This window comes from Bidens hawaiensis, unplaced genomic scaffold (genome assembly GCF_021521415.1).
Source record: "Bidens hawaiensis isolate Kalapana, Puna unplaced genomic scaffold, B.hawaiensis_p1.1 tig00048969_1, whole genome shotgun sequence".
NCBI classification, from domain to species: domain Eukaryota; kingdom Viridiplantae; phylum Streptophyta; class Magnoliopsida; order Asterales; family Asteraceae; genus Bidens; species Bidens hawaiensis.
The window spans coordinates 1-59,538 of record NW_027506099.1 but is presented as its reverse complement, the minus strand read 5'-3'; the positions used below and the strand labels follow the sequence as shown (position 1 = coordinate 59,538).

The 59,538-nt window shown below is 36.7% G+C and overlaps 5 protein-coding genes and 2 pseudogenes across 7 annotated transcripts; 4 read left to right on the top strand and 3 right to left on the bottom strand.

Annotated features, from left to right (window-relative positions):
- The first annotated feature begins 248 nt into the window (after nucleotides 1-248).
- Nucleotides 249-3,849, top strand: LOC143616697 (oleoyl-acyl carrier protein thioesterase 1, chloroplastic-like). The gene is made up of 7 exons (XM_077089450.1): nucleotides 249-766; nucleotides 1,889-2,022; nucleotides 2,107-2,220; nucleotides 2,312-2,407; nucleotides 2,497-2,584; nucleotides 2,666-2,734; nucleotides 3,493-3,849. Exons 1-7 carry the CDS (start codon nucleotides 416-418, stop codon nucleotides 3,751-3,753), a joined length of 1,113 nt encoding a protein of 370 aa, XP_076945565.1. The 5' UTR covers nucleotides 249-415; the 3' UTR covers nucleotides 3,754-3,849.
- Nucleotides 3,850-16,061: 12,212 nt separating this feature from the next.
- Nucleotides 16,062-19,960, bottom strand: LOC143616698 (uncharacterized). The gene is made up of 7 exons (XM_077089451.1): nucleotides 19,894-19,960; nucleotides 19,690-19,808; nucleotides 18,969-19,033; nucleotides 18,643-18,887; nucleotides 17,349-17,420; nucleotides 17,205-17,267; nucleotides 16,062-16,255 (listed from the first exon to the last, which is right to left on the bottom strand). The coding sequence occupies exons 2-7, from the start codon at nucleotides 19,797-19,799 to the stop codon at nucleotides 16,211-16,213; spliced, it is 600 nt and encodes a 199-aa protein (XP_076945566.1). The 5' UTR covers nucleotides 19,800-19,808; nucleotides 19,894-19,960; the 3' UTR covers nucleotides 16,062-16,210.
- A 1,611-nt stretch (nucleotides 19,961-21,571) lies between these two features.
- LOC143616705 (uncharacterized) lies at nucleotides 21,572-24,590 on the top strand. Of its 2 annotated transcripts, none has more exons than XM_077089462.1 (4): nucleotides 21,572-21,860; nucleotides 23,845-23,958; nucleotides 24,062-24,151; nucleotides 24,337-24,590. In XM_077089462.1, exons 1-4 carry the CDS (start codon nucleotides 21,572-21,574, stop codon nucleotides 24,510-24,512), a joined length of 669 nt encoding a protein of 222 aa, XP_076945577.1. In that variant the 3' UTR covers nucleotides 24,513-24,590. The 2 variants fall into 2 exon arrangements, with proteins under 2 accessions (XP_076945577.1, XP_076945576.1); XM_077089461.1 differs by having other exon boundaries at nucleotides 23,845-23,964.
- An 8,812-nt stretch (nucleotides 24,591-33,402) lies between these two features.
- On the top strand, nucleotides 33,403-35,042 carry LOC143616706 (large ribosomal subunit protein uL1 pseudogene; annotated as a pseudogene).
- A 1,378-nt stretch (nucleotides 35,043-36,420) lies between these two features.
- Nucleotides 36,421-39,795, top strand: LOC143616700 (protein XRI1-like). Its single transcript, XM_077089454.1, has 9 exons — nucleotides 36,421-36,574; nucleotides 36,988-37,034; nucleotides 37,129-37,257; nucleotides 37,333-37,481; nucleotides 37,567-37,630; nucleotides 37,712-37,829; nucleotides 37,909-37,949; nucleotides 38,032-38,115; nucleotides 38,698-39,795. Exons 1-9 carry the CDS (start codon nucleotides 36,552-36,554, stop codon nucleotides 38,970-38,972), a joined length of 930 nt encoding a protein of 309 aa, XP_076945569.1. The 5' UTR covers nucleotides 36,421-36,551; the 3' UTR covers nucleotides 38,973-39,795.
- A 1,710-nt stretch (nucleotides 39,796-41,505) lies between these two features.
- Nucleotides 41,506-42,317, bottom strand: LOC143616703 (uncharacterized; annotated as a pseudogene).
- A 2,501-nt stretch (nucleotides 42,318-44,818) lies between these two features.
- Nucleotides 44,819-54,634, bottom strand: LOC143616699 (chromatin modification-related protein EAF1 A-like). Of its 2 annotated transcripts, XM_077089453.1 has the most exons (21): nucleotides 54,481-54,634; nucleotides 54,327-54,393; nucleotides 54,162-54,259; nucleotides 52,443-53,283; nucleotides 52,235-52,354; nucleotides 51,955-52,110; nucleotides 51,410-51,601; nucleotides 51,079-51,159; nucleotides 50,826-50,883; nucleotides 49,370-49,863; nucleotides 49,219-49,272; nucleotides 48,949-49,006; nucleotides 48,628-48,716; nucleotides 48,479-48,532; nucleotides 48,311-48,391; nucleotides 48,084-48,221; nucleotides 47,256-47,381; nucleotides 47,036-47,142; nucleotides 46,734-46,949; nucleotides 46,317-46,647; nucleotides 44,819-46,248 (listed from the first exon to the last, which is right to left on the bottom strand). In XM_077089453.1, the coding sequence occupies exons 1-21, from the start codon at nucleotides 54,609-54,611 to the stop codon at nucleotides 45,445-45,447; spliced, it is 4,296 nt and encodes a 1,431-aa protein (XP_076945568.1). In that variant the 5' UTR covers nucleotides 54,612-54,634; the 3' UTR covers nucleotides 44,819-45,444. The 2 variants fall into 2 exon arrangements, with proteins under 2 accessions (XP_076945568.1, XP_076945567.1); XM_077089452.1 differs by lacking the exons at nucleotides 54,162-54,259; nucleotides 54,327-54,393; nucleotides 54,481-54,634 and having other exon boundaries at nucleotides 44,821-46,248; nucleotides 48,628-48,713; nucleotides 52,443-53,583.
- Between the last annotated feature and the right edge of the window lie 4,904 nt (nucleotides 54,635-59,538).

Genomic DNA, 59,538 nt, shown 5'->3' with positions numbered 1-59,538 from the left:
TGTGTTTTTTTAAATAATTTATGAGTTTTTTTAATAATACGTTTTTTTTAATACATTTATAAAAAAATAAAAAAAAAATCCGCTGGAGCCCCTGCTGGAGCCCCTCCACACCAGGGCCAGGGGCTCCAGCGGGGGCTCCAACACCCCCCTTATCCAGTTTCTCTCCCTGTCACACGTCACAATATTATTGGCTGGAGCCCCCACTCGCGCCCCCGTTAGAGCCCCCCACACCCCTCAGCCTAAAGCTTCCACACTTTCAGTACGAAACAGTTGACATCATGGCAAAAACGTGAATAACTGCAACTCCAGTGTCATTTCCTTAAACCCACCTTCCACCTCGTTCATATCGAACCTCCACTCTACATAACCGTCGCCACTCCGTCGCAAAACCACACATCTCCGGGGACCTTCCACCATGCTATCACGAGGCCTTCCAACCGCCACCGCGGCGGCGTACACCGACGTAACAACCACTCGGTCCGTACCTAACCTCCGATCCGTGGATATTTCGAGCCGAAGAAGAAGCAGCGGTTTTGCGTGTCAGTCGTTGTATCGGAAATGTGCGCCGGTAATGGCGGTGAAGACGGACGAACAGAGGACGAGTGTGGCTGTGGATTTGAAGAAGGATGGAACCCTAGCGGATCGGTTACGTATGGGGAGTTTGACGGAGGATGGGTTGAGTTATAAGGAGAGGTTTATTATTAGGTGTTATGAGGTTGGGATTAATAAGACTGCTACCGTGGAAACCATTGCTAATTTGTTGCAGGTTAGGTTTTCAGTGTTTTTTAACTAATAAGTAATAGTTAGGTTTAATTGGTGAATTTGAAAATGTGTGTTTTCTGTTAAGGAAATTATGAAGATGTATATATTTAGATGATAATTTTTTATTTTGTTATTATTATTATTATGTTTTGCATATTTAGGTTTAATTGGTGAAATAGAGAATGTATATTTTGTGTTAAGAAATTTAAATGAATTTCTGCATATTTAAGGTTTAATTGGTGAATTAGGAAATGCATGTTTCATGTTAAGGAATTTACAGAGATGTATATATTTAGATGATTTTTTTTTTTTTTTTTTTTTTTTGCATATTTAGGTTTAATTGATGAATTAGAAAATGTATATTTTGTGTTAAGAATTTAGATGAATTTCTGCATATTTAAGGTTTAATTGGTGAATTTGAAAATGCATGTTTTCTGTTAAGGAAATTATAAAGATGTATATATTTAGATGATAATTTTTTATTTTATTTTTTTGCATATTTAGGTTTAATTGATGAATTAGAAAATGTATGTTTCCTGTTGAGAAATTTTGATGAATTTCTGCATATTTTAGGTTTAATTGGTGAATTAGGAAATGTATGTTTCCTGTTAAGGAAATTATAGAGATGTATATATTTAGATTTTAGATGATGAGTTTTTGTATATTTTTGGTGTAATTGGTGAATTAGAAAATGCATATTTCTTGTTTAGAAAATTATTAAGATTTATAATTTTATACATTTAGATGATGAATTTCTGCATATTTTAGGTTTTTTGGTGAATTAGAAAATGCAACATATATCTTCTTAAGAACGTTTAAGATTTATAGGTTTAGATGATGAATTTCTGCATACTTTAGGCGTTGTTCGTGAACTAGAAAATGCATATTTCCTGTAAAGAAATTTATTTAGATTTATACGTTTAGAATTTTAGATGATGATTTCTGCATATTTTTGGTTTCATTGGTGAATAAGAAAATGTTAAGAAAATTATTAAGATTTATGTGTATTTGGATGATGAATTTTTGCATGTTTTAGTAGTAATTCGTGAATTAGAAAACACATATTTCTTGTTAAGAAGTTTATTATGATAAATATATTTAGATGATGAATTTCTGCATATTGTAGGAAGTTGGAGGAAATCATGCTCAGAGTGTTGGATTTTCAACAGATGGATTTGCAACCACAACAACTATGAGGAAATTGCATCTCATATGGGTCACTTCACGAATGCACATTGAAATTTATAGATATCCTGCTTGGTAACATTGTGGACTAATTCAATCTAAACTTATAGTTTGACTTATCTTATTGTTTTTTGAAATATTATTTTATATAATTGATAGGAGTGATGTGGTTGAAATTGAGACTTGGTGTCAAGGTGAAGGAAGAATTGGGACTAGACGTGATTGGATTATCAAAGATCATTCCAACGGTGAGGTTATTGGAAGGGCTACAAGGTGCGTTTTTAAGTTCTTTTCTTAATCTTTATAAAAAAATTATTAATGTAGAATTATAATTGTAAGCTGACCATTTCCAATTAATACGCAGCAAGTGGGTGATGATGAATTCAGATACTAGAAGACTGCAGAAAGTCAATGATGATATAAGAGATGAATATTTAATATATTGTCCCAAGACACTGAGGTTAATTGTTCAATGAAAATTACAAAATACGTTTCTGAATAAAAAGGTTTTTGTTTTAGTGAACTGATGGATTATATTTTGGTTTCTAGATTAGCATTTCCTGAAGAGAACAATAACAGCCTGAAGAAAATTGCAAAACTGGAAGATCCTGCTGAACATTCAACACTAGGACTTGTGGTAAACTGAAATGTGTTCTAGATATAAGCTATATTTTTCTGTTACAAATGTTAAGAAGTTAACACGCTTTGGATTATACAGCCAAGAAGAGCCGATCTGGATATGAACAGGCATGTTAACAATGTTACCTACATTGGATGGGTTCTCGAGGTTGGTAAAAGATTTTAATGTTTCATATCTTGTTCATATTATTGTATTTTACACTTTTACTTTCACATTACTGCATATGATTTACTTGGTCTGAGTATATGCTGGTTGGTTTTGGTCACATAAGAAGTTGTATACAACCCGAACACGACCCGTTTAATAAACGGGATTGTGTTCTGATTGACCTGGTTAATCTGTGTATTTAAACATGTCGATCCGCCAACCTGTTTGGTTAAACAGGTCAGCCCATTTGTTTACAACCACCAACTAGATTAGCATGTAACATCTTGCTCACTAACTGCCAGCAGTTTGACACATTCAGATATATGAGTTAAACAGATCGTGTTCGTGTTACCCGATTTTAAGTCTCTGCGGGTTACGATATATGTCACAAATAAATATATTCTTCATGTTCGGGTTGAACAGTTTTAACCCGTCAAACTGGATTGTTTGAAATGGGTCAGTTCTGTACGGGTTGAAATAGATTGGAACAATCCAAACACACTTTTGCATCCATTTTTACAACTTTTAATGAATACTTAACACCTAAGTTATGTTTTTACAAAATAATATTATTACAATAAAAATAGACCTTGGTTGTTAACCTGTTGGACTCATTTGACCCGTACCCTTTTCAGCCAACTTTTTTTTTATTTGGACTAGGTAGAGATAAAACATCAAACCGGTTGACCCATGATAAGTAAGCGGGTTGAAATTATAACCTCTAGCTAAAAATATTAATAAGTTTGATTCTTTTACAGAGCATCCCACAAGAAGTGATCGACACTCATGAACTACAAACCATCACCTTAGATTACAGGCGTGAATGCCAACATGATGATGTGGTCGATTCCCTCACGAGTTCTGAATCATCACTTTTGGAAGGAACCAACGGTAGTGCTAATTCGAAGCCTGATGGTGAAAATTTAAGCCAGTTTTTGCATCTGCTAAGGTCATCTGGTGATGGTCTTGAACTAAACAGGGGTCGCACTGAATGGAGGAAAAAACCAGCAAAAAAATAAGTATATTAATGCTTCTCTTCTTGTTTTGTTGCATTTTCTTTCTTTCTTCTTTTAATCTGTTTCATATAGTTTCCTGATTAGAGTGGTTTTTGTATCGTGTTTTAATCTTTCTGTGTTATGTTTGTAGAACCATATGAATGTTATCTATAAAATGTTTGAAAAAACAGTTGAAAAAAATATAATTTCAGACTAAACAGTTGTCAGTATATATAATATAGGCTTAATCTTTAGGTTTTGGTATTGCTTTATTATTGAATATTGATTATTGAATCTATCATTGGCTTACTGATTGCAACCCTTAAATGAAGTTTGTGAGTTCGGCTTCGCACAATCTGAGTGATAACTTTATGACAATTATTATATTCGTTTCATCGGCAAAGAACTACTTAACAGTTGCTGATAACTTTCAAAATTTTGACGCGTTTAATCTGTTTTTTTAACCTACCTTTTATTGAATACGTTTGAGATAGCCAGAACACAACATGTAAATGAGTTAACATCATCAATTATTCAAGTTAAATCACAATTATTTATTAAATATGGGTCATATAATTCATAAATATAGAAAAATTTCAAAGAACAAGAAAAATCTTAACACCAAAACTTTGGGTACATTATTAGAAGCATAATTTATTATAAATGTAATTATTAATATCAATAAATAATAAGGAACCCGATTAGGAACAGGAACATAGACATAGATACATGAATCTGTTTAACTTGTACGAGGTAACATTATTTCATATAAGCTGCATAACTTCCATAGTGAAGAAACACTAATCGACCCCGGGCAGATTACGGATAATCTGGGGGTTAAATAGATGTTTCCCACGAGGGGTTAGACCCGGCAAAGATGGGTCTTCTGATAACCTGCAAAACAGACACCGTGAGCTCGTCACTGAGAAGGGGGGGGAGTACCTCCTTGTGACCACCCTCCGGCGTGAGAATCAGACTAGATTGCTCTTGAATATAAGGGTATATTAAGAGATTGCTATAGCAGATATCAGGTATAAGATGTAAGATACAAGATAAGATGAGATAATCATACCATTTGGGGTATTTATAGCCGAATGTAGGTTTCCAAGAGGGTATAGCCGGTTGAATAGTATTTCTGTTCTACCAACTGTGGCCTACGCACGTGCCATGCTGGTAGTTGGTGGGTAGGCAGCGGCTGACAGTGACCAGGCCTGCTGTGTACTATTCCTTTTCCACCAACTGCAGGCTATGCACGTGGTATGACAGGAGTTGGTGAGTAGGTAGCGGCTAATAGTGACATACAGTACAAGAGGATGCTGCTCGCCATACTGTTGTCAATGGGCTGTCGTATCTCTGGTCAGATTTTTTGCCCATACCTCGTCAGGTACAGTACAAAAGATCTTCCAGTATCGTACGGACTGGCTCATTTGGGCGGGAGTATTCCCCCTCCCGCCTTTGTGCGGGATTGTTCCCGGCTTTGCTCATTCATTCAGGTGAATACTGAATTATTGAGAGCTAAGTGCCTTGTGCGTGTAGCCTTGCTGCGCGGGTGGCCTTCCCTGATGGCTTGTATCCGCAGCTGCGGGAACAGGCGGAGTACTTCACCATTGGGAGGCATTTCCTGCGGGAACAGCTTGCGTACTGCGCGTAAGGACGTCACGTCTCTGAGCATGGTGGGTCCTGCGGATCCAGTTGGTTTCTGCGCAGACGTCTCTCTTCAAGGTGAGTTCTGTGGGTCCAACTGGGCTCTGCTGGGACCTACCTCTTCAAGTCCCCCCAGTCCAATGTTCTTCTCATGAGTGTTTAATAAGTGAAGTGAACTTTTGGACTTAAGCAAAGGGTTTTTGAAAAGGGTTTAGTTTTAAGGTTTTCCATGGGGATTCTTCCCGCGGAAGTCCTTATGTCACTTGCAGAAATTCCCGACTTTCCTGCTTGATCTTTGGGTATGATGCGGGTAGGTCTGTAACCTCCTCGCAAGTCAGGAGCGTTGAGTCCCACTTGTGTGGATTCTCCATGAGGTTTTGGTAGTTTTGAACATAGTGATCAATTATGTTAAAACCACCAATTCCATCTTGGAGCTTCAAACAATGTAGTTCTCGACGTTCCCGCTATGCGGGGATGTTATTCCCGTTTCCGCAAGCATTGCCCAGAAGATCCTTCTTGGTTTCAATTCCCTGCGGAGCGCTAGGTATGTGAAGGGTTTTGCCTTGACACTGTACCCGCACTCGTCTTACGGTTACTTTACTTCCAAAGTATTCCTGGCGTCAATTCCCTGCGGGTGCTAAGTATGTGAAGGGTTTTGCCTTTACACTGTACCCGCACCCGTCTTATAGTTACTTGGTCGCCGAGGTATTCTTGGCTTCAATTCCTTGCAGGTGCTAAGTATGTGAAGGGTTTTGCCTTAACACTGTACTCGCACCTGTCTTACAGTTACTTGGTTGCCAAGGTAAGGGGTATTTTCCCACTTACTTTTGAATCTTTTTGAAATTTTGAAATTCGAAGAGTTGGTGAAAGGATAAGAACTGTCCAAACTGTTGAAATGTTGTCCGACGGTTTCTTCTGACTGTGTCAGGACGTGCAGGAAGTTATGGTGACGTGACAGTACATGGTCATTCCAGACGCTTTTTCAGACGCGTGGGCGCGATTTTTCGGGCGCGTGGCCGCGAAATTAATGGCACGCGTCCTTTCAACAGCTGTTGCCAGCTTGCACTTTGCCACGTGTCATAGTTTCATTGCACCTGCGATTTCTCTCTCTTCCGCATTAAATTCATCGCATTAATTGCGATGAGTATATAAAGGGGGAGATGGTCCTTTGCAATCCACACTTTCACTTCTCTTCATCTTCTAAACGATTTCCGGCGAATACTCACTATTCCGTCGAGCATTCTTCTGAAATCGTTTTTCTGTACATCCAAACATGTCTTCTTTTGCCGAGGAGTCTGACGTGTTCGTCGAGAATCCGTCGTCCACTTCTGATAAGGACGACAAGAGCACTGCTGGCGAGTGCCAGTGCGCTCTTCCTGCCGAGCTTTTTCAGTACATCGTCCAGAAGTTCATGCTCGAGCCGTTCGAGCCTGAGTTTCCGGAGCCACACCAGACGGTGTACGATGCCCCCCAGGGCAAGATAGGGGTGTACGCTGCATTCTTCGTTTATGGGAATCTCAGGTTCCCATTGACGAAGTTTGTATACCGTGTCTTGGAGAGGCACGGCGTGCATCTGACGGAGGTACACCCGATGGCGATCGCCAAGATCCGCCACTTTGAGTGGGTGTGCCTCATTCTGGGCGTGGAGCCCCATGCTGACCGGTTGATGACCTTCTATTCTTGGAGGTGCATCCAGGGGTGGTACACCTTGGTCAATCGGATCAAGGGGTTGAAGATCTGCGCTACCGAGCGCAGTCTTCGGTCGTGGAAGCGTGAGTTTTTTTATATCTCCGCTCGCGTCATCCCCCTTGCGATGACCTTTAAGAATGGGAGAGCACTCCCCGCCCTTCACGCCCTCAACTACCAGGAGGCGGAGTGGTTCGCCAAGATCTCCCGTGTCCAGACTCCGGTATACCGCTTTGCGGAGTCTGGGATGGTGATGCTTGGGATGAGCCGGGTGTGGAAGGAGGAGTCACAGGTTCCCATCGTCCTCGAATACGGTTTGAACTCTGTCCCTTACGGTATGCTCTGTCTTCTTTGTTTATATAGGTTTGTCTTCTAATTTCTTTTGTTTCAGAGGGGAATGACTTGCAGTCGCTCCTGCATCCGCGGGAGGCTGATAGTCCCGCTCGGATGGGTACTCGTGCTCTAGATGAGAACGAGTTGCCCATCCTTGAACAGACGGCGGATCGGTTCGTGGAGGTCTACCCGCCAGGCCACGAGATCCTGAGCGCCAGGCGGCCAGGTAAGGAGTTATTCAACCCTCGACCCCTCAATGCTGAAACCTCTGCTGGAATTCCTCTAATCTTGTGTTCTGATGAGGAATCCGCAGATGGTCCTCCGTTGGTGCGGAAGAAGATGGCTGCCGGCGGGAAGGGGAAGGCGAAGGTTGCCTCCACTGCCGATCCGGTGCCTCGGTCTGATTCAGAGACTGACAGCGAGGAGTTGGCAGGGAACCCTGGTGGTGATAAGACCACTGCTCCGGAGGCTGAGACGACCGTCCCCTCCGAGCAGCCCAGGACAACGACGGTGAGCGGCGTGAAGAGGCCGGCTCCATCGGGTTCGTCCCCGCCTGTTCGCACTTTTAGGCTCAAGAAAACCCGTAAGTACAAACTTTTTTTTAACTTCATATCTTTCCGCCATTATACTTATATCTTCTTTGTGCAGGCGTGGATGCTATCGCATTCCAGGGTGGAGCGGGGAGGAGCACCTCCGGACCCATGACGGTAGGTTTGGTCAACCTACCTGAGGCGATGACCCAGGCGGCTGCGCCTGCTTCAGTTGTTGGTTCAGTTGCTCACCCAGTTGAGCCAACTGTTCCAACTGCGATGACATCTCCGCCGGCTGTCAGTGCCATATTTAGTGAATCTGTTACTGAGCCGGCGGTGACTATTCCTGCGGGTACTTCCGCAGCGGCGACCACGGTTGTGAGTTCACCTCCGGTGAGTTCACCTCCGTTGGTTTCTACCGCGGCGGCCTCCATGCCTCCTCCGACTTCGGCAGCTACGGCCGATCCTCCAGGTATGCTTGGGGCTTCTCGCCAACCTCTGCCTCCTTCCCATCTGCCTGACCTCTTGGATGGATTTCCCTTGGGTTCAGGTGATGGGTTTGGCGGCTATCGGCCTGTTGTCGACCCTACAGGTGCGTAGGGTTCTTTTGGCCTTTTTTTTATCATCTTTTCCTAACTGCGTTTTGTTTTTTGCAGTGTCGGATTCCAATGAAGTGTATGTTCCACGATGGAACATCCGCCGAGGAACAACCCTTCGCACGCCTGTGGAGTGCGTGGAGTGGGCTCGTCACGCAGCTCTCAGTGGTGCGTTGGGGGAAGCCATGGCTAGCTACCAGGAGGGTAGGCTACCCAATGAGCTTCGGGTTCTCCTGGCCCGGATGCAGCCGCGCGTCGAGCTGCTTTGTCGTGAAAACGACAAGTTAAAAGCAGCTCGCATCCAAGAAGTAGCTCAGGCGCGGGCTGTCCGGGAGGAGAATAGGAGGCTTACCGCAGAGGCTGCGGAAAAGGAGAAGGCCTTCAAGGCCCTCGAGGTTGAAGTTCAGGCCCGGCTCGAGGCCCGTTCCAAGGCTGCCCAAGCTGTTAACGAACAGCTTCGGCTGGCTAAGGAAACTGCACGGAACGCAACCGAGAGGGCCACCAAAGCTGAAGCTGTTGCTGAGCCTTTACGCCTCGAGAATGAGGAACTTAAAGCCAAACTAGAGGCGCTCCAACAGGCTCATGATGCATTGGCGATGGAAGACGCCAAGAAGCTCCAAGAGATCTTGGACCAGAGGGGGGTGCTTGACCATACTGAGCGGAAGCTAAAGGGCGTTGAAGAGGCTGCGGCTAAAGAAGTGTTGCTTGCCAACCTTAACAAAAGTGAACCCGAACGCGCCCGTAACCAAGCTCAAGCTGCCCTCCAGGAAGCTCTGGTTACCAAGGAATGGCTTCTTCGAGAAGCGTTGTCTCAGGTAAGCTTAGCTTCATAATGTCTTCACGCTTTTCTTTGTAAATAGAAAAGGTTTTGATACTTGTATATTTTTTTTTTAGGTTGTGCATCGAGTCTTCACGGAGACATCATACGACGATGCCATGAGCGCAGCCCTCAACGCTTCTCATGAGGATGGGGAAAAGGCCGGCTTCCTGCTTGGTCTAGGGTTCGTTGAGAAAGGCATCCCGCCTTCCAACTTCCCTTTGTATGATGTGGATACTGAAGCTGTTTATGACCAAGCAGTGAATCAGTATGCCGCCTTCCCGCATCTGGTGGTGGAGAAGGTGAACGAAGTTGCTGCTTCTGATGATGGGCTAGCTATCCTTAAAGCTTTCCTTGAACCGCCACGCTCTACTGATGGTGCTGGTCCAAGTGGAAGTGGTCCTGAAGCTTGATCCTGAAGATCCCTTCCCACTGTTAGGATAGGTTTAGCTTGTATAGATTTATATTCTTGTAGGCGGGTAGTTACCCGGCCCTTCTTGTAATGAATATTATGAAATATAAATCTTTGTGCGGGTAAGACCGCTACTTTCACTGGATGACTTGCTTTATAAACGTTATATGACTTGCTCATGCATACTTTAGTTTAAATTAGCAATTTTCCAAGTGTTTAGAATAAGTTAACCTTTGAACGTGGTAGATAATAGGTTGAAGTTTTTCTTCCTCCTTCGTGATTGTGCGGGTAGGACCGTCACTTGCACTTAGTAGGATGGCTAAACTTTACCTATATCTGACCTGCGTTGAGGTTTTCCTCATCTTTTTAGAAATTTTCTAAGTGTATAGAATAAGTTAACCTTTGAACGTGGTAGATAATAGGTTGAAGTTTTGCTTCCTCTTTCGTGATTGTGCGGGTAGGACCGTCACTTGCACTTAGTAGGATGGCTAAACTTTACCTACATCTAACCTGCGTGGAGGTTTTCCTCATCCTTCTGTTAGAAATTTTCTAAAGTATTTTGAATAAGTTAACCGTTCGACGCGCGGTTGTCAATAGGTTCGGTTTCCTCTCATGATTTGTGCGGTTAGGACGGGCACTTTCATTTAGTTGGATGACCAAAGTTTACCTATGACTGACCTGCGTGAAGGTTTGCCGTTTTTTGGGTTTATGCGGGTTTTGCCGCCTTCCCCACGCAACGACTTTCCACGTAATTATGCGGTGAAAACCGGCATATCAGTGTTGAGTAAATTAACCGTTCGACGCGCGGTTGTTAATAGGTTAGTGTTCAGTTTCCTCTATCATGATTCGTGCGGTTAGGACCGGCACTTTCATTTAGTGGGATGACTGAACTTTACCTATGACTGACCTGCGTGAAGGTTTGCCGTTTTTTGGGTTTATGCGGGTTTTGCCGCCTTCCCCACGCAACGACTTTCCACGTAATTATGCGGTGAAAACCGGCATATCAGTGTTGAGTAAATTAACCGTTCGACGCGCGGTTGTTAATAGGTTAGTGTTCAGTTTCCTCTATCATGATTCGTGCGGTTAGGACCGGCACTTTCATTTAGTGGGATGACTGAACTTTACCTATGACTGACCTGCGTGAAGGTTTGCCGTTTTTTGGGTTTATGCGGGTTTTGCCGCCTTCCCCACGCACGACTTCTTTCACACTTATGTATGTGGTGAAGACCGGCATATCCGTGTGGAAAGTTCATAAGTATAAATGTAAAATCATCAGCGTCGATGTTCTAAGGAGAATCATTTCCATTAGAAGTGGCTCTGGGCCTTTTCTTTACAAATTTGGAATTGATCTACATGCAAACTGTGTAATTGAGCTCCCTTCCATGTTGTTGTGATGGGAGTGCCATCGAGCCGATATGCACCTGGTTCGGGATCTCGTTGTTTACGCAGTATGTAGTCTCCGGCATTGAAGCTGCAATTTTATTCGTGTTTTCCCTAGCTGGGGTTCTACACGCATCAGCCTGCTCAGCGTTCGTTACGCCACGAGGTGTGCGAGCGTCCCATCTCTGACAAATGCTTCGACGATGTCCTTTACGTCTGTGCATTCTTCAGTGTTGTGGCCTTTTGTCCTGTGAAAGTCACAGTATTTGCTCCGATCAGCATTGTGACGATGTCGGATTATTGGAGTCTTTGGCCATGGGAGCTCCTCAGTGGCGAATATCTCGGTGACGCTTTTGGTGAGTGGCGTCCATCTGGAGTTCTGGTTCGACTGTACGTTATCCCTTCCGCCTAACCGATGTTGCAAGCTGGATGAGGTGTCAAAGTTTACCCTTGACTGCCAAATGCCTAGCTTCCGCTTTTTGTTTAGTCGGGCGGTAAGGACGTTGTTTTCTCTTGTTTTCTGGGTGTAGAGGTTTGTGCTCTGGGGGAGATCTCTACCCAGTTGCTTCTACGTTTCCGCAAAGCGTTTAGCTGCTGTCATGATGGCATCTCATGTGGATGGCATGCCATCTTTACCCGTTAAGGTGCGGATGAGCTCTGGGTCGTTCGCGCCCTGGATGAAAGCAGCGCGAACAAGATTTTCGCTAATATTACCCAGACTTAGCTTCTTTGAGTTGAAGCGAGTGATGAAGTCTGGCAAAGATTCATCTTCCTCTCGAATGCATTTGAGGATTGTCCATTGCTCTTCGGTATACTTTCTTTGTTGGCTGAAGTGTTGGCTAAACTTCTGTTGGAAGTCTGCCCAGTCGTAGATGTGGTTGACCGGTAGACGATCGAACCACACTCTAGCTGGCCCAACAAGCGTCATTTGGAACATGTAACACCACGTAGGTTCCGTCCAATTACTGACGGTTGCCCCCGCTATGAATCTGTTTAAATGATCGTCTGGATCAGATATACCATCGTAAGTGCCGATGTTGGACATCTGTTTGGCACTTTTCGGGGTGATTGCTTCCGCAATGTCCCTTGCAAATTTGGACGTTCCCGCATTTGCCGCAGTTGGTCTAAATGTTTTGGAGAAGTCACATGGGTTTCCACCCGCGTTTTTTGGTTTGAAGGTTTCTCCAAAATGCCTTCTCGGTTGGGAGTCCGTTTCCTTACGCTTCCCTTTCGCCCTATGACGAGGGTTTGCGTCACTATCGGATTCCTCCGAATCATCGTCAAAGTAATCTACGAATTCATCAGCATGTTGGAGTAAACGTAAGCGTTCATCCAACTCAGCTTGGAATTCTTTTTGACGTGCTTCCGCCCACGCTTTAACTTCATCGAGTGTTTGGCGGGGGAGCCTCGTTCGTTGTCTCTCTAACTGGGTATCGGTGAATCCCAGTGAGCGATTGTTTACTGCACTTGCCCCGGCTTGGGTAACTGGGGTAGTGTTCGTAAAATTTACCGCACTTGCCCCGGCTTGGGTAACCGGGGTAGTGTTCGTAAAAACTGTGTAGTCGCCGGTATTCCCCTAGTAGCTGGGGTTGTGGTTACCGGAGTTTCTTTAACCATCTTTCCAGAAGTTTGAAAAAACTGAAAAGAAATGAAGTTCTAGCTTTTATGCACGGATGGCGCCAATGAAGAAACACTAATCGACCCCGGGCAGATTACGGATAATCTGGGGGTTAAATAGATGTTTCCCACGAGGGGTTAGACCCGGCAAAGATGGTTCTTCTGATAACCTGCAAAACAGACACCGTGAGCTCGTCACTGAGAAGGGGGGGGGTACCTCCTTGTGACCACCCTCCGGCGTGAGAATCAGACTAGATTGCTCTTGAATATAAGGGTATATTAAGAGATTGCTAGAGCAGATATCAGGTATAAGATGTAAGATAAAAGATAAGATGAGATGATCATACAATTTGGGGTATTTATAGCCGAAGGTAGGTTTCCAAGAGGGTATAGCCGGTTGAATAGTATTCCTGTTCTACCAACTGTGGCCTACGCACGTGCCATGCTGGTAGTTGGTGGGTAGGCAGCGGCTGACAGTGACCAGGCCTGCTGTGTACTATTCCTTTTCCACCAACTGCAGGCTATGCACGTGGTATGACAGGAGTTGGTGAGTAGGTAGCGGCTAATAGTGACATACAGTACAAGAGCATGCTGCTCGCCATACTGTTGTCAATGGGCTGTCGTATCTCTGGTCAGATCTTTTGCCCATACCTCGTCAGGTACAGTACAAAAGATCTTCCAGTATCGTACGGACTGGCTCATTTGGGCGGGAGTATTCCCCCTCCCGCCTTTGTGCGGGATTGTTCCCGGCTTTGCTCATTCCTTCAGGTGACTACTGAATTATTGAGAGCTAAGTGCCTTGTGCGTGTAGCCTTGCTGCGCGGGTGGCCTTCCCTGATGGCTTGTATCCGCAGCTGCGGGAACAGGCGGAGTACTTCACCATTGGGAGGCATTTCCTGCGGGAACAGCTTGCGTACTGCGCGTAAGGACGTCACGTCTCTGAGCATGGTGGGTCCTGCGGATCCAGTTGGTTTCTGCGCAGACGTCTCTCTTCAAAGTGAGTTCTGTGGGTCCAACTGGGCTCTGCTGGGACCTACCTCTTCACATAGTCCATACACAATCATGGTGATAGATTTCTTCCATACTTCTCTTTATTATTCACCTTAGCTTCACCTACATTACCTTGCGCAAGGCCCGGAAACCCACCACGGCCCCCACGACCACAACGACTGCCACGCCCCCCTGGAAAGCCACCACGAACCCACGGAAAACCGCCACGACCACCCCATGGCCAGCCACCAAAACCTCCCGGCCAGCCACCAAAACCCCCGGGCCATCCACCAAAACCCCCAGGCCAGCCACCAAAGCCCCCAGGCCAGCCACCAAAACCTCCAGGCCAGCCACGGCCCCATCCACCAAGGCCCCATGGAAGGCCACCCCATCCGAGCCCACCCCATCCAGGCCCGCCAAATGGGAACCTCAGAACACCGGGTAAATGGAGAATCAAATGAGCGATTTTCTCATCATCCACCCGACTTGATTCATCGGGCTTAATGAACTTTGTTGTACGGGCCGCGATCACGCTTGTAACACTCGAAAGAGCAATAAGAAAGGTGACAAATAGGAGCAATGGTTTATGAACTCTCCCCATTGGTACAATTGTTGTTCTTAAGTTTAAAACATATGGTTTTGTGACTTCATATTTGTAGTGCCAGTCTGAAACTTAAGTGGTTGAATTCATTATCTTTTTACCTATTATTACACTAGTTAAGAAGCATTTCTGCATCACAACTTTACTTAGATTAGAACTCATTAATGGTGACTAGATTAAGCCTTAAACTCTAAACACAAATAATTACTACTAATCACTCTATTTGGAAAACCTAATGATCAGACACAACAAAATATGCTATTTTTGAATCATGTATGAGCTGTTTTCATCGTTCATTTGATGGACAACGCGTCTTGGCTAGAGTAAAGGCGTTACCGTATGGTATACTTATCAATTATTCGTATAGGGACGGATAAAAATTAATTACGATTTTTTTTATGATTTTAGGATACATTTTTAGTCAGTATTTAGTAACTAAAACAATTTGTAGTTACCAACTGTTTCAAGAAAATTGCACCAGATCACGTTGATCACACATACTTTCAGAAATTTTGTTATTCTAGCTGTGTAATGGTTCTTCCCAAATCATTTAAGTATTTGTATTATATATGATGGCTAATAAATTTTGTTTAGGAGACATTATTTTAATTAACTTTGATTTCCAATTGAAGAGAGAGAAAGTCAAACTCATTCGGAATGAGAAGGTGTCAAGAAAATGTGTAATCTAAGAGCAATGTTAGAGGGTGTGTGAGTTATCGTTATATAAAAAGTTGAATTTGACACATGCTACGCCTATCACCAATGAGAATCAAGACGTCAACATCAATACATGAAATATATGCTGTTTGTTACTAAGTGTTGCAAACAGGGTGGTTGGGTAACGAGAGGGTCATGTCGGGTAAAGAAACTAATCGTTTTAAAAGTATATTAATTTGGCTCGGATTGAAACAAAGTTAAATCAAAATGGTTTTTGGTTGAAAGTTGAAATATACCATTTTAGAAAATTAGTCTCAAAATGGATTCGCTTGGCATATTTGTTTTTATGGCTACCACTAGTGGCGGTACCGATGGTTGCAGCAGTAAAGATGACAGCAATGGTGTAGGTACCCATTTTAGTAATGACGATAGTGGCGGCGGTGGCAGCAGCTGTGAAGTATGTAACACCAGCGATAGTGGCAGTGACTGAGATTACGTCAACGATCGATGTAGGGCCAGCGGTGGTGACTCTGTGTCGGCATTGACATGGACTCATTCTAAAAAAAACTCACTTTGACCCATTAAAAAATTTCTTATGACCTAAACAAGCTCAATTGGTTAATAATAATCCAAAACTGGGTGTTTGGATTTGTTTGACTTCTAGGTGCAACTATCACCAATAACCATACACAATGCTAATGCACTCTAAATATGTATTTTGTAATAGAGAAGAAATAAGTCCTTACTAGGTGTACAAGGGTCCTAAGTAAGTATTATAGATTATGACTAATTAAATTTCACTTAACCGCCAAGGTCAATACGCTGACCTAAAAACATTATTTAGTGGAATGTCATGTGATCTTGTGTTCCTTTACAAGTCGTGTACATAGCTACGAGTATCGGGACAAGACAGGCTAAATACTACCACCATTTCAATTCAAGCAAATCATTTTCAATAAAGTTGTCTTAACATTCTTTATAAACAATATATGAAGGTGAACAATAACTTTCTTTTTTTATATTTTCTCATACTCAAATTATCAAAGGCACAAACCTACAGAATGTAGGTTAATCTAGAAAATTAACATTATATCATAGAACACACCAAATACATTGTCATCGTTGCATGGTTCTAATCCTACTAATGTGACTTCATAAATACGCCTAAAAACCTAACTCACGAAAGAGACCCATACCGGTTCAGTAGAAAACATGAGCTCATGCTTTAGATTCCATTGCCAACAGGATCTTCTTTCTCGGTCCCTACACAAATAAGGTCATCAATGAGTAAGAAAAGGAGGAAACCCAATAGCATCATATGTATTCGGTTTGATAAAATAACAGCTTGTTTAATATCATGTTGAATAATTAGCACCTTCTAAATGATATAATTCATATTACACACAACACACTATACACATAATGAGTGGATAATGATTGAAGTATTGAACTGTAACGGGTCACTTTTGAGTTGAAACGGGTAACTTTTTATCACGGGTCAAAATAGGTCGGGTTGGATCAATCAAAGGAAAGACATATGGCCCATCTTGTAAAAGAAAATGAAATAAATAACTTATATATACTCCCTCCGTCTCATTATAAGTGTCCACATTTCCTTTTTTATTTGTCCCATTACAAGTGTCCACTTTCAAATTTTATTAGCCAATTTCCAAGGTTACCCTTAAACACACACAACTAAAATTAATAAACTTTTCAAGGGCATTATTGTCATTTGGCAAAAAAAAATCATTCAATCCACCTAAAACTTTGTGTTTTTCAAACATGGACACTTATAATGGGACGGAGGGAGTACAAAATAGACTTTATAAGATTTTCCTTTTTCGCTATCTTTTATTTAAGCAAAAGTCGGTTTAATGTTTAGGCTACTCTCTATAGATGAAACCGAAAATAAAAATTAGTTAAAATGATATTAAGTTGAATAGTTCAAAAGTTGCTCAAAGCGTTTTAAAATGCATTAAACATCCTTAAAAGTTTTTTTGAAAAATAAAGTGTTTTGCTTTTTGTCTAATCAAGTATAACACTTAATTAAATGTAAAATTCAAAAAATGAAAATTCGTGTACAAATCATCCAACCAGAAATGGTACCCTCTTAGGTATCTTAGATTATCCCATAATAACTAATTATTATGCAAGTAAACACCAATGAAGTTTAATTGTTAATAAAAAGTCTAATAACAAAAAACAAACTTACCATTGGGATTCCTATAGCTTTTAGGTCTTCATCAGTCATGTGTAGAAGTGCAGTCATATCAACCTAAAAAATGTATAAAACTTTATTACATGTTCTAAAAGTCAAGGTATGGAATGAGAATGAAGGAGTGTTCTAGAATCATACTTCCTCTGCTTGAAATGTAATTGAATACTTTTCAAGACCGAGTGACTGCAAGAAGGTATCCACTGTTTCAACCTGCACGAGAGATATATTGCTAAGGAAAATAACATCATTATAGTAAAAACTGGAAAGAGTAAGTAAAAATTTTAATAAGAAAAACCATGATTAAGGCTAAAAGTAGAGATGGCCAGTAAAATGAAAAATTAAGTTAAAACTTAAAAGGAATAGGGGTAAAATCGGGAGTTCAGTTCTTTTTTTATGCTTATGTTGTAACTTAATTAAAGTCGTGAGGTCATGGTGGTATTCTGCTAGGTTGACACTCAGATGTCAAAACCTGTAATTGTGTGCTCAAATATTCTTCTAGCTAGAGGTGACAAATTGGGCAGGCTGAGAACATGTCAAAATGGGTAATTTTTTGGAAGGTTTGATTATATTGACATTTGAAAAGAGTTTGTGTGTTTAATATGATTACAAAACAAGTTCCTTATTTTCAATTTCTATTTTAAGATAAAACTATAATAATGGTTTTTATTCTTAGAAATATCTCTCATGCAGGCTGAAACGGTGGGCAGCTTCTTGCAGAGTTATTGTCACTGGGTCCAATAACTAGGTCTTAAAGAGTGACCGTAAGAAGGTGAGATATATTGCTAATAAAAAATATCCATCGTTAGAGTAAAATCTGGAAATAAAATTTGAAAACTTGATAAAAAAAAAAGAATGATCGACCAGAATCGGGACTTAACCTGCTTGCAAGAAGCCAAAATCCTTGAAGAGATCAAGATTTAGGCTAAATGTAGAAGGGGCAATTTACACATTTACTTACGAATGGGTTGATTTCATGTGATGTAAATATATGTAACAGGTCAAGCTGGTAAAATGAAAAAATAGCTAAAAAGAAAGGGGGTAAAATCGGACAGATTTAACACACAAATTATTTACATAGTCAATCCCACCCGAGCTATTCAAATACCCATTTTGGCATGTTCCCTACCCACCCAATTTGCTACCTCTAGCTAAAACAATGAATATCTTAACCCAACTGAAGGTTTTGGCATGTGAGTATCAACCTTGCAGTACAGTACTACAGCACTGATATTACCTCATGGCTTTAATTAAGTTGCAGTGCTACTACTTACCATATAATATAACTTGTTCGATCAAATGAATCAAAAGTCCCAAAGTGTATAAATAAAACCTTCTAAACCTTTTTGTTAACACACTACAATACTATTGAGATAAAAATAACTTGTATAATCATATCCCGTTTCTGTATAATGGAAAATAACCAGTAACATACCTTTTTTTTCTTGGAAACAGTACTAGCAACTTTTTTAGTCTCTGGACGGGTTTCAGCTATAACACTTCTAATAACAGGTTTACTGCTCTCGGGCACTGCTTTCACCTTTGCTGGAGCAGCTACTGTTGAATGTGAATAAGTTATACCCGAAAGCTTTTCACGAAGATCTCTTACACCTACAGGTACCCGTTGATTGCTCTTTTTTTGAAGCTTTAAACGAAGGTCACGGTCACCAACTCTGCGATCTAAAAAAAACTAATATTACTAATAACAGTAACAGTAATAACAAAGTAAGACGTGAGATAATCAGGTTCATAGTTACATACTTGATACTTGTGGATCAGCTCGTTCATAAAGATCATGCTCCCATTTGTCGTCATCCTGCCTCTGCCTGAAGCAACAAAATAACGCGTTCAAGTAAAGTAAGGTTTTTTGATAATGCATCACTCTGATGTGATTAATTTTTTTTTCCTAAATTGTAAATTTCAAGGTTTTGTTGATACAATTAGTTGAGAAAGACACGAAAACGTCCCTACAAGATGCTTGGTTTTAAAAAACCAGAAGCACACAAAAGCAACAGGTCTAAAACCGAGCATTGATTTCCGTACGCGAGGCGCAAGGTTTTTATATATCTCATAGGTTTTATATAGCATCCCGTACCTGCATGTACAACCTAAAAAGCATGTGGTGCAAGTGCAACCTTCTGAAGCATAGAAATGACCCGTGTACAAAAAGTGTGCGCCTCAGGTTCGCTTTTTGGACGTTGGTCGCCTTGTATCGCTTTGTAAAAGATGAGAAAAGTGTATTGGCAAACTAATAAGTTATGAAATACTAAAAAAATCCCTAATTATTTTCTAAAAAAATCACTAACATGCAGTTAATAAATAAGCCGTAACCATGACCAAAACTCACTCTCTTAATACTACCCTCAATAATATAAATAAAGCTAGTGTAATTGAAATTAGCAAGCAAAAGTAAATAAATTGTATACAGTTGATGATAAAAAGCGAATAATTTAACAAAAAGATGAAGAATTGAAGAACCAACCTCTTGCCGGTAAGTTGCTGTCTATGGCGGCCGGAAGTATCTAGGGTTCCGCCGTTGAGACGGTCTTTGACAGAACTCTTGGGTGCTGAGTCCACACGATCAGCATACATTCTTTCTTTCTTTCTTTCTGAATAATAATTATAATAAGAAGAATAAGAATAAGAAGAAGAAGAGAAGATAATAATATACTAATAAAGCCCTAACCCTAAAGCCCGAAAGAAAGATGATGATAACTGATTGATTGAATTCGAGGGAATTAACAGAGACACTGGAGAAGATGGATCCAATAATAATGAATCGAAATTGAGTGATATTAATAATTACTTTTACTATTGATTAAATACATTTGGGTGCGAATCGGGTATTTTTTCTTTTGAGATATTATTAGAAGAATGAAAATGTGAATTATGAACATTTGATTCGTCTTGAGAAATCTATTTTTTGACTTGGGTTTAAGTGGGTGACACCCGTGAGACCCTTGGAACACCTCATCATCCTCAGTCCATTGTAACGGGGTGTAAGTGACCACCTAGTCATTTATTTCTCATTCAATCATTTTTATCTTTTTTTGGGTTTTAAAAATATAAATAAATTGAATGGTGTATGTGATGGGTTGAGATTTGAGTGTTGGGGTTCAATAATGAAGGAAAAGCTTAGGTGTCACTTATGTGACGAATGATTGAAAAAGAAGATAATAGTGTTTAACACTTGGCCTAAGTTGTAAATGCAAGTTGAATGACAAGTTAGTGATATTTATAAAATAGGTCAATATGTTGGTAGGTGTTGATGTTAATGGCATGATCACTATCCTTTTTAAATATTTAATGTTGTGTTTGAGCGTTCAACATTGATGCTACGGATGTATGTTTATAGACATATATTACAATGAATATCGATAGGTCTAGTCCGTCTAGATGCATATAAATATGGAGAAACATCAAGACATTACTAAATGCCCATATATACAAGTTCAAACATTTGAAGGTATGGTTGTAAGGATGTGTAAAGGTGCCCGCATAAGTAACTTTGAATAAGGGTTGGAGGTTACCCTTCACCTTACAATTTACATAACTACCAAATGTGACGACCTAACAAAGCTGCTTAAACCACCAAGTCGAATGACTAACTAAGCAAGGGTAAAAAAGGATCTGATTATGAATCAAAATCTATGGTTCACTTCATATGAGATATGGATATAAATAGTTTTATGGTATGGGAGGCGACAACAACAGTGATGATTGCAGTGGACCAGCAACAACAATGATGCGAGATGTGTCAATAGTGGTCGTGGAAGAAGAGGTGGGGCAATAGCAATGATAGTGGTAGTCAAGTGACGATCGATAAAATAAACACGAACTAAATGAATAAGTTTCGTTTACATGAATTAGAAAATATAACTCAAAAAACTAATTACAATATCTCATACCCTAACTTGGTTTGACTTTTGATGAACACTAAATCAGTTGCATCTCACATGTGCTAACTATAATGTCCAACCATTAATTAGTTTATATAGACTAACTTAAATTGCTAGTCAAGACATTAGTTATTTAAATTACAATACAATAAGACTTGGCTTATATAGACTAACTTGAAACATCAAAATCTGTATGAACGATTATTATTCCAGCTTAAAAAAACTTACTCAAATATTAACGGTAGTTTCAAACATTATTAAAAAAAAATCAAACGCAATTATTGATTATGACGGTTTAAACTTTGAATCCGGTGTTGGAGCATGGTAATAACGATGAATGGATAATTACTCCATTTGAGACTTGTACGGTACAAACAACCTCTGCTTCTAACCCCGCCTATATAAAAACTTATTTCTCCAATTATTTTTATCGACATCCAGAAGCCCTGAGAATTTGCAAAGCACATGCCTCGAACAGTAAACCTGTTTTGTCCGTCGTCATCAACGGCGGCTCAGCTGGTGGCACACGACGACCAGAGACTCGACCTCGGGTCTATAGCCCGGACATTCGGGTTGGATCCTAAGACGGTCAAGTTAAACGGACACTTCATTAGTAGAGGAGTTGATCTTATTGCTTCCTCTGTCACATGGAAGTCGTTGATATCGTTCTTCTCGTCACGTGGACTTTCCACCGGAACTGGTGGTTCCAACGCCCTTGTTGTCGACGGCAAGTTATCCAAACCCAGTTCTAAAAGTAAGCCCGTCGTTCTCTCGATTAACCCGCTCCAGAACTTATTAGGCTCGAGCTCGTCTTGTTTTAAACTTATTATTATTTTATACATTTTAAATTACCTTTATATATTTTGATATTTTAAAAATACATGAGTTTAAATGAGCCTCTGGTATAAGGCTCAGGCTCGATAACCAAACCCGGTTCTAAAAATAAGCCCCTGCTTCTCTCGTATGAGCCGAGTTGAGCCGGAGGTTGACTAGGCTCGAGCTCGACTAGTGAGTTTTTTTAAGCTGAAGTTTGGCTCGTTTATTATTTATTAGTTAATTATATGTGTTTAAAATAATTTTTTTATACTTTGAATTTTTGAGAACAACCTTTGTCTAAGCTCGGCTTGAGCTCGTGTAGTAGCTTAAATGAGCCTAAACAAGCTTCATATAGGCCCGATCGGGCTCAATAACAAACAACAAGCTTTATTTGAGGCTCGGCTTGAGCTTGAAAAGGCTGGGCTTGTTTCTAGCCTGTTATCGATCCTAGCTCAAGTATCTCCTGATCGGCTTGGCTCATTTGCACCCTTACTTGATTCTTGGTTGTGTTTGCTAGATTATGTCGATTTTTAAGGTTTGAACAGATGCAGAAAGTTGAATAAGAGCTTTTGAGATCTGAAGGGGTATGCCCCCGCCTTAACATCGAGCGGGGCGGGTCAACCCACAAGATATAGACAAGGGGCTTGAAATCAGGATGTCATGAAGACACAAAGCCAAAACCTATGCCCGTGGCGCATATCACACTTGCTCACGCATCACATATGCTCACGCATCACATATGCTCACGCGCATCACATCTGCGCGTGGCGCATATCACATATGCTCACGCATATTACATATGCTTGCGCATATCACATGCTCACGCATATCACATCTGCGCATGAAACATCTGTGCGTGAGAATAAAGAGAAGACCTCGCGCATCCCCAGGATAGGCGCATATCACACATGCACACAATCAACCACGTCCTTATCCAAATCAGGATAAGGACAACCATGATTGTGCTCATCAGACAACCTTCCAGAAGGTATCTTTTAAGGAATAAAGAATATGCTGATGTTGACAGCTGCCAATGAAGGGTGGACAACTCAGCAAAACCCATGTGCTACCACGTGATGGCACATGGGTCAGGTGAAATACCTTGGTCAGAGAATAATCAATAAAAAAGCACCAGGTGTCCTAAGTACACGTGGCGCGAAGCAATAGGAGGAGGCCAAAAAGGCCCTAATTGGGTCTGAGCCCAATCATTGGAAATCCTAATACTATAAATACCACACCACCCCCACAGTGGGAGGTAAGCAAGAAAATATATTCTAAGTCCTTACTCATTTTCACACTCTCATTATCTTCTCCTACAATATCTTATTCTCACACCGGAGGGTTACCCCAAAGAGGACCCCTCTGTCCCTTTCTGAGGGGTAAGTTCACGGTGTTGTTCGTTTTGTAGGTGGAAGAACTCATATTCCGGAAAACCATCGGTGACATAGCATACTCACACCCGAGGAACGTAGATCGAATACAAGTAAGTCGATCCACGCTTCTTCAAGATCAAACTTATAGTGTGTATAGTTTGTAGATGTAGTTATTAGATTTAGTTGAAAGAATAGTAGCCAATTTAAGTAGATTTTGACTTAGAAAAGTCAAAGTTATTTGCATCGTATTAAAAAGGAAACAATGCTGTTTGATTAACATAACGGGTCAAATAAACATATTTTCTTGTTTGGGTTCATTTATGTTTGTTAGTGAATATTCTAATCAAATATAAACAAATGTAAATGTTTATAGAAACAAGATTCATATATAAATTCAACTCTTAGTTTGAAAATGCAAGACTTTGTTCATGTTTGCTCGTTTAATTAATTAAGTGAAAAAAACGTTTGGCCGTGTTCGTTCGTTTATTAAATACATGAAGGCTAACGAGTCATACTGCAGTTTACCGATATTATTTTGTAATTTTGCAGGACCAAATGATTCAGTAAACGGGATTACCAACGCAAGTGATGGGGGGTACAATAACATAAACAGAAAACCATTTTTTGAGGATTCAAACACGAGCAAGAGAACAAAGTTAAAAGGTTCGGGTAACGTATCTGGTTCATATTTATATTTTCCATTGTCGTTTAATCGCGTATAAAAGTTAATATTTTGAAGCTAAATAATAAATTGTTATCTTTGTAGATGTTGATAAAGGAAGTAATGGTTTCAGTTTGAAAAGAAAGCAAGAAGATGCAAGTTCTTCTGTTAAGAAATTGAAAGTGGATGAACCAGGTGTGTTGCTGATTTCCTAGAATAGTTTTTAGTGTATTATTCGGTAATTGTTATTTTAGAACGGATTGGTTGCCCGAATTGGTTCATTCATATGTAAATGGATCGAAATTGCCACCTAAAGTTTTAAATAAATGTCAAAAGTTTTGGTTTATTTACAGAATATTTTTTTTTATTGTAAGTATCAGGTTTGGAAACAAAAGAACATACTTGGCTCGAAAGCGGCTTCAAACCACGATTCACATGCAGTTTTCTTGGTGTAAATATGAAGCGGAGGAGAGAGGATGAAACGGTTCTGTCTGGTTCTTGCAAAAAATGCAGATCATATCAAGACTTAAATTGTACTTTAAATACACACTTGTAAGTTCCAATTCATTTGTCTGGCTTTAACTTGTCAATGATTAATGAGTTTCTAATCTTGGTGTATTTTCTTATATTTAAGATAGATATTAAATATTCTATGTTTGTTGGCCGTTAAAAAAAATGATAGATATTGAATGGCCAGATGGGTTTTGAGTTTAGCTTTTAGAGTTTTGTGTTTGATATGTTTCAAATATATTTAGAATTGGTTTAAAAACATGAGATCAAAACATTGGTCCATGAACTTTGAGATGTTTGAAGCACATATATGTATACAACTAAAAAAGTAGTTATTTAAAGGTTGACAGAATCATATGTTCATATTGATAAGTTGGTAACACCCGAAGTCGGACAAGAGGCTGAACTAGGAGGCGAACAACATGTTAGGGCTGTTTACGAGCCGAGCCAGGGCGAGCTTGGGCTTGGCTTGGTTTAAAAAAAAAATTATAAACACCTTTCAAGTTTAGTGGTTTAAGTTACCATTCAATAGTTCAAATGCAAAGTAGGCTTGTTATAATGTTAATATTTTTTTTTTGAATGTCATTTATATAATTATTAATAAATAACAAGTCCAAAAGTCAAAATCAAGTTTAAACAAGCCAAACCGAGCCTAGCTAACGAGTGAGCTACTCTTAGCTAGGGTTGAGGCTGAATGTAAAACAATTCCAGTATATTTGAGCTAATTTCGGAAAGAGCTTCCAGCCAGGAGCGTATGATGACGCCAAAGTCAGTGAAGCGGCTTTAACCAAGGTCTCCTGGCTAAATTCGGATTCGTTTAAAAGAAGCCACTGAACCATCTTTTCTTCTATGAAAGGCTTTGGCTCACCTATAACCAACACTCAGATTGATAAAAATATAAGAATCATTTGAATTGAAGTAATAAACTGTTATCAACACACTAACATATTACTAGAAAATCTACATAAATCAAAACATAAAAAACTTAAAATTCGGAAAGAGCCAGATCTGGATGAAGTATATTTGTGAAGTATCACCCTCCTTGGCCTGATCTCGATTACTTCTCCATCCCTTCACGTTTTAGTATCGTTTATCCAGCCGATTGATTATCGCTCCTTGCCATCATGGGTGACAAAACCGACCCCAAACCACAAACTCTTCATCCCATATACACTGTCACCAATACCCAACACAAAGTTCGTGTGCTCGACGGTGTTTAAGTTTCCCACTCTTCATGGATAAACTTTTCATGCTCCATGCCACAGGGTATGATGTGGTTCATCACATCGACGGTTCGCCAGACCACCGAATGGCTACAGTCGACGGGCCCCCATTTGTTTCTTTTAGTTCTTTTGCTCTTGCCATTAAGGGGCTCGGTGAACCGTTGATGTGATGAACCACATCATACCCGGTGGCATGGAGCATGAAAAGTTTTACCCATGAAGAGTAGTAAACTTTAACACTGTCGTGCACACGGACTTTGTGTTGGATATTGGTGACTGTGTATACGGGATGAACGGTTTGAGGTTTGGGATCGGTTTTGTCGCCCATGATAGCAAGGAACGATAACCGATCGGGTGGGAAAAAAACAAGAAGGTGAAGGAAGGGATGGAGGCATGATCAAGATCAGGCTAAGGAGAGTGATACCATGTGAGTGATATTCATTTACTGATACAGTGATCTATAAATAGCACAAGTGAATGAGATAATTGAGGAGCTATCTAAGGCAATCCAATCAATCATAACTAATTGATGATTACAATTAATAGTCTAGGGGGTTTAAGTCAAATCTGTAAAAGTAGAAGGGGTTAGTGTAACATTTGTAATATTCTAGAGCATTAAACAGACGAAAAGGAAACAAAAACGATAGCTATTAATCTCTTGATTACCAATTATATCGTAACAACTTACTTACAAAATACAATTATGCCAATTATATCGCTTGATATTATCGGCTAACATCTTCGAGTTCTAAATGCATGTATTAAATAAGAAAACCGTATGGTTTTAAGGGTCTGTTTGACAATTAAGTGATGAATAAATAAGAGATATGACGTAATAAGAAGTACTCTTTGAATCATTTGACATGTTTTAGAAACTTAACCATTAGCAGCCATTAATATGTGTAACCAAACACAATTTTTCTATGATCAATTCAGAGATAGCCTCTTAATAGAATCAACGAGCTTGTTATTCCCTTTGATATACATATGACATATCTGCGGTCTGCCTAATCTAGACTGGAGCCCATAATGGTAAAGCTCGATGGCAGCTCCAAAGCCTAGATCCTGAGCAGCTCAGTTAGGACTTAGGAATATAAATGGGACTGATTTGGGCTACCCAGTTTACAGACACATTTAGTTAGAACAGAATGTCTATATAATATATATTGAGACGACGTAATTTAACAATTGTATATTATATTGTATTAACTAATAAACCTATCATACAAGCCAACTAAGGATGTAACTTGTATTATTTGTAAAATTTTAAACCAACTAGATCACGGTTAACAAAAATGATCGTAAGTTAATCAAAACAACTTTTGACGAGGTGCCAATATTATGTATCTATATATATGTTGTGTTCTAAAAAATCAGTGTTCTGACTTCTTAGGACTGGACTAGACCAATCCGTCGGATTGAAACATCTAGTTCAGTGGGGTGCTTTTGAACCATCTTTTTTTGGGTCAGTCTAGGCGCTTGACCCATCGAGTTGGACTGGTGCTTCCATAGAATTTCAATATCAATATATATTTCTTTTCAAAATCACACTTCCAAATACATTATTACTTTAGCATTCATATTGTATTTATTAAAAAATCACATTTTTTTAATATTTTTAAAATTACACAATTTTAGTTTTATGTTATTTTATCAAAATTACACCATTTTATGTAATTTTTAATATTTTTTAAAATTACACCATTTTAGTTTTATGTTATTTTATCAAAATTACATCATTTTAAGTTTTTCACGAGTGTTAAAATTTACTTATTTTCACACATTAATCAACCAACTCGAATCCTCTACCTACAGTTAGAGGTGCACAAATCGGGTTTTCTAAATACCCGGGTTCGGGTATAGAACCGGGTTCGGGTATGACCGGGTATTGGTAATAGTCGGGTAGGGTTCGGGTCGGGTATTGTCTCTAAAAATCATACCCTATGCATCGGGTTCGGGTAGGGTATAGAACCGGGTATTCTAAAACCGGGTATTTGAATACCCTATTATCGGGTATTGAAAAAACTCTATTTACGGGTTTTTTCGGGTTTTTTTCCGGTATTTTTTTATATAGATTGGATTTTTTAAAAGTTTACACTTTTTAGGGGTATTATTCGGGTATTTTAAAGGTATTTTTCGGGTATACATCGGGTATTTGAAATACCCGGTTTCGGGTATTGGAAAACCTCGGTTCCGGGTTCGGGTATTACCGGGTACAAATCGGGTTTTCGGGTATTACCGGGTACAAATTGGGTCCGGTTCGGGTTCGGGTTTTAGTGCCAAAATGCATACCCTATCCGTACCCTACGGGTAGGGTCGGGTTCGGGTTCAGGTATTAAAAACCCGGGTATTAGAAAAACCGGTTCCGGGTATTTATTTTGGGTCCGGTTCCAGGTTCGGGTTTTTTGTGCACCTCTACCTACAATTAACACGTTAATTGACTGGGCCCATTAGAGATGGTAGTACATACGCCCTGCAATTGTAGAAGTTGATTAAGAATTTAAGACCAAAAAATGGCTGGTCAAAAGTCAAAAATTAAAATCAGACAAATTATCAACAAAGGACTTTCCAAAATTGAATGATAAGAGAGTCTTCACCTCAGTTTAGGATGGTTTAACCAATGTCAAAATGTATCCGAAAATTCAGTTATAACAAAAAAACAAGGAAACAATTTTAAGTGAATCGTATTATTCTCATGTCTCATCTAGTATAATTATATTTCTTATTATATTATTTTTATTGATTTTATTTTATTACTAACACGTTTTTATTTTATAACTAACCCGTGTATTTTAATCATACCAATATATAAAATAGCTCCATATTTTTTTTAGTTTAGTTTGTTATTTTATTGTATATGTAATGATGATATAATTCGATTTTTAAAATCCATTATTATGATATATTTTGTCCAGTACACTGAAAACTCCCAAGTTCTTAACATTTTTACACACTTTTTTTTTAAATTATTGAAATTACATATGTGGAGTGGAGGTCCATTTCTCTGGTAAGTGAAATAATGACATCACCAACCTTGTTACAAGTTGATATTAATGCTGGTTTTAAGGATATTTATTTGTTTATTTAAAGCAAAGAACAGAATTGGTATCATATGTGGGCCAAAAATATTAAATGAATACAGCCCATTGTCTGTATAATTAATACGGCCCAAACTGGGTACCTACAATTATTATTCATATTCATATTGCATGACATGTGTAACACAGTCCTCACCCAACACCCAATCAGCGTACAACACTTGTGACCAATTCCAACCATCAATAACCACGTCACTTATTGCGTACGTGTCATAAAGAAAATTCATATGAGAGTGATTTAACTAAAAATATATATATTTTTTATTTTTTTTTTTCAAAATCTCTCTCATTCAACAAAATTTTACTACTTTTTTGTATTTTTATACACTCGCAACAAAATATAGTGAGTTGAATACGAGCATCTAAACAAAGGGTTTACTGTAGTTTTTCTTTTTAGTCTGTTATAATGAATTTAAGAAGCTCGACTTGGGGTTTCAAGCAAAAATGAATAGAACATTGTTTCTACTTTACGATATAATATTTATCAAAAGTTAATGTTGCATTTTATTTGTGTTTCAATATATTGTGTATCCGATATGTCTCTAACGAGTGATAAAATATATGTTGAAATGTAAAAGTTGAATGGTATTACAACACGTGTTTGAATATGTATAAAGTATCATATAATAAAAGTTATGAAAAACAAAATGGTACATTGGATTCGAAACAAAAATAAAGGCTAGGGAGTGGCTTTAGGATGAAATTGTGACATAGAGGTGGCAATGCGATATCACACAAGACAATCCTCACAGAGTGAAAAAATTTAGTCGTTAAAAAAATTCTAAATATAAAATTATAAATAAGTAGTGTAATATAAAATGGTAAATTTGGAATGGTACGACGGGTAGATGCCAACCCCATGTCTTCCTGAATTACACTTCATCCCCTTTACTCTTATTTGAACATTCCAAAAATTATATATAGAAAGACGTGTGAATTAACGGCATGATTTCACATCTGGGTTCAAAATATAAAGTCAAGATTTTGATTAAAAAAAATAAAGAGAACTCTGTGTCTATGTGACTATGTGAGTTAAACATGTTAAATATATATTAAAAAAATATTTTTCTTAAAAAAGCTGATAAAACATCTCCCCATGCATGTTGACCGCTTAAGGTTTGTCTCAACATGTTTAGTACAACTTGGTTCTAAGATTAAGTGGTTAATGAAAAACATACATAATGAAGATTAAAGATGATGGTTAATTCATAAAGTGTTACATGTTGATTTTATATTAGTATTGAAGATGATGGAACTACAAGACTAATGCATTAATAATTGATAGCAACTTAACCAAATTAAGTTGTGAAGTTTTATAAAATTATATTTAAGCAAAAATTATTTATATATTTATTATTCGAATCTCAAATAATATTTGGAATAATCATTCCACTTCGGAAATGTATTTCAGTCAAAACAAGCATTAGTGACTTAACCGTCATCAAAAAGCTAAGTCAAACTCAAATAATGAATGCTTAGAAGCTTTGGATAAACAAATCAAAGTTTGATAACCGAAGAAATACGAATCCAAACCTAGACAAATTTGGATCCATCCCCTTTGCTTGGACCACTTGATACATAGGGGCCATAGGTGTGGGTATGACACCAGGAGGCCCACATAATGTCAAGATGGGTTACAAACGAATTTAGGGTGGACCCGACAAGCGTCACCCAATCCATCACAATCGCATGAGAGTGGAGACCCTGAAGATACGTCACCTGGCATTAATCCAACCGTTGATCTATCACCGACGGTGGAGCTACTGGTGTCATCTGAGGAATACTCGAAGGAGGACCGACGGTGGAGACCATGAAGATACGTCACATGTATAGTTGCCTGTGTGACCAAAAAGGTTCTCCAAATACATACCAAGTCTAGATAAATGATAATATATATCCATGATACTAATAAAAAAAATATCCATACACATAAAATATCATAGCTTTTAAGAACATCTGTTCATGTTTATAAAAAAACATAATTATCCCAAAAACCATATACTTGAACTTTGATGATATAATCATCTTTAGAATTTAAAATTGGTTGATCATGATAAATTTGTTGTCATTAATATCCTGTGTATGACAAATTTTTAATTGACTTTATATTTTACAATTAAAAATTGTATAATCAAGCAACATAAAAAATGAAAATTTAAATATAACAAAATAATTTGTTTATTTCATATGAATGTAATTGTCAGAAAAATGAAAAATACATACTAACATTAAAGCCATGTTCAAATAATAGTGATTATTTTGAGTTAGAAAAATATTAGAATATTTAAAGTTGCATAAAGTGAAGGTAATGATTCTTATTTATAATCGTTGAAAGTAGGGCTGTCACTTTTACCCGTAACATGAAACCCAACCCAAGAAAACCCGTACCTGAACCCAAACTAACCCGACCCGATAAACTCGAACCCAAGAAAATACTAACCCGAACCTGAACTGAAGTAATTCGGGTTGGTTATTAGGTCTGAATTATAGGTTTCGGGTCAACCCGAAAACTTTTAGTTTTAAAATCATATGTATTTTTAGGTATTAAAGGCTAAGCCTTAGCCGCTGACGTTATCAAGATTTAGTCCAAGTCGATTGTTCTCATTCCACATATTATGAATCGAATGTTTATTGTTTATTATTTTGAATATAAACCATAATAAACACTTTAATTAACACTTCAAAATTCACTAATCGTCCCTTATCAATCCATGTGGAGAATACTTATTATATGTAGTAATGAATTTAGTTGGAATAAACCTATAATTTTAATGATATATTGAAATGACTTAAAAGATAAGAACCATATATGAAAATTGGTTGAAAAAAAAGTAAGAAAGGTTATGATATTGACAAGTGACAAAATTAATAGTCTTTTATTATAATAAATAGATAAATCGTTGTCTTTTATTTGTTTTTGATAAACCTTTTTTAATTTTTATGGTTCACATGTAGAACAACATGCCAACTTATCTGAACGTAACATATTTCCAACGTTTTGTTAATAATTGTGATGAAGACATTGGAATACCAAATTTGTAAATCTTGAAACATAAGGATCAAAATCACAACATATATATATATATATATATATATATATATATATATATATATATATAGGGGAAGGTTAACGTGCAAATGAAATTAACGTGCTAAACGTAAGAGTCAAGTAGAGTAATTATATTTACAAGTAGAGTAATTATCATAGAGCAATTACATAATTACTCTATAATAATTACTCTACTTGTATATATAATTACTCTACTTGATTCTCATGTTTAGCACGTTAATTTCATTTGTATTTGATCTAATATATATAAAATACAAAGCAATATATTCATATAATTTTTTTAAAAGAAAAGTAGATTTAAATAATCATAATTATTGACTACTGACAAATAACAACCCAACTAATGATATATCAGTTGATAGTCTCATCTTTTAACATATATTCTACCAACCATCCGTGACTAACAAAATCATAACACCAATAGTCACTGGAAAAAATGTTAGGCAAAAAAAATCTTTTTTGGTCTGAAAACTCAATATTTTTTTCTCGAACCAATTTGTAACCTGAGATCAGACCTTTTAAAACCCTAGTTATTGAATCGATGGAACCCTAGTTACATCATTAGAGTTAGTTGGTGATGCTCAAGTGATGGTGGTACGTTGGTGGCGGTATTCCAGTCGAATTCCGTCACGTTCGTTATGTTACCGGAACTAAAACAAAAATTAAATAGAAAATTGGCATCATGTCGATTTTCGTTACGCTCGTTAATGTACAAAACTAAAACAAAAGGCGGTGAGTCTACAAGAAATTCTATCGGTTTCCATCATGTTCGTAACGCTACTAGAACTAAAACAAAACAAAATTAACGTTCGGTTTACGACACCAAAAAAACGAGAAAAAAATACTTGACCAATATGGTTTCGCCAAGTGGTCCAATGGGCACTTAGCGGGACCGAAGTTCTCAAATGTATTATATAATATAATAATAATAATACTAACACTTCACTAAAAAGCTTATTTTATTTAACATATGCCCATATTAATAATAATAATTATCATTTGATTAAACTAAAAATAACGAGAAACATGTTGCCTTTTGCCCTTTTCTTGAAAAAGTAAAAGATTGATCAAACAAAATTACTATTATAATATTATTATTTTTATAATAAAGAAAGATATTTATTGAGGGGTGAGAAATGGAATTGGAAAGAATTCTCTTGTTTGTTTATGAAAGAAAGAGGTGAGAAATGGAAATAAACCATTTCCATTTCTCTGATTTTGTTTCTCTAAAAAAGGCGGAGAATTGGATTTCTGGACGTTCATTTCTCCCATTTTCCTTTTTTTCCTTTCAAACTCTTTCTTCTGCAAATGAAAGGCTCTCTCGACGTTCATCTCTTCCGATGACGGTCGTTGCCGGCTTCCGTTTTTGAATCCTAGGCAACAGAGATGACGGAGGTAAGATGGTGATGTTTCATTGGACTTCTAAATCTGCTTTCTCCATCGATGATGGCCGTTGCCGGGTTTCGTTTTGGAGCTCTAATCAACGGTGGTGGTGGTCTCGGGTAAGCATTAGGGTTTCAATCTCATTCATATATTACGGTAATATAAGCTACTCGCCTCTGTATTGTGGCCACTTTGAAACCCTATCGGAGGTACCATCTTATTATTCATTTCTCAGTTTAATCTGTGCTCATACATTATCAGATGCTTATTATTGTTAATTAACAAGCTTCCTCTTGTTAATTATATGTATTTAGATCTTAATTCCACCATTTTTTGATGCTTAGCCATCCATTTGATGCTGAAATTATTATTATTATTATTATTATTATTATTATTATTATTATTATTATTATTTTTAATTTTTTTTATTTGATGCTTGCAGAAGTGAAATTAGCAAGAAGAGAAGCTTCTGAGAATGAGGTATGTTTATTGATTCAGTTAGATAAATTTAATAATAATAATAACAATAATAATAATAATAATACTGAATATTGATTGTTGTAGAACTGTTGTTTTAAAATGATAATTAGTGTATACTAAGTTTAATGTTTTTTTTAATTATTTGTTATGTAGTAAGCTTCAAAGTGAAGCACTGAGAGAGACAATTACTCAGATTACTACTGATGCCAAAGAGAAGAAGAGAAATTTTACCGAAACAATTGAGCTTCAAATTGGTTTGAAGAATTATGATCCGCAAAAGGATAAGTGGTTCAGCGGTACCGTAAAACTGCCGCACATTCCTCGCCCCAAGTTGAAGGTTTGCATGCTTGGAGATGCTCAGCATGTTGAAGAGGTGATTTAACTGTTATTTTTTATTTCATTTAACTCAACGGTGAAAATGCATGGTATATTTAATTGAACATTAAGGTTTACGAGTAATGCTATTGTTATATGTTACATTAATAGTTCTGCTGATAACTGTGATATACACAAGGCAGTTGATGTTATAGGTTGTTTGAACAATTTGAACTTGACCAATAATCCAATATAGTCTTAATGGGATGTTTATAATAGATTGCATCATGCGGAAGTGTTTGGTTCATAGTTGTTAATAGCGATCATAGCAAGCGAGTGATCAGTGTGGCATTAGGGCTTTGCTTTCTTTCTGATTTTACACGTGATAAGTAGTGAGATTTCTGGTTTTTTTGAATTTAATATATACATAAATATATACCTATAAAATAGCAGGTTGTTGTTAAATATGCTGTATAAAATAGTGTGTGTGGGTATTAATAATAAAAACGTTGTATTTGGATAAAATATACATGTAAAATGTTTCTGAAGTTTTTTTTTCTAGTGTATAGCTAAACATAAAATAGCATTCCCTATTTCATTATCGCCAATTAGCTTATAGGTAGCTTGTCGTTTGCTATTTGCTTATGACAACTATGGTTTGGTCAATTTGTTTATTCAAGCAATCTAATTATTTTCAAGCAAACTTGCAGACCCAAAAGATTGGACTTGAGTATATGGACGTTGAGGGTCTGAAGAAGCTGAACAAGAACAAGAAGCTAGTGAAGAAACTTGCTAAGAAGCACCAAGCTTTCTTGGCTACTGAGTCTGTCATCAAGCAGATTCCTCGTTTGTTGGGCCCTGGTCTAAACAAAGCTGGTAAGTTATATTTTTCTGTCTTACTAAACCAACACGTTGTGTTTACATTTATCAATCTTATTAAGTGTAAATTAGTCCCTGCACACAGTGTTTTCTTTGCTTTGTTTCCACCTATGCACGCGATTACTTGATGGTCCGTTTCTTGAAAATGTTTTCGGTTTGTTGTGATGATGAACCTGGCCTCATCTGAGCTTCATCATAGTGGTAGACAATGGTTTACTTTTGTAATTTAAACTACTAGAGTTAAATTGAAATAGATTACGTTTGTAATTCAAATGAGGTTTAGACTGCTAGACGTTATTTGAAATTTGGTCAGATCCATAGAAACTTACAAATATAAATTGCATATTGTTAAGGGCATATTTGGTATTTCTCTTAAAAAGTTGAGTTGAAGTAAAATGTCAAATTTGAGATTGAATTGGTCAAATGATAGTGTGGTAGCCTAAAAATAGTCAGTGATGTGTTATATAAGTTTTAACATTGACATAAACGTTACACCAAATATAGGGATCTAAATGGGTTTGAGACTTTGAGTTAGCTTTGATTCAAATGAAACCTATCTCACAAAAGACTTTTTTGCACAGGTTGGCATGAAAGTGAAAAAATAATGAGATAGCCAATGACATCCAAGTAGTACAGGAGAGGAAATCCTTTGGTCGATAGGGACTCTTTTAGCATGCAAAAAAAGCATTAGCATGGGTTATAAACTCTTCTGGTGTTTACTTGAAATTCATTGTGTAACAACTGATATTGTGAGTTATGATAAAAAAGGTTCAAAACAGCTCATTTGATGGGTAAAGATGTGGATCTAGGACGTTCTTTTCTTGCGTTGACAATAGAAGAGAAAATTGAGATGGTCGAGTTGTATACCGATGGTTCAATGGGATAGTTGTGTATGGTTGAAGTATGTTTTGTATGTGAATTGGTTTTAACTATGGTTGATGTTTTTTGCTTAAAAACTATGTTTTGTATGTGAATTAGTTTGATCAATGCATATTTTGGTTGGAATTTATGCATCTTTTTATATGTTTTTTATTTTTTAATAAATATTTGTTATGAAAAAAATACTTGTGCTAATGATAAAGTTGATATAATTCTCTGTTTATTTTCTATGTACCAAACAAGAGAAATGATTCTCAGCTATATTTCTCTACTGAAATCTCTGTACTACCAAACAGAACAGTCAATTCTCATTCTCCAGACCAATTCCCTTTCTCTGCAATTCCATTTCTCTATTCCATTTCTCTACAATTTCATTCTCTGTACCAAACACCCCCTTGGAGAATAAAATTAAAAAAAATAAAAAACAAAACAAAATAAAAGAGGGGAAAAGTATCCTGAACCCCTTCCTCAGCCTGGTAGGCTGTCTCCCATGGAATCCCAATTCACTCTCATAAATAAATAAATAAATAGAGCCCCAAATTAAAAATCCAAAGCCCACTCACACTACACAAATCACACCCACCCACACACTCATATTAATATGCTCTGTGTGTGTGCTGCTTCTTAACGAATACCCACATCATTTCTGCTCCCATTTCAATTCTATGTTCCGTCAATCCTTCTCTACGGCTACTTCCGATTGAAATATTATTCGATTTGTCTTTAATTTCATCCAATTGCTTCCAGATTTCATTGTCATGGACCACGATAAGACCCTTAAGTATGTTCTAATCCTCTTATTATTGTTGATTTAATTCAATTGTATGTTCAGTGTGTTTGATTTGAGGTGGGTCAAGGTCAAACGCATGGGAGATAGATCGTTTTATTTTTTTATTATAGTCGGCATTAATGATTATATTTTGGTCAACTTTTAATTGGTTGGAGTGATTTGCATAATTTAATTCATGATTTAAATTCAGCTTTATGTTCCCTTAGATATAGATCCACCACTAAATGTATGGATTGTATGCATTATATATATAAAATTATAAATCAAGGAATTGATTGCTGTATTATGTCTATAATTAAATACCTTGTAATTGTGTCTGATTCATTGTCTTCAATGGTTTGATAATTGATATGATATTAATATAATAATGTTGTTAATGTATTATCATTTTATCTGAATTCTAGTGACGAAATGTGGGATTGGAAAGACGAAGATTACGCGTTACAACTAGGTAACACTTGCGATCATCTTTAAATTTTACACACTGATATTGTCGGATGTATGTATCTAATATTGGGGTTTGGTAATAATTGATTTGTAAACAGATGTATCGAATAGCTTGTGGAACGATGTGAGAGACAACGGAAATGATGATCTTTCTTATGTGTTTGATGACACAACCACCACCCCTGTGAGGTCTTGTGGGGATTTGGGTTATCAAGTTACCGACAATGGTAATTTTGTAATTTATGTTTTAGTTTTGGATATTATTGTTGTTAAATGTTAATCTGACACGATTGATTAAACAGAAAATGTGAACAAGGGAAAGGAGATGTGTCGGGAGCCGTGTTCGCAATCAAAGAGAAGACGGATGCTGCAATTTGATGATGACGGTTTGAGTGCAGATGTTCTTCCACTTTGTGATGAGGATTTTTCATCCAACTTTTTGAAGTCTAAGGTTTGTATATGAGGAACACACATTATTATTATTATTTTGTGATATTAGTTTCGCTTGATTTATCTTATTTGGGTATATTGTTTAGGAGAATGTAGACTCGTTGGATGATGCATTTGCTGACATGGAACAATGGGTGTCTGGATTTGCTGGTCTGGTTCTTGATAATTTCATTGTAATGATGTAAGAATGTTTATTCGGTTTGAATGTGACTAACAGTTTGTGTTTATTAGATGATATGCCTGTATCTGGATCCGGGTATGACGGTTTGGAGTTGGACCAATCATCAGAAGGATGGTTAGCCGATTGCCTAGTAAATGACTCGGGGATGCATTTTAGCCCTGATGATATGTATGTTTGTTTCGTTGAATTTATATTATTATTGGCCAATTCGGCATGTTAACCACATGAGTCCAATTTTTGAATATAGGAATTTAACTGGGACATCTGATATCCGGATGCATCTTACAGGTACACACATATTTTGATATTAAATAATTCGATAATTTAGTTATTCTCTCTTTAACTCTTTTCTGTTTAATTTTTGTTGTAGATTCTGCTGTTTCACAACCCATGAATCAAGGTAACCTGGTTCAAGAGCAACGCACTCCTACCCGCAAAAACATCATTTTCAAAGGTTTGTCTCCTCATTCTTGAGCTCAGTTCGTGAGTAGTTTTTCAAGCTCGAGTTTGGCTTGTTTATTATTTATCATTCTTATATACATATATAGTTATTTTCATCGTATTTTTATATAACAGTAATTGTTTTGTAAGTATATTTTTAATTTTAATATATTAAATAAAATTTATATAAATAACAAGCTTGAGCTGGATCATGAGAAGTTTTTTAAGATCGATCGACTCGTTTATTATTTATTAGTAACTTTATTATTTGTATACATTTATAATTATTATTCTTTATATATTCATCATTTATCATTTTTGTGTATAACATGATATATATTCTGTTTGGTTATAATACTACACGCGCGCGCACACACACACACAATAGTAATTGTTGTGTTCGTATATTTAATATATTAGATAAAAGTTATATAGATAACAAGCTCGTTTAGGCTCACAAGGCTAGTCGAGCTCGTTTAAGCTCAGCTCAATTCGAGCTGTTTGCTTATTAGCAAGCCAATCTCAGGCAGCTAAGCTCGTTTACACCCCTATTTTCTTGCTTAAATCCTAAACAAGTTCCATTACTTGATCATAGGGAAAAAATCATTCATTCAAACACCAACGAATGTTACATCATCAGTGGTTCTACCGTTTGCGTTTGTAAAACCGTGTGGTGAAGGCGCCGTTACTCTAAAAGACATAAACCAAAAGATTCTGACCCCACCACCATCAAAATCCAAGAAACCTTATGAGGACCCCACGCTGTTATACCCTACATCTGCATTCTCGGGGAAGCCTATTGTTGGTAAAACCAAAATCAGGACCGAAGGCGGGAAAGGCAGCATTACTATTATGAGAACTAAAGGATGACCCGATAAGTGTGCCTTTATTATTCTTTCGCGTGTTCGGTACAGGATAATATTATAAAAGAAAGAAGAAAGAAAGAAAGGAGTTTGTTTGTTGTGGATCACATGTGCAAGAGTTTGTATGTTCATGGAGTTCCTTTAGGGTGGTAGATTCCTGTTTCTATCCCTTGAGTTGAGTTGAGTTGAGTTCACTGGAATCTATTAGGATCTTTTTGTGCAAAAGATCCTTCTACCATTTTTTTTCCTTTAGAACATCTTTTGACAATCCTAATTTGCTCAATTTATCTCATTTCAACTTATATAAATTGCAGTTATGTGGTTATTGTTTTGTCTAGGAGCGGATCCACGTAGCAATTTTTTGTAGCAGTTACTTATATGACATTCGAGTGACACTAGGGTCGGGTCGGTGTGACAATTTAGTGATTAAAATGACTTTGAATAATTTTTTTAAAGGTGTATTGAGATGGGACTTTTGTGATATACTAGAGAATGGGATAAAGTGGGCAAGTGGGAAGGGATTCTTGCTTTGGTTTTTTTGTTGACTGGTGATCGGCCTTTAGTTAGGGTTAAAAAAGAAAGTGAAAGGGGGTAGATGTAGTCATGTAACTCCATGTGAAGTTCTATACCTACTTTTATGTGCCATGTGAATTTGAAGTTCATTTTATTAAAAAAAGGTAAAAGTTATGGCTGACTGGTATACGGATATATGATAAAGCCTACCTTCATTTTTGGTACTTTAAATTTTCAGACCATGCGATAAAAGTTGGAGACAAGGTTTTATGAATGATTGGTTCTTGCCTTCTTGGTTTTAAAAAGAGCAAAAACGTGAGTGGGGCGATTAAAACACACGCATACGGCCTTGAGGTGGTGCTTCATGTACATTTGAGTAAAAACTGGTAACAATGAGGGTATTCGGGAGATTGGTTTGTAAAAATGACCAACGGATGAAGACTTTGAATAATTTACTAGATTAAAAGGCTCACATATATAATAGATGAGAGATGCATCTTTTGGTTCTATATATGAGAGATGCATCTTTTGGTTTTATATAATGCTTATTTGGTTGTACTTTCAACGCCGCTACGTGCTTTAACTTTTAGAGCCTAAACGTTTCATAACGTCTCTAGCCTTTTAAACCAGGATTTTGGTTAGATTTTAAGAGGGTGATTGAACATATCTTAATATTATTTAGATTTTAGTTAAATATATATCTAGGCTACTATTTTTTACACTAACGGAAAAGCTACAACTACAAATGCAAGTATGCAACTATTTACAGTGTAAATATATTTGTGCAGAAAAAAATGAGCATACAGCCCAAGAAATAATCAATATTTAAAACAAAATCAAACAAGCTTTAACATGTTAACATGTTAATCTGCAGACCTGAAATTTGAGTCAAGAAAGGAGCAAGATCAAAACATTAACTCACTTGGAACTGGCCAAGAACCAGTTCAGTCTAACATGAAGAGTTTTGACCGGAGTTAACATCCTAAGAAATGGAAGCTAAAAAACTCAACTACAACTCAAACCGTCTATTTCAAGAGAGTTAAATCCGTATGTCTGAGGAGTAACGTCCAAAAACTAATTTTTGTCTGGTTTTAAGTTCTAAAGAATAGCTCTATGTCAAAAATAACAATCAAAGCCTTAACTTCGTACATCGCGAGTGATCTATTTCTTCAAAAGAAATTTCGCCCTAGTATCAACTGAACAATACGCTTTGGATTTGTGACGTGCTTACAGCATTGCATATATGGTGATAACCCAATGGAACGTACTGAGTTTTCAAATATTTTAAGTAGCTAGAAATTATAGACGGTGATACCAAAATAATTAATTAGCAAACAAAGGTTTTGGTGTTCTAATATTATTTTTGGTCACTATTGTATATAAGCGTCTTGGTCCAAGACCTTTCGAATAGCCATGAAATCCTTTCAAATAAGAGTCACAGTAAGTAACAACCAACATAAATGTCATGACTCATAACCCTTTGAGCCATCACATTTTGACAATCGAAACTCTTACTAGGTGCAACTAATGTAAACCGGCCAATTTATCAAAACCTCATAAGCTATCCCTACCCTTGAATAGAACCACACTAAAAGTCGAGTCTTTGAACCAATTCCATGTTTCTCCTTTTCTATTTTGCCTAGAGTTCATCCCATGTATATATCTAGCAAATCTCCGAACATGTTTAAAACATACTTATATTTTGAAAAGACCGGCTAATTAAGACCCTGACCCATCAAGATTCCGAAATCCCTTAGCTTTTATGTATAAGTGAACATGAAATTTTCATCCTAAACCTTGACACAATGAAAGCACTAAAGTTTAACTAAGCCAAGCACGTCACTATTCACTACACCATTTACTTTACCCTTGTGTTCCAGAGTCTAATTTAACTAGAGAAAAGAAAAGATTCAAAATAAAGTCAGTAAAAAACGTAGTGCGCTATAGTTTACATTATCATATAAATTATTTAGTACAATTCTTTTACAAAATCAAATAAAGAAAAATAAAACAAAACACGTAACGAATCAATCAAAAATCTCTAAGATATACTGATTGCAAGTAGGACAGTTACCTTTGGAGACATGATGCTCCTTCGTACACTGCTTACAAAACGTATGCCCACACACACCCAACGCCGTCCCATTAAACTTCCCCTTACACCCACTGCACACGTGTCCATCACCTACATCTTCTTCCTCCACCGCCACGTGTACCTCCTCTTCATCCTCATGATAATCAACAAACTCATCAACGACATCACCTCTCCGTCACCGGCCGCCGCCGCCGAGTTGTTTTCGTTTTCATTTTCATCTCCGGTTTCCGGATCCGGATCCAGCGGATGTAAGCGGATGCTCTGAGTGACGTCACCTTCCGACTCGCTGACGTCATCGGCTTGGTACCTCCAGGATCCACGCTTCGTCATCATACGATTCTTATTATTATTACTCATTGGAATGTCTGATGCTGGAACCGGTACGGACGACGTCCAGGCTCGTCCGGTTCGTTTTAAACGGAGCTTGTCGCGAAAGACCTTCCAGTTCTTCTTCGGTCCGGATGATTGATCGTCTCGAAGCATGTCCATTATGTTCCGGTCTCGTATCCGATCGGAAGCAGTTTGTTTGTCATCCATTGATACACGACCTAATCTGCAACAAATTATGGTTTTTTTTGGAATTGAATGAGAATATGTTGGATTAAAGCGATGAAGAAGTGAAGCATTGTTTAATTGAATAGATGTGAGAGAAGAAAAGAAAAAGAAGTGAAATGAAATGATTGTAACAGAAATTGAAGCAGAGGTGATGAGAGATGGTATGGAACGAGTCTCATGGTGGTGGATTAGTCCGTTACAGCGGTTACACGTTTTTTTGGTATTTGAATATTTAATTACAATTAATTAATATTAATAAGTAATAACCAACGATGTAATTACCGAAAGACCCATGTTTGAAAAATATCCCATTTAAATGTTCATATTTTCTTTTTATATTTGTCAAATTATAAATGTCTAGTTTTAAATTTTATTAGCTAATTTTTAAATTTACTTTTAAACACACACAACTAGCATTGATAAATAATATTGAAGGACCCAGACATCCAGTTTTAAAAGTATTTATTGTCATTTGGTAATAAAAAAATGTATTCATTCAACCAACTTTGAAATTTGTGTTTTTTAAATTATGACATTTAAAAAGGAACGGATGGAGTAAATAATTAGCAACACATATAACACGTTGGCATGAAAATGTTTAACAATATAACTAAGATCACCAACAATGCTAGATCTCTACAAATCACTACGTCAACGTCATGTCAGATTTCATTTTTTTCTCAAAAATCCAATCCGTCTACAACAACAAACTCTCCCCCAAGGCCCCAAGACATCCCTCCACGACACCACCCGCCAGTCCACCTCCAAGCCACATAAGCCGGACCTCGGGTTCCGGTACCCTTTGCGGCCCTGCGGATGCTCTAAAGTCCCTTTCTTTTATTTGTTTGAAAACAAAATTATATATATTTATTTGTTTGATTAAAGACGGCTTACTTTTTGTCACAATAGTAGAAAATAAATTGTTAATGCAAACTTGTTTTTTTCTCAAGATAAATTATTTTTAGTTTTTGAGATTTAACCAAGGACCTTTTAGTGTTAAGAGATTTCGTCTCGTCACTGGACCACCAACCCTAGGATCAATAATGATGGTTTAATCATAAACGGTAAAGACAATTGTGACCAGACCTAATGACAATGACCACTAAGTTAGGACGTTCTATTTGTTCGGTCTGTCACAACATTTGGATTTATAAAGGCATACGTGGTTACAAATTGTGAAATAAATTCCTTATTGTCATGATACTGAAAATATTAGCATATGATATAAATGATAAATATGATTATTCACATATTCATATCCAAGCATCCAACATTCTTTATTGTAATCGTGTAGTACTTATGAAAGATTGACATAATTTTTAGTTTAAGAATAATAATAAAAAAATAAGAATGTTAATTTCTAAATAACCTGTAGAACCAATCTAACAAAAGTTAAAAGGATAAAAACATCACAATCGATCTCATGGTTGGACCGTGCATTAAACGTGTCAAGTACATGTATTCAAGCAAGGTCAAAAGTTAAAGAATAGAGACCATAAGAATTAAGAACCAAAGTTGACGGGATGGGATGAGAATGTAGAACGCTTGAGCGAGTTAATCAAGTCATTATTTGAAATCTCAAGTCAACAATGTGTCTACACAATTTTTGATGTACAAAAGTATCAATGTAAGGAAAATAGTGTGCCTAATTTGAGTTTAGATCACCTAAAAACGAGTACACGACTACATTTTATGTGACGTATAAAAGGTCTTTTATGATATAAACCAAAATTTCATAATATCATTCATGGTTTATAAACATGGAACTTAAGAACAAATACATATGTTGAAAACTCACATATACAGTCTAATACAAGATTTCACTACATGTGTTAACCATAAATAAATGTTTGAAAATTACTTCCGAAAGAAGTGTTCAAACTTTGGTGCAATTCTTAAATGTTACTCTTCAGTCAACGATTAAGAGAAGAAGGGGGGGGGGGGGGGGGGGGAGGGGGGTAAGGGTCTACGGTTGAGTCGGGCAGCAGGCCCTAGAATATTTAAGTCTTGCATCTCTGTAGATACCAAGGAGTGGATGTAAGGTGAATTGGTTAACATCCACCAAAACCGCTATAAATTTATACATTCTCGTGTTTATTTTCTTTACCTTAAACTAATGAACTATTTACACACTCTCCTCACCCTTCTCTATAGATCGTTACAGATTTGTTAAGTGACTAGAGATGATACCAAAGGATAATTAGTTTAATGTAATGAAATAAGTGAGAAAACATTATGGCAGGACTACGGATGGCAATTCCCTGAATGACAAAAAAATAATACAAGTTTAGGTATCATGGTTTAGTAAATGAATCGTGTTTGAATTAATCTATAACAAGTCGTCGACCTATTTACTACAACTTCCAACTAGTTTAACTAACATGTGTACAACTTAACTGCAACTTACACACAACTTATCACCCTTTCATACATTTTAAGTGTTCAAAGTATTAGGGTTGATATCTTTTACACGAATAAAAATATAGGTCGTATTTGGGTTCCATTACTTAACCAGCCAATCCTACATAGTTAACACAGCAGCCATGACTAGTGTACATACTAAGAAACCAATGACCATGCCAAGAAACCAATGGCCAATCTATCATCCCCTCGATCCGTATGTATTTAACAGTGAATTGCAATAGTTGTGTTTGGCCTGGTTACCGGTTAAACCTGGATCCACGTGCACACAAACAAGTTTGGTCAAATTGAATCAGAATGGATCCGCCGTTTTCTTGTTAAACTTGACTATTGCTTAAATCTTTTATTATTAGTTCACTGTTGATCTTTCTACAATTTACGGTGTCAGATGCAGACACCAGTTCGCTCACCAGCTCATCCTTCCTTTGTCATCTCCATAGTCACTAGTGACCATAATCACATACAAGACAGCGAACCGATACGTAAGGAACTTATTACAGATTAATATGTTTGATTATGAATTACAGAACAAGTATTGATTGCTATTATCACAGATTAGAATTTTTATTTTATTAAACAAGACCAAATAAGTTTAACCCATTTTCTTTTTTAGCTATTATATTCTTTCATCATACTCAAAATAATCCGATAAAAAATATACCACAATTCTAATAAACCCGTTCATAAGTAAATGGGTTGAAATTGCAACCTCAGTTTTGTAGAGCTTTATACTATGCAAAATTTGGCTGCAGAAAAATAAAGGAAGCAAACCTGTACATTCCTATTACATGTGAATGACACATCACCCAAAAACTGTTAAAAGAGTCCTCCATGCGGGTCAAAAATTAACGGGCTAGGTGAGAGATATTAGCTATGTAGACGGCTGCTTTTGCCACTATACACCACCATCGTCATGGTTAACCTCCAATCCAGCATGTTCATCACCGCCAGCAGTATTTGATTGAGGTGAAAGCATATCTGGCTCAGTTGCATGAGCTGGTTCAGAAGCATTTTCTTTTCGGTTTGGTATAATTCTTTGACCAGCGGTTGCTTGAGTTTGACTCCCGACCTTTTGTGGCAGATGAGGCTGACGGAGGCTGGTGGTTATAGAACCCAATGGTGGAGCATGGGAAGTCTTTTGCTTTGTGGAAGCAGCTGGTGGTTGACTTTGACCGATAGTTGACCTTGACCGGGAATCATGTGTTGACTGCTTCAAAGATGCAGCCGCCACCCCTTGACCATTTTGCTCGCTGCCATCGCCCGAGAAGCCATTCATAACCTTAACCGCCTGCTGAGGGTGGGGTTTCCTGGCGGGTGGTTGAAACGGTTGTGGTGGCTGACGTGGCGGCTGTTTGACCATAAGGTTACGCACCGGCCCACGTGGCGGTTGCATTTGTGTACTGCTTTGAGGAGATGAAACCGAAACAGGAAGTTGAGTTTGTTGCGGTTGTTGATGCAAATGTGGCGACACAGGATTGGACGTAGCAAATTGCTGTTGTAGCAGACGTTGTTGGTGAAGCTGTCTCTCTTTAAACAAACGCATTCCATGGGCTGGGTGAGCTGGCAGTCCTTGAAGATGTTGTGGCATATGTGGAGACGGTTGAGGGGACATCGGATGTGGGTATGGTTGACCCTGTGTTTGAATATTGTTATTCTGATTTGGAAAAGACCCTGTTCCAAGCTCACTATTCTGGTTCGGCTGCAACAAAAAACGAGTCAAATAAAAAAATAGCTTAAACAGAAACGGGCAATATATCTAAAAATTACCCTCATCATATGCAACGCATCACGAGGTCTGACTAAGCTCCCTTGACTAGGAGTGGGTCCTGGGTGCATACTGCCAGATGGCACACCAGGACTCAACATCGATGGAGAAGCAATTCCCTGATATGCGGGTCTAGCCATTGTCATGCCTCGGTTTATTCCATTCATGACACCCATACCGGTCCCACCGGGTAACACGCGAGTTCCTGAGTGGGGCCCAGGTGGCAAGCCTGACTGTTGCATGTTTCTTGCAGACATTTGATTCAAATGTTGGATTCTATGTTGCTCGTCTATTGATGAGGGAGCCGCTCTAGGAATACCGTATCTTCCCTCCCTAAATTATAAATAAGAGAAAAACCATGTTACATTAACGGGTCTATATTGCCATTACCATATATAATTTGGATAATTCAGCATTACCTAAGTGCAGGACTAAGTGGAGTAGATGCAGAGGCTAAGTGACCACCATGGCCCATTGCAGAAGAGCCCGGTAGTGAGGAAGAAGGGGCAGGCCCAGAAACCGTTGATGCTAGATTACCATGGTTTGGGCCCGGTAACCCTCCAGCATGAGTGCCTTGATAACCAACAGAAACATGATCCTGGCTAGGTGAAATTGCCTCACAAAGATCAAGAGGCCTTCAATGAAAATTAATAAAATAATTGTCACCTAAAATGTTAAATCACAAAAGACTAAATAATTAAACTTGTAATAAAGAGCTTACGTAAGAATGGGTCCGTCATTATTAATATTATTAGGGCAGACTTGAGAGAGAGCGAATGTGTGAGAATTATGCTCCGGCTGGCGTTGCTTTGGGTCGTAAGTTTCCTTCTAAAACAAGAAAAATATAAATCAAATAAGTTACACCAGTTCAAAACTCAAATTATGCATTAAATATTAAATTAATAAGTGTATATAAATAAGAAAATGTCGAAAACAGTCACCTTTGGTGGTTTTTTATATTTATGATGTTGTTTCTGCCAAATCGTAATAATCTTATCAAAATGAGACTTGAGTGTATCCTCTTCCATTGGTCCCTGCAAGCGTTGAAACAATTGTCTTGCACTTCCCTGCGTCATATACACAAACAAACAAACAAAAGCAACTATCAAGATCCGTTACTTATATACAGGTTGACTGTAGTTATGTTTAATCTCAAACTGTGATTGAGAATGAAACCGAAATAAATGAAACCATAAACAGAATAATCAACATAACCAACAAAAATACCCAAACCCACCGGTAAAAGAAACCGACAGTTTGTATAAAGTTTTCTAAAAAACCAATTTTTCAGTTCTGCTTCAGTTTTGCATCAACCAAAATCCGTAAAACAACCAAACCGAACCAAAACAAACCAAAAAAACCTGATTTTAAGTAAAAGTAATCTATAAGACATTGATGAATGAAGCCCTAAATTTCAGGCCCAAATTTACTGTTTTGAGTTTTTTTAGGCCCAAAATTTTCAAGCCCAAATGGTAAAACCAAACAGTTTTCAAAAACCAAAATTTCATCTTTTAGTTTGGTTTAAGCTCAAAACCGACTCACGCACACCCATATCTTAAGCAAGACAAAAGGGTCAAACAAAAATAATTGCTAACAAAGAAGCAGGTCAAGTGTGTCAAACGGGTCGAACCTTGAAAGTACTCCAAAGTGTATTTTTAATACCTATACAACCTCTTAGATCACTTTACCACAGTTTTTAAAATATTTAATGTAATGACGTATCAATCATTTATTGAACGTCTACTAACATGTATAAAAACAAATATTACCTCTGGAATTCCAGGCAAAGTAGATGGATAAGACTGAGAGGACCCTGAATCCTCAGCACTATCACCACCATCACCATTATTCCTATCCAATAATAACTTGTGTCGCTCTTTGCATTCTTTGGAATTACGATAAATGCACTTCACACGTTGATTAAAACAAAATATTAGCAAATTATATAATAGATATAATAGAAATCATGAACGAACACACTTAACACAGTAGTTACCTTAAACTGCAAAGTGCTGTTAATTGCATCACTTACGAGCTCCCAGTTGGCACCCATATCATGAACCAGCACAACAAGGGCCTGAGATCACATACAATGTTCTTATATATCAATATGATACAATCAATTTGTCAATATAAAACACAATAACATAAATAAGAAAATAACCTGATCTTCAAATAAGGACCATGGACTTCCGGAACCTTGCTGTCCAGAAGGGGTCTGCAGAGATTATATAAATAAATAAATAGATACATAAAAGATTAAGAAGCCAAGCCAGAGAACCATTAGAAGGTTAACAAATCACTTCATAGTACCTTAAGCAATTTAGCTTTCCTACCACGATCACGAACAAGTAATTTCATGAACTTACTTGAATTGGACATGTTACTTGTTTGAGAAGCTACTGAAAAAAATGAAAAATGGAGTCAGAATGATAGTGCACTGATTGATAACATTCTTCAAATTTTTCATGATATGTTTGATTAAACAAATCATCTTCAGGTGCGTTAATTGTTAAACATGACTACAAAATCTATATATATAATCCAACTCATTTGCAGAAAGTGATGTAGGAGATTTTATGTATTAAATTTACATTCTGGGATGCAACATATTATGACAACAACAAAGCATACCGCCGTTTCCATTGGAATCAAGTTGGCGATTATCCAGCCTTCTCTTCAAGTGATTATTCTGTATTATTACATAGAACATGAATGCATGTCAATTACTAATGAATAAAAAGAACCTTAAAGTCGTTTGAGTTGAGTATGTAATTCACAGTATGACCACAATTTAGAGGTGGCAATTTTTATCCATTTATGAACATTTTGAGTTAATTTAGGTTATGTTTTTTCTCCAATCCAATAAGTCAGACGGGTTGAAAGAAAGTAATGCAACATCACCTGATCATTCTGAAAATCAGGATCAAGCTGCCATTGATGACCAAACATGGATCCCTGCAATAGCATAAAAATAAAATTAAAATCTAAAAGACGGGTATGGAAACTAAATGGTATTTTTGAAGCTAAATTAAATATTTAGTTATTTGCATACAGGATGTTTAGTCTTCTTTTTCTTTTTAGGTCGGTTGGATACTTCTGTCGGGTCAAAATTAGATTGCTTTTCATACTCCCCACCTGATTCCACATCCATATTGTTGAGCATGTGGGAACCACCATGTAAAGAACTTTGTTCATCCTGAAATGAATTGTTATCACCACTTAAAGCATCGGGTCCATTCGGTGCCTGAACGAAGCCCGTGGGTCCAGTAAACCTCGGTCTGGAAGCGGTACGCACACGTTTTGTGGGAATTGAAACGTTTATACTGGTGGTGGGTCGTTTCCCACTTAATATTGAAGGTTGAGTCCCGATAGCTCTTTCATGGGATTGCATGAATGGAGAACCGTGCCCCGTATCGTATGATCTTTGCCCATATGACCTGAAGTGTTTCTTTTTCTTTTGAGCGGGGTCTGATGACCTATTACCTCCAAATGCTCCTGGTAGATAATACGGGTTCGTTTCTCCCTCATCCTCTTCAAGTGTATCATCTAGTGATTCAATGGCTACATGGTTAGAACTTTCTACTGATCAAATCAAGTCACATATTATCTTAAATGAGTCAAATCGTGTGCATGAAAGTAAAAAATATAGACCCATAACCGAAATAAGTGAACCCAAACAAAAGCCGACGGTTTGGTTTTCTGTTTTCATAATAACAGAATTTTTTGTTTGGTTTCGGTATTGCATGCAACTAAAACCGAAAAACTGAACCGAATATATGGACTTCCTATCTTAACTTTGAATTTTAAGTAATTTATAAGAATTTAATAAATAGTGTAACCCGTACAATTTAATTTATAGATAACCAATTAATCATTACTTAACAAAAAGTTGTAGGCCTAAATTCATTGTTTTGGGCTCTATTATTTTATGGCCTAAACATCTCAAGCCCAAATGGTAAAATCAAAAAAACCTAACTGAACCCAAACCAAAACCAAATGCTTTCAAAAACTTAAAAATCGAATTTTTGGTTTTATGTCAAATTCAAGGGAACAGATTAGTGTCCTGCAAGAAGCAGACTATAGTGTCAATTTCTACTGCAGAAGCTGAATACATTGCTGCATCTGCTTGTTGTGCAAGGGTTCTATGGAACCAAAATCATATGCTGGACTATGGTTTGAATTTCCTACATACCCTTATGTTCGGTTTGAGCCCATAACTGACCTAAACCGACCTATGCACACCCCTATGTAATATTAAAAAATAGTTGAATTAAAAAATAGATTGTTGGTCGAAAAGCGTCCCAACGTGTCTTTTAACGCGTAACACATCATACATCATTTTAATCAAAAGATCTGATTGTTATTGAAATAATATTACTTTGTAATCATACTTTGCATGCTATTTTTTTGAAAAGTCAAAATAGCGTGAACAAAAAATGTTCTGTCAACCAGCCCGTGGATTTTGACCCGTAACCCTACCCACTCAACTGCACCGAGTCTTATAATACCTGGAACAGCATCATATCCATTGGCATCCACTTCCTCTTGCATGCTACTACCAGTTCTCTAAGGAAGAGAAAAATATATCATCAGACAAAACTAAAAAGAAAAAGGTGGGCATATTATTGTTCAGTGGTCATAACAGTAAACACCTAAATAAAAAAAAGATAAAATGACATGAAAGAAAATTACACACAAACAAGCCTTGTAACAACAGAAATAACATACTTTCATGATATCACTCTTGAGTCATGTATTTACCTCAAGTTGTAGCAAATGTGATTCAATAGATTTTCTGTAGTCCTCAATCGCACCAGGTGGTACAGTATAAAACAGGTCCTCCTGCACACAAAAAGGAAGTAAGAAACTAAAAGAAAAATGACCAAAATATATTTCAATGCATACCAGTTTGAAAAATCATTTTATTAAAAATTATATTATTACTGAAACATGACATTTGTTAATCATCTGACACTAAATATTGATAAAAACAAAAATTATAGTACAAAATATGATTTTCGTTAACATTGTGACATGTCAGAAACAATTTTGACCCAATACCCAACCCGCCAATTTTAGTGACAGTCCATACTTCTGTTAAATTATCCTCCCATGAAATGCCTATAGTGCCAAGATCAGATATCCTATCAGGAGTCATAGGTGCTTGAGCTGAGCTGTACTGAGCCTGAGAGCTGTTGTACTCTAAGAATCTCAGCCCGTATTGGTGAAGCCCAAGTTTAGTATCTTTTTTAGAGCCCTCAAACTCCAAGCCATTGCATTTCACCTGTCACATATAAAGCTATTAGCATTCAACTCCCTTAATTCATATAACTTAAGTATAATAATATGTGTGTGAATTTGGTCATTTAACATTGAAATTACAATAATTCCTGACAGAGTTGATAATTGTTTTCTTCTGAAAGCATTGATGTTTATGAGTTTTGTGAATCAATTAGCTTTGTTAATGTTTTAACTTTAAAAGCAATCACTAAAATCAATCTTGCCAACATCTTGTAGTGGCTGCTAATGAGGCAATAGGTAAAATTAGAAAAAGATATATCCGATACAACAATCTTTGCATCAAGGGAATACAAATTTATCTGTTTATAATATGTTATTATAACTTATTAAATTCACCTGCACTGTGTGCCAGAAGTCCATGACAGCTTCTGCCAAGGTATGAGCAACTTGTTTTTGCTGCCAAAGTGAATTTTGTTGCTGAATTCTGGCTTGTGAACTATAAGCAGCTCTCCTAGAAATTTGAGCAGTTGCAGTAGCTTTCCAAAGGCGCTCCTATGAATGACGAACAAATAACAAATAAAAAATACCAAGTGTAAGATATTGTAAAAGGAAAAACATAGAAAGGGAATGAAGAGTGCTAATAAGTTGAATAATTCATTTAAAAAACTAACCGAACCTGTGCAAAATCATTAGCCAACCATGACATTTCTTCAAGAACAAAATGCCAATGCGACATATGATGACTCTCTGATTTAAAGACCCTAAACGATAATCCGGCAATCCTCTTACGCTTTTCCTGTTTGCAAAACAATCACAAATAAGAAGAGTCGTGCATGGCAAAGATAAATACCATTTACTTCAAAATAAATACATAATGGCTAAACCTCTATAATTCGAGCCTCTTCTAAAATCGAGTCTTCGTGTTCCTTGGTTGAGGTTAATATAGCAGACTCATGTTGCAAAGCAGATTCAGATCCTTTTAGATCTTCAACTTCCTTAACTGTAGAACCATTGTCATTGTGGCTTGCAGAACACGGATTGGAAGTATTATTAACAGTGTTTAATGCCTTATCATTATTCAGTGTATTTACATCACTGCCCTCGATACTCGGTGCTTCGTTTAATGCTAAATTAACTTCCATAGTCCCATTGGAATCAACATTTTTCATAACAGCCACTGATTCGTCCTCATTTTTGTCATCTACACTTGGAATACTTCTGCTGCCTGATGATTTGGATTCAAATCCCTTTGTACCTGTTTCCTGCTCTACATGCCCTAAGGTTTCTTGAATATCAGGTTGAGTTGACTTTACAGGACTTTTAGGGACCGAATTGGAATTTGACAAATGTTTTGGCTCCTGACTATCATCATCATGTTCCACTCTCTTAGCATCCTTTGGTGCATGACGAGAAGTCAAAAAGGGTTGACCTTTGCGAGGGCCCGCATCAGTAGAACTTGACCGACCCCCGTCCCGGTTTGACCGTGATCTATTCCTACGTTTATATGACTTTTTGGGCAAGTCTAATGCCACATCAGATACAGTATTATTGACATGAAGATGCAGGGGTCTTTTTTCAACTTCATGAAACTTATTTTCACAGTCAAATAACATAAGATTATCGGCACTATTCGGTTCACCAACTGAAGGAGCCCCGAGCCTTCCACTACTTTCAACAGAATCTCCATGAGGTGAAGCGGTTATTGCAAAACTGCCTTTTACTTCACTAAAATACCATTAAAAAAAAGTATAAGCAAACTTACTAACAATGATGTGATACTTAGAGGTGACAAATGAGCAGATCAGGCAGCATTTTTGAACTTTTGTTTAAAAAAACAAAGCAGCATTTAATGTAACTGTATAAGTCATATTGTTTCACTAACAATCAAGTTTCTTAAATAAAATCGTTTGGGAGGTTTAATGCACTGATATACACTTTGAACGACTGCCGACCCATTTAATTCGTCTCCTGTAAAGTATTTTTTTTCACCCACTTGTAGGACTGTAAAACGTAAACGAACCGAACGTTCAGTGATCAGTAAGGGAACCAATTGGCGGGAAGTTCGTTTCTGCTTGTTTAATAATTAACTAATAAATGAAAAACATAAACTATCTCGTGTTCGTTCGTGAACATTCGTTTACAGCGTTCATTTAAATTTGTTTGTCTGTTCACTTACGTTTGTTAATGTATTAAATTTTCTAGGCCAATCACAACTTAGTCTAGCTTTCATAACTTTTTAGGCCCAACAATTAATTTTCACATTACTTTTAACTAATTGTCAAATTTCAGCCAAGTTTTGAAGTTCGTCTATGTTTAGTTATGCTTGTTCGTTTACATTCGTGAACCGTCCATCTATACTATTAATGAAAGAACATAAACAGACATGAACAAGAAAACCCTGTTCCTTTAATTGTTCGTCTTCAAGTGTTTGTTCAGTTAAAATTAAAAGAACAACACAAACATGTTCGTTCATGTCCATTAGTTTGTTTACAAGCCTAACAACTTGACCTGTTGAGATATAACATAACCTGAACCAACTCACGCACAGGTATATGAATCGACATTGCCACCTCTAAGGTTATATTTTAGAAATACATACGAACCTTGTCACAAATTGCTCTGGATGCTGATCAAGCAGGGATGTGGACTGCAAGCTGACTGAGGTTCCATTCTCAACTTTTAAATCTAACGGATCACCACCCTGCAAATATCAACAACTAATCAATAAACACAAAGTGTTCAAATCTTTAAATACAAACAAAAATGACAAAATTGTAATACTTTTGTAAAAACTCTAATTCTCTTTTAAACTTCTCAGCAGCAGTGAAAGTCTCCCTGCAAAAAAATTATCAAGCATAAGCTTGATTTGAAGAAAGAAAAGAAGAATTAAACAGAAATCATCAATAAAAAAAAGAATTAAACCTGAGTTCTGTTTGAGTTTTTTCAAGATATGATGATTGTTGTGCAGATGGTGTAGAAGAAACTTCAACTCCACCATCAATAACTCCACCCATGGAATCAACCCCAGCATTGACTACTTGACTACCATGCATTCCCGCTATAATGACCTACAGGTTTCACTCTCATTGCTATAGAGATATCATGTGTATGCACAAAAAAAGGAAATGATTAAAGATATAAAAAAACTTTGAACATGTCAAGAAGGGAAATAATCAAACAATATCTAAAATCAATGGTTCATAGTTGAGCACTCAAGCAAATCTATTCTTTGTTCAAATAAAGCAAGTTGGTTCATAGTCGAGCACTCGAGCAAATCTATTTCCTTGTTCAATAAAGCAAGTTGGTTCATGGTCGAGCACTCAAGCAAATCTATTTCTTTATTCAAATAAAGCAAGTTGGTTCAACGTCGAGACTCAAGCAAATCTATTTCTTTGTTCAAATAAAGCAAGTTGGTTCATAGTCGAGCACCCGAGCAAATCTATTTCCGTGTTCAAATAAAGCAAGTTGGTTCATAGCTGAGGACTCAAGCAAATCTATTTCCTTGTTCAACTGAAGCAAGTTGGTTCATAGTCAAGCATTCAAGCAAATCTATTTTCCTGTTCAAATGAAGCAAGTTGGTTCATAGTCGAGCATTCAAGCAAATCTATTTCCTTGTTCAAATTGCATATATGTAGAAATAAACACTCAAAAGTTTTGAATAACATTAATTCATTTGTATCATTCATTGGATAATGCCCCAAGTCAAGATGTTAAAAAAAAATCCAACTTCATGATTGTTTCTACTAGTCCGTCAATGTTCACACCATATGCCCATATCATCTCAACAAACTACAAGCATACTAAGCTAAAGAGATCAAAGCTAGATGTATAATGGTATGCCAAATGAATTCGTGTCAACAACTTATGCATTACGGGTTAGGGATAGACGGGCAAGAAGAGAAGGTATATATCACCTATGATAGTGCACAAAGAAAAAAAATAACAAACTTGCGCGTGGAAACTTTCTACGGTCTAAACATTTCAAGCATTAAACGATGTTAATAAACAAAGCAAACAAACTTGGATTTTCTTTAGATCATGTCATTAGTAGTATCATAATCGCATACTAATCATTCATTAACCTAACCAAAGAAACAATAAACAACGATTAATCACAACCAAAGTTATACCAGACAAGAAGCCAAAATGAATCTGCAGACTCCTACAAGTGCATGATCACAACTACTCACCGTTATAAACAAAGCAAACAAACTTGGATATTTTTTAGATCGTGTATTATTAGTACCATAATCGCATGCAAACAAACAGTGATTAACCACAAGCCAAATGAGTCTGCAAACTCCTACAAGTACACGATCACAACCACTAGCCATTATAAACAAGATTAACACTAAACAACAAGCTCAAATGACATATATCTCATCAACACCACACCTGAAAACCAACAAAAAACAAAACAACCCTAGTTTCACTCACTTTCCCATTTGATCAACTTCACACATGCATTCAACCAATTACACCAATACAACACTCCAATTACACAATCAAACACACAATAAACCCTAACAACAAATCCCTAACTGGTACCAAGTCTAGGTTTACCCTGCACACAACATTTCGTCCAATTCTAGGGTTTCTGAAACAAATACCTGAACGGCAAACACCTCGGTTGATGAATTGGCGCCATTTGCAATAATTTCAATTATTGAAACGAATTGAGCCCTGGAAGAACAAAACGAGATAACATTTGATTGAACGGATAGTTTTTGAAATTGAACCCTAATTAATACACCAGAGGATATGCATGTATGATGATAATAATAACATACATGCGATTGATTGTTTGATTGGTATTGATTTGTGTTATTATTATTATTGTTATACGATTGATTGATTATTTGTTCTTCTTCGAGCTCGAGTTTCTCTCTCTTAAAGCTTTCTCTCTCTAAGATCGTAAAAACTAATTCGACGTCGTCTTCGTGGGTTAATGGGCTGGACCTTTCAGCTCATCTTTTGGGCCGGGTTTTGATTTGATTTGATTGTTGTATACTTGTATGGTGATTGCTTTGACTTTTGAGGTTATGTTGGTTTGACTTAATAAGGAATCCTTTTAAAGATGGTTGGTACTCAACTCAATCTCACTTCGATATGTCTTATTGATAAACACTAGCAACCTCATATTAATAGCTTATAAATAGTAGTTTTGTTAATTTGACATGAAAGAGAAAGTGAGGGGAGCAGGTGGATACAAAATTGCCTTGTGCTGTATATACATGTAATGCGGTTTTTTTCACAGTTAACAATGTAGTATTGAAGCTATAGCTTGTGTGTGTGATCCACAAGTTATGTGATTCGTCCCAAAGTAAGTATAATTTATTGGGTAATTAGATAAAGATTTTGTTTTCGTGTTAGTTATTATTTGTCGGTGATAGGTATGTAGTAATTAGGTAAATACGTATTAAAGCTTTGACGTGTATGATGGAGTCACGTGGGTATCGATAAATAATGGATACATGTATGTCATGGACATGGAGTATTCATCATCAAAAACCTTTTTACTCTGTAACATAATATTTAATTGAATATGATTAATACGATTATTAATTAAATAATATAATTTTATGTACTTTTGTATATGTTTGTTATCTAGACATGATAACAAATGATATATATTTTAGATTTTATAAGTAGTTAACTAAAATTTTGACTTTCTAAAGAGATTAATATTTTGGAGCAATGACTTTGGGCCTCCAATTTATACGGGTTATGTACTACGTCTTTTAAAACTGAGCTTTGTTTATTAAGAAATTGTTGATTGGTCACAATTAAGAGTAAGACCCATGTTATTAATGATTCATCATTGTATTATGGAATAGTAAAAAAATAAATAAAATAAGGACATAAACTAATGGTGGCTGATGGTTAAGAATCTTAGATTATTTATAGTTTGATTTTTTTATGATGTCAAATACAATTCGAAAGTTTGAATCGGGTCAATCTAAAAGGTTAATGAAACAAAAAAAATTTAAATCCACCAACTATAAACTTATTAGTTTATTATTGTCAGTCAAAAGCCCGGGAAAATGATGAGAGTTTAAATCAAATGGATATTTGAAAAAAGCCTCGACATTTTAGTTCGCTTTAAATCTCCACGAACCGTGAGACGATCCCGATACTAAGTGACACATACTAAATGTAAACGTAGTGCAAGAATTATATAAACCTTGAGCATTTATACTGGAATTCCTATATCATCCACAGCCTTATAACTCAAAGAAAAGTTTAAGGTTTTTTAATTTTGCACTCCATTTGATTCTCTAAAAATGATATAGTATATGGATTGAATAGTGATTCCCTATATAATGGACTACTATTCACTCCATATAAACCATTTCATATATTTTTGTATGTGTGAAAGAAAAAGAAACATAATAATTTTAATAAAAAAATAAATAGATATTGTTTTAAGATAAATATGAGGAATTTATGTAAGAGTTTTAAAAGTTGAACAAAATTTAAATAGATAAATATTTTTAGTTAAATTTTATAAACCGGTCTAATTACCACTTTTAAAAACAGTTTGCAAGTTTATAAAAAAAATTGTTGCACATCTTAAATATATATAATGAAACCTCTCTATATTCTCTTAAGCTACCATATAAAATAAGGATATATTAAATATTAGTTATTCGATTTTTTTTAAAAAAAGATATCATTTATAATTGAATAAGAAAACAATTTTATAGTAAAAAAATGATATTTTTTTTAAAAAAGATATCATATAAAATAATGATATTTTTTTAAAAAGATATCATTTATTCGAGTCTCACCAACCCAAATAGCTTTTAAAACCGAGTTATAACATCTCATTTATTTGTGAAACCCTTTCATAATAAAATTCTAAGTATGTTATAACTTTTTACAATAAGTAAAATTAAAATCCAGAAATATATATAAATATTATAAATGAATAATGTAAAACAACCCCTTAATATGGGGGATAAAAACTAGTAGCTTATAAAATAATATTTGTTGCAAATAACTTATAAGATGAAAACATGTAAACAAGGTTGAAATTAGAGAAGAATCAAAACCTAAACACAATATTTCTTGTGATTTGAATGTATGTTAAGCAACTCATCTTGCAGTCACTCGATGGTATTGGTATCCATCAATACTTTATATTTTCTTAGTGATCACCTCTTCACATCTCACTAATGATAGTGAACACCACTCAAACTTCTCACAAACCATGGCAGTGATCACTCTATATAATTTCTCTCTGATCTTCGCAGGGATCAATATAATTTCTCTCTGATACAGATAAGTATTTGAATATAGAATTTAACCAACTCATCGTGCAGTCACTCGATGGTATCCATCAATACTTTATATCTAAATCAACTTCTGAATAATCAAGGTATGATTGTATACATATTCATTAGTGATCACCTCTTCACATTTCACTATTTATGGTAGTGAACACCACTTAAACTTCTCACTAACTATGGTAGTGATCACATATATAAATCACCTATATTATTATCTCTGAACTTCATAGGGATCAGTCTCAAACATACATTAGTGTTTGAATATAGATGTTATACTTACTCTCTTGATGATTATGATCTTTTTTAAAATTAAATGTGTTATTAAAGAAGTATGAAATCACTTATAAAAATGACCAAAAAGTCTATGTTTTAAAAGTGTGTATCAAACATAAACCAGACTTTTAGGTGTTACTTGTTTTTCAGAGATAAAATATATACAGTCTACATATCACATGCAGATATTTGTAACTAAACATACAAATTTTGAAAAGTTTTCTTGTAGCATTAAGATCATTAACATTTATACCAACTTCTAAACCACTGAGTGATTGGGTTATCTAAGCAAACGTTTATTTCACCTATATTAAAAAGTGTATTTCAAAGATGTGTTTGGTACTTGTTATTTGGTTCAGGATTTTATTGCATGCATTTCCTCACAAAAATTGCTAACAAATTGGACCCCTAATCA

Excerpts from the sequence above, each read along its gene's own strand:
- LOC143616698 (XM_077089451.1), bottom strand. The coding sequence starts at position 19,799 with ATGTATGCTGATCGTGTGGACTCAGCACCCAAGAGTTCTGTCAAAGAC. Across the intron at positions 18,888-18,968 it reads AGCTGATCCACAAGTATCAA|ATCGCAGAGTTGGTGACCGT; the intron begins GTATGTAACTAT and ends AGTTTTTTTTAG. Across the intron at positions 17,421-18,642 it reads CTGTTTCCAAGAAAAAAAAG|GTTGAAACAGTGGATACCTT; the intron begins GTATGTTACTGG and ends TCTCTCGTGCAG.
- LOC143616697 (XM_077089450.1), top strand. The coding sequence starts at position 416 with ATGCTATCACGAGGCCTTCCAACCGCCACCGCGGCGGCGTACACCGAC. Across the intron at positions 767-1,888 it reads CCATTGCTAATTTGTTGCAG|GAAGTTGGAGGAAATCATGC; the intron begins GTTAGGTTTTCA and ends TGCATATTGTAG. Across the intron at positions 2,023-2,106 it reads ATTTATAGATATCCTGCTTG|GAGTGATGTGGTTGAAATTG; the intron begins GTAACATTGTGG and ends TATAATTGATAG.
- LOC143616699 (XM_077089453.1), bottom strand. The coding sequence starts at position 54,611 with ATGCATGGTAGTCAAGTAGTCAATGCTGGGGTTGATTCCATGGGTGGA. Across the intron at positions 48,533-48,627 it reads GGAAAGCTAAATTGCTTAAG|ACCCCTTCTGGACAGCAAGG; the intron begins GTACTATGAAGT and ends TAATCTCTGCAG. Across the intron at positions 46,648-46,733 it reads CCACTTAGTCCTGCACTTAG|GGAGGGAAGATACGGTATTC; the intron begins GTAATGCTGAAT and ends TTTATAATTTAG.
- LOC143616705 (XM_077089461.1), top strand. The coding sequence starts at position 21,572 with ATGCCTCGAACAGTAAACCTGTTTTGTCCGTCGTCATCAACGGCGGCT. Across the intron at positions 21,861-23,844 it reads ATCCAAACCCAGTTCTAAAA|GACCAAATGATTCAGTAAAC; the intron begins GTAAGCCCGTCG and ends GTAATTTTGCAG. Across the intron at positions 23,965-24,061 it reads AACAAAGTTAAAAGGTTCGG|ATGTTGATAAAGGAAGTAAT; the intron begins GTAACGTATCTG and ends TTATCTTTGTAG.
- LOC143616700 (XM_077089454.1), top strand. The coding sequence starts at position 36,552 with ATGGACCACGATAAGACCCTTAA. Across the intron at positions 37,258-37,332 it reads TTATCAAGTTACCGACAATG|AAAATGTGAACAAGGGAAAG; the intron begins GTAATTTTGTAA and ends TTGATTAAACAG. Across the intron at positions 37,950-38,031 it reads TATCCGGATGCATCTTACAG|ATTCTGCTGTTTCACAACCC; the intron begins GTACACACATAT and ends TTTTTGTTGTAG.